Here is a 70,308-nt window from a genome sequence, read left to right as displayed (position 1 = left end):
CCCCGCCCCTGCGCTTGGCTAACTGCAGGGAAGGATTTCTTATCAGCCACAGGCAAACAGCCCAGTAGGAACGGCCACCTCTGTCCCCTTAATTAAGTTCCCGTATTTCAAGCAGGTTACCATGAGCGATATCACTCTCCTGAGGATTACACAGCGAGATAAAGAACGGATGTTGCTTGAATGCCAGCAAACACCGGGACCATACGCTGCCAGGCTTTGTCAGGCAATGATACCAGATTACTTGCTGCAAGCATGGCGTGGACAAGTGTCCTACCATGGAGGACGGAATAAAGCGGCACTGCCCAGAAACCTTGTGGCAAGGCTTTTGGAGTACCTCCAGGAGAGCTTCATGGAGATGTCCCTGGAGGATTTCCGCTCCATCCCCAGACACGTTAACAGACTTTTCCAGTAGCTGTACTGGCTGCGAATGCATCCCAAGTCCTCAGGGCAAAATAATCATTAAAAAACCTTGCTTTTAAACCATGTTTTATATTTTAAAAGGTAAACTCACCTGAGGTCCCTTCCATGGGGTCATGGTCTTGGCTACTGGCTTGGGAGGCTTGGGAGGGTACTTCAGTCAGGCTGAGAAAAAGCTCCTGGCTGTTGGGGAGAACGGAGTGCTGGGTGCTCTCTGCAAGATCCTGATCTTCCTCCTCCTCCTCCTCCTCTTCCCCACCCTCAGAATCCTCAGGTGTAGAGACTATCCCAGACCCGGTTTGCACGATCACAGGTGGGGTAGTGGTGGCGGCCCCCCCTAGAATTGCATTCAGCTCTGCGTAGAAGCGGCATGTCCGTGGCTCTGACCCGGAGCGACCGTTTGCCTCCTTTGTTTTTTGATAGGCTTGTCTGAGCTCCTTCACTTTCACGCGGCACTGATCTGAGTCCCTATTGTGGCCTCTCTCCATCATGCCCTTGGAGATTTTTTCAAAAGTTTTAGCATTTCGTCTCTTTGAACGAAGTTCTGCTAGCACTGAATCCTCACCCCATACAGCGATCAGATCCAGTACCTCCCGTGTGGTCCATGCTGGTGCTCTTTTTCGATTATCAGCCTGCATGGTTACCTGTGCTGATGAGCTGAGGTATCTGTGGTATCTGTGGTCACCTGTGCTCTCCACGCTGAGCAAACAGGAAACAGGAAATGAAATTCAAATTTTCCTGGGTCTTTTCCTGTCTACCTGGCCAGTGCATGCGAGTTCAGATTGCTGTCCAGAGCGGTCAGTGGTGCACTGTGGGATAGCTCCCGGAGGCCAATACCATCGATTTGTGGCCACACTAAGCCTAATTCGGATTAACAAAATCGATTTTGACGTTACTCCGTTCGTCGAGGTGGAGTACAGAAATCGATTTAAAGGGCCCTTTAATTCGAATTAACTGGCTCTGTAGTGTGGACAGGTGAAGGGTTAATTCGGATTAACGCTGCTAAATCCGAATTAAAGTCCTAGTGTAGACCAGGCCTAAGAGTGGGTCCCTAATCCATGAACTATTGGAACTCATTTACAAAACTTTTCTTAAACATTACATGAATATATTGTCTCACTATAGAATTAAAATTTATAATCCCTATTCCATGATGAGATATCTTTGAGCTATAATTGATCTTAATTAAAACTGTTTAAATAGGTTTTTTCCTCAAAAAGCATTTTATCAAAAAAATCTGATTTAAATAAAATCTGTTTCTTTAAATGTATTTATTTATTTTTTTAAATCATTGATTTTTATCCACTCTGATATTCAAGAGACCAAATAGCCAGTATCAGTCAGGTTTATGGCTAAAACTCAATAATACTATAGTACAGGGAAAAGGTTCAATGTGCCACCAGTCTCTGGGAAGCTGTCTTGTGCAGCGCTGTTACCCTCATCTTACACAGATGGAATGCTCCCAAAGTTACACATTTCAGCTAGGAGTATTTATAGGATGATTTTACAAGTTACAAAACTCTTTACCCATCACTAAAATCCAGCCCATCATTTTATCCCATTTCCTTAACTTGTTCTGTACCTTTCTTTATTTTTGTTTTGGACACTAGATTCCAGGTACTGGTCTGTGAAGGTTGACCTCCCTAGCTTGTACTAAGACATAGAATTAAGATACCTTGAGTTTGACAAGTTTCCTATAGTCTTATGGTCAGTTGTACTATTGCAGGGTATTGTGGGATGTAGCTTAGCCTGAGTGAACAGAACTCAGGGAAAATAAGTCAGTTCAGCTCTTACAACTAACCAGGGATTCGTATAATATGGTATAGACTAACCTAACGTGTGTGTTGGCTAACACTCCATGGCCTTGCACCTTGTGTAGTCAGGTACACTTGTGGAAAATCAGTGTGAAGTCTGTGTAAAATGCTATCAAAACAGTTAATCTGTACATTTTATACCCACTTTATGCAAATGTAAGTGACTGCTTCAGAATAGTGAAGAATCATTGAACCCATTTGATCTTTTTAGGGATGAGATGCTTCAGGAGATTGGAAATGGGATTCTGGGTCTTTCATCTCTACTTCATCACTTTGAATGTAGCTAAGTAGTTTGGCAGTGAATGACAGTTATTGCCATCTGATGGCTGTTCAGAGGATTATAGTTGTGACCAGAGACTCAGTCCAGTGGGGAAAGTATGCACGTTACAAAACTGACACCATAACTGGAACCCTTCTCCTCATGGAGAGATCATTGTGTCCAGCATCAGACCCTGGTCTGGACACTTTCCCTGCATGGTTCTCACACTCTGCTAGGTTGTCCACTGACCCTCATTTGCCACGTCCTTCTAAAAGAAAATCTTTTCTCTCCCACGCTGATGGGAACAAAAGGCTTCCTCATCCTCTGAGGCATGCCCAGCAGAATACCATCCCCTGCGAAGTCAGTTGTCTCAATATCCTCAGAGAGGAGACATAGCTCCAGGGACTGTCCGAGTACCTCCAGTACCAGAGCTAAGTAAAGGTCTAAAGACCCTAAGCGGGCAGATATCAGCACTGTCTCTCAGCACCAGAGACCGAGGCACAAGAGCTTCAAGAATGGTGTCGACTGCCCCAACCAGGTCAACTTCAGTCATCATGGCACCAACAAAACCATTGGAACCGACAGCTCTACTAGCGCCGACAAAACCGCCAGCACTGAGCAAGTCCTCGAGTCCATCTTCTGGTGCTGTAGCGAAGCGAGACTCTCCAGTGCGGCGCCTCCTGCTGGTTGTCCTGGGAATTAGCTCTTGTCCAGCCCGGAGCGCCCTCTGCGGGCCAGTGTCTCAACTGCCTTAGGGTCCCCATGTCCCTCCCAGATCCTGGTGCCCCTTACCTCAGGGTGGTTCTGCCCCAGCAATACCCCCGCTCTGGGTCTCCCCTCCCAGGGGAACCCCCAACCCTCTAAATCCACCTTGCCTCAGTGGTTACTGCCAGTTGTCATCTAGCCCCCGCTCACTGGGGCAAACTGCGGTCTGTAAAAGGCCACTCATCATTGGCAAGGGGATCGGACCAGCTGCCTCTGCCTGTCTTTGGGCTGCACCTCCCAGCCCCAGTACCTGCACAGGCCTTTACCAAGGCCTCAGCCTGTGGAGTTGCCAGGCTGGAGCTCTCCAGCTCCTCTAGCCTTTCCCCAGCCCTGCTCCACTCCAGGTACCCTTTTCTCCCCGGCAGCTAGGTCCTTCTCTCTCCACAGCTAGAGAGAGACTCCTTCAGCTCCTGGCCCCTAGCCCTCTTAGCAGAGCCAGCTGGGCCCTAATTGAGCTGGCCACACCTGTGGCTGCTTCCCCAATCAGCCTAGCCTGGCTGCTTTTAACCTGTTCTCCAGGAGTGGGGCAGCCGCCCCACTACAGGTGCTCAAGAGAATGCACCTCTCCCTCCGCACCAATACATCTGCCGGTGCCAATGATGCTCCTCCCTCCTCCCCAGGAGTTCAGATACCCGAAGGACCTGCTTGTATCACCACTATTCAAACACAATCTCCCTCCACTTCTGTCCACTTCTCCGGAATCACAGCATTGCTCTTTTTCTCCTCCGAGGACGGCACCCCCCCTTCCTCCACAAGGAAAAGAAGGAAGAGTACTCCGTCCCACCCTCATACTCGGCACAGACAGAAAAGGAGTCCTCTACACATCCCCACAACCGGACTAGGGCCCTGGTACAGACTGCCATGGATGCAACCCCATATGCCACTCCCTTCACATTGGCCATACTGGGATCCGTGGGCTATGCACAGTTTGGGAAGCCTCCCATAGAGGAAAGCCAAAGTCCTACGCATTCGTCATCTCCATCGGTCTCTCGACCACCAGAGACTGAGCTTCTCCCTATAGTGGATGAGGAAGGAAAAAACGGAGGAAGAAGTTCCACTGCCACTCCATTTCTCCTCCTCTTCCCCTGATGAGGCTATCATGGCTCCACTCCCTACGTCAGCCGATGACTTTAAACACATTCAGGAGTTCTTTTGCCGGATAGCAGACTTCCTCCAGATTCCTTTGGAGGAAGTGAAAGAACAGTATAAACTGCTCAACATCCCGCAGACATCCTCATCCTCCAAAATAGCCCTCCCAGTCAATGAGGCCCTTCTCCACCCTGCCAGGGTGCTATGGCAGACCCCAGCGTCCATCCCACTGACCTGCAAGCAGGCAGACAAAAAATATTATGTTCCCACAAAGGACATGGAATTTTTTTCTAACCCCACTCCAAATTCCTTACTTGTCAATGCCAACCTCGATCCACCCCTTATCACAGGGGTTGGAAGCGATTGGTCCTATTTGGCTGCAAGGCTTATTCATCTGCTATGCTCCAATTCCGAATATCCAACTACGAGGCTCTCATGGCCAAATACAATTATCTCAATTATTCCAAAATACAGAAACTCTGCCAAGAAAGACTTTCCTGATGACAAAAAGGAGCAACTCCAGGCACTCGTGTCCAAAGGATACCTTTTGGCCCATAGAGCTTTATAAGCTTTCTTGGACTTCATGGATACTGCTGCCCATTCCATCGCAACTGCCGTAGTCCTGAGGCGGGCATCCTGGCTGCACCTTTCCAGCCTCCCTAAGAAGGTACAAACCACTGTTGAGAGCCTACCCTTTGAGAGCCCAAAATTATTTGCAGTGCATACGAATGAATTTCTACACTCCCTTAAGGACTCTCTAGCAACTCTCCACTCTCTTGGCATTTACACACTAGCGCTGAAGAGTCAGCTGGGGAAATACCAACCTCCCCTGCAATCCTGACCACCACAGTACACTCCCTATCAACAGTACAACACCAAAAGACTTCGACAGAAACCCCCTACCAAGCGCAGACATACGACTCGTCAAGGGGCTACCTCTCACACATCTTTGGCCAAACAATTTTGAAGGTGTGGTTAAGGGCCTGAGAACCCTCCCCCTGTTCTAGTCACAAAAACTATCTGCAACATCCCACCAGTTTGGCGACTGTCTAGACCCTTTCTTTCCATCATGGCAGCTAATTATCTCGGACAAGTGAGGTCTAAAGATCATCAAGGAAGGATACTCCATCCCATTCCTATCTATCCCACCCATCCATGCTCCCTTCCTGTCCCTCTTCAGGAACCCTTCTCACATACACATTCTACAAGAAGAAATAAACCACCGTCTGCAACTGGGAGCCATAGTCAGTCCCATCCCAGCAGAGACAGAAGGGGTTTTACTCCCATTATTTTCTGATCCAAAAGAAATCTGATGGGTGGAGACCAATCCTTGACCTGTGAAACCTAAACAAGTTTGTCAAACTGCAACGCTTCAAGATGGTTATCCTCTCCACCATTATCCCAGCACTGGAACGGGGAGACTGGTTTTCAGCCCTCGACCTACAAGTCACTATTTTCACATCACAATACACCCTGCGCACAGATGGTTCCTCCAGTTCATCATAGCGGCCGATCATTATTGATTGTAAATGCTTTGAGGCAGGGACTGTTTGTACAGGACCTAGCACAGTGGGGCCCTGATCGCAGTTGGGGCCTCTAGTTTGCTACTGGAATATAAAAGAATGGATTATCGTGCCACAGGGCTCTTTGTTGTTTTTGTGGATACAGACTAACACGGCTACCCCTCTGATACTTGTTATTTGTAATTTCTGTACCTTTCATACTTGGGAATCTTGCTTTATTACTTACTGTAGCAAACTTAACTTTAAGTAGATGAAGTATTTTGTCAGAGATGCTAATAAATAATAAAATGCTATGTAGTGTAGGGAGCACTCCTGCATCTTCTGAGATGATCTAATTAGTCAGAATTCAGAGACTAAAAACACCTATCTGTAGCCAGTGACATTTCTTACTGGCTCACAATTCTGCATTACCAACAGGCTGCCTGAAATTAAATCAGCAGATATGTGCTTTTCACTTCACTAGTAACTTTCTTCTTTTATGCTTTTAAGGTTCTGCACAGATGAAAATCAAACATTTGCTCAGCCTTCCATGCTGGAGAATCACATCAGCCTCATGCACGGCATCAAAAACCCAGACCTGTCCCAGATGTCCAAAGCAAAAGCTCCAGAGTGTGATTCAACAAAAGTAATTTACATGGTTGTACTGAAAAATAAATGTATTTGACTTGTTTATAAATAGTGGCTGGTGGAGCCCTCTACCCCCTCCTGCTCCATTCTCCACCTACCAGACTGCGGAGGGAGATTGGGGTTTATATCCTGCAGCAGGGTGGTGGTACTAGGGGCTTTAGCCCCGCAGGGGGCATCAGGGCACAAGACATGCGCCCCAGCAGGCACTGCCCTCTGGGGCAGGTTGTGCGTGTCTTGTGGGCCTCGAACTTCTGAAGATTATTGTATGTAGCTCGGAAGGTTATTAAGTTTGGTGACCCCTGATATATACTTATAGGGTTTATATAGAGTTGTATCCTAGAAACTAGTATATGCAGCCAGGGTTATTTACAGGAGTATTGTCTTAGTTAACACTGTAGGTCAGAGAACAGCCAGAAGTATTGTGTATGAACCAAAACTCAGAATTAGGGAGGCAAAATTTATAACCCCATTTTCATTCTTTCATAATTTTAATGGAAAAGAGCAGAATTCTGTTTTACTGCTGTAACTTTCCATACTGGGGCTTTGCCAAAAGTAGAATTTTTCTGGAAAGTTTGTGAAAATCTGTTCAGCCATTTTAAAATTATTTTTAAGGAGCAATCAAGTTAGTGGATAAGTAAAATACCTTTTCTCACCTTATAAACAGTTATTCACATTTGTTTTTCCTTTTTGTTTTTTGGTAGGTGGGATGGGTCACACCTTAAAAATGGCTGATCTTTAAAACCTCAAACTCTGGAAGCAAATATTAATGGATTTATAGTGGTAATGACTCTTCCCACATGGAATACGCTGTATAGTAAAGTAACATTTAACAGTCTAATCAATAATCCAAAATATCAAATGTATGTGCCCTATGGGTGAATTAAGAATGATATATGAGCCATAACTTTTTCACTTCCTGATGTTTCTGTATTTAAAATGTACAAACTCAATGTTTTCTGGCATTAATGATCAATTAAGAAGCCAACAGAAGACACCAAAACCCCCTCAATACCTGTACACCTCTCTTGCGCACACTCACAAACACAGTCCAGGAATTTGATTGTGGAGCACTCCCCCTCCTGAATCTAAGATCTCTGCCTAAAGATTCCCTGTATTTTATCTCATTAATCTTAGTTATATCTATGTACACTCTTAATAATACCATTTCCTTAATATCTACACCTTCTAGTCTATAAGAGACACAGTCCAGGAATTTTTAATTTTATTTTGCACAACCATATTGCACTGCAGTCTCAGGTCCAATTTACTTTGTTGTCACACACAGGTTTCTCCCTTCCATTAAATATTTGTATTCTAAATTTCCCCACAGATAACATAGCTTGAATGTTTTCATTATTTTCTTCTCCCATCACTTCCATTTTTATAAGGACTATTTTTTCCTATTAAAATGCTTTTAATATCCCTGCAATAGTAGAAAGGGCTGCTTCTTTCCCCTAATTAGAGCTGGGTTAGTTATATTTGTTGTATAAATTATTCAACCAATTTCATTATATTTTTTAATCTGTTAGTCTTAAAAACTGGGGTAGATTTGTGCTGAGCTGTAGTTGCAGTTGTTTTTTATTTGCATTACGGTAGTGCCTAGGGACTGCAACTCAGATCAGATCTCCAGTGTACTAGGGACAGTACCAGTGCAGAATAAGAGACAGTCCCTGTCCTGAAGAGGTTAAAATCTAAATAGATAGGGCAGACAAAAGGTTTGGTGGAAAAGATGTAATATACAAGCAGAATGAACAGTGTGATGGTACGCAAATGGCATGATAGTGCTAGTTATTTTGTTGGTTTCTTTTGCTTTTGTTTATAATTTTGCCATGTGGGGTTTTATTGGGAGGGGATTAGCTGCCGAGAGAGATGAGAGAAGGAGAGGAGACACTGAAGGGGAGAGAAGTAGGGAGGGAGGCTGAAGTGGAGAGGCTGAGAGGGAGCTGGAGCAAACGGCCGATCAGCAGAGGGAAGGAAATGTCCGGAGTAAAATTGGAAAAAGCTGCCAGGAGCAGATGATGTCATCACGTCTCAAGTTCTCTGCTTCAGCTGCTTGTCTTTGCTCCTGCTAGCTGAACTTGCAGGGGTTTTTCTTCCCTGAGGTCACACAGCTGAGGAGAGAATGATTCTAGCAGGCATTCAGTGGGACTATATTCCAGTCTCCTCTGCAGCCTTACCTATTTCCATTCATCTTTGCCATCTTCAGCTTCTTCCCCTTCCCAATCCAGTTGGTCACCAGATCAGGCTGTTTTTTCCTTAACAATGTCTCTAGAGAAGCCCTATGATCAAACCCCTTCTCCATGCCTTGTTCATTCCTTTCCTCAGCTGTTTCAGCCTCCTCTATGGTCCTCCCTACCTCTCACCCTGACAGTCTATCTCACATGCTATCGATAAAATAACATACCTCTCCCCTCCTCTGATCATGTTACGTCCCTTTTCAAACCCCTTTGCCTTCCACATCAAGTACAAATTCTTCCTCCTTCAGAGCTCTAGCCCTGTCTTCCATCCCTGTTCTCATTTCTCTCTACTCTCCTTCTAACTCCTCCCAAACCTTCCTTCTAGCTATTTCCTGTGTCCTCCTCCCACCTTCATCTTTGCATCTTCTGTTCCACCCATATGCATAGAACTCACTGCCCTGGTGCACCACACCACCTACATCTCCTCCTTCAGATCATTCCAGAGAACCTTTAACCTGTCCTTCATGTTCCTTTAAACTGTATGGTGTTTGTTTAATTCTAACTGTGAAAAGGTGGATGAGGTAATATCTTTTATTGGTCCAACTTCTATTGATGAGAGAGACAAGCTTTTGTGCTACACAGAGTTCTTCTTTGGGTCTTGGAAAGGTACCAGTGTTGTTGTAGCCATGTCGGTCAATTCAGCAAGCTAAAGTTCTTGCTGTTACGAGGATATAATAACAAAGACATTTTTTACATTTTTTTAGGCGAAATCTCCAAAGAGAGTGTCTGCAGATGCTCCGGGACAGATGGCAACCACTGAAGCGCCACTAGCCAAAAAACTGAAGACACATTGGAAATGTGCTAAATGTGGATTTGCAACAGATATCAGTACTGAATTTCAGGAACACATACCTCAGCACAAGGCGGACAACTCTACTTCTCAATGCTTGCTCTGTGGCTTGTGTTATACATCTCACATCTCTCTGAACAGGCACCTCTTTATTGTTCATAAAGTAAAAGATCCAGTAGAGGAAGAGGAAAGGGAAAAGTTACAAACAGAGACAAATGAGAATGGACATGAAGCGTATAACAGAGAGACGAACACTACAATGGAGGAAGAAAATAGTTTGAAATGCAAAATGTGCAAGAGTGACTCAGTGCTTTGTGCACACAGTCAGAGGTGTGGCCTGGAGGATTCCAGTAGCAGCTCTCAGAACAATCATTTAAATGCTACTAAGATTTAAGAAAAGAACATTTTTTACTCAAAATATTGGGTGGGAGTGGGGCAGATCTTTGAAATATCCTGTTTATTTCTTGGGCTGGACTGTGCTTTCCATTAACTTTTAATTTGTAAGGGAAATAAAAACTGCTTCCACCTCCATAGCACTGAATCTCTGCCAGATCAGAGGTGAAAAGAGAAAGCAGGACAAGATACCCCGCTGGAACTTGTCTAACTCCTAAGGATGCAGGAGCACTTTCTGAAGCTGCAGTTTTCTTTCTGAAAATGAGCTCTCTTCCTTTGAGTGTGCACTGCCTCTGCCTGGAGCCCCAGTCTTGCCTCCTTTCTTTTAGTTTTCTTCTAGTATTTATGGCTTAAATTCCCCTTCCAACCTTCCGCTTTATCACTCAAATCCATAAGACTGTGTGTCAACCAAATATACTTGTCATACAAACCTACGTTAAATCCTTTCCCATCATGCAGCAGATGCAAACCATGGCTTTTGTGTAGGCTACACAGTGCTGTTTCATTGCCCTAGAACAGGGGTGTGCAAACTTTTTGGCCCGAGGGCCACATCTGGGTATGGAAATTGTATGACGGGCCATGAATGCTCACAGAATTGGGAGTTGGGATGCGGGAGGGCTCCAGCTGGGATTGTGGGCTCTGGGGTGGGGCTAGGGATGAGGGGTTGGGGTGCATGAGGGTGCTTCGGACTGGGACCAACGGGTTCGGAGGGCGGGAGGGGGATCAGAGCTGGGGCAGAGGTTTGGGGCAGGGGAGGGAGTCAGGGTGGCAGGCTCCAGGTGCTGCTTACCTCAAGCAGCTCCCAGAAACAGCGGCATGTCCCCCTTCTGGCTCCTAGGTGGAGGTGCGGCCAGGCGACGCTGCACGCTGCCCTGTCCACAGGCGCTGCCCCTGCAGCTCCCATTGGCTGCAGTTCCTGGCCAATGGGAGCTCTGGGGGACGGCACTTGACGTGGGGGCAGCGTGCGGAGCCCCCTGGCTGGCCCTACGCATAGGAGCCGGAGGGGGGATGTGGCGCTGCTTCCGGGAGCCATGCGAAGTGGAGCAAGACCCCGACCCTGCTCCCCAGCTGGAGTGCCGGAGTGGGGCAAGCCCCAGACCCCACTTCCCAGCAGGAGCTCGAGGGCCAGATTAAAACATCTGGAGGGCCAGATGTGGCCCCCGGGCTGTAGTTTGCCCACCTTTGCCCTAGAAGTATGCTAGGTTCATCTTCTAGTTTTTCCATGAATGTTATTTAATCAAGTTGTGTTATAAATTTAAATCACCATAGAAGAGATTTTTTGCGATCTCAGTCATTTTTTTAATTGTTTATATAAATATTGCTAAATCATTTATATTTTTAAGTGATTTACAAAGCACAGGATCTCACACAGCAACAAAGGCCTCTACACTGGGGAGTTGCCACAGTTAGCCTTTGGTGGCCAGATACCAATGTAGCTGCACTGCTGCAAACCCTGCTGAAGACCGAGCCAATATAAAATTCAATTAGCAGCTGTGCAGTTTGTCCCAGCTTCAGACAAGAATAATCTGCACAGGTGCATATTGCAGCACATAATAGCTTTGCTTGTCTGCACTAGGGAGGATGCACCAGTACTCCAGGGACAGCTGAAATCCCCAAGATAGACAAATATAACCTGCCCGTGGCTGTATCAGCTGGAGTGGTATAGTCTATATACTTTCAATCACAGGAATGAAAAACTCTGCAAGAGAAAAATACTTAATCTGCTGTAGTTTGTTAGCTCCCTGTTTGGGAGAAAAATACTGAAGCAGATACTGTGATTACAGTAAGAAATGTCAGTCTGTTAACACCAGCGTGTGTATCCTTCTGTGCAGCATATAGCAAAATCAGTCTGAGCACTACTAGCAGCAGCTTGAGTAGTATGGAATGCTCCATACACATGATCAGGCAAGGAAGAGAGTGGCATCCATAAAGGTGTTTGAACTGAGAGAGCACCATACTGTAATGCTTCTGATACTCTAGCTCCTTTGATAGCAGATCTCCCATCTTTACTCAATTTTATAAATTACTTTGGAGACTTTTTATTTCCATATAGTCATATTGACTCTTCACTGTCCATGCTGTTTCTTCATTTGTTCTCTTCACATGCTTTGTGTAATATAATTACTTCAATACAGTTTTTATGTTGAGACAAAATCCTGCTCATTATTGTTCACTATGACGTTTAAATAATTTAAAAGCTATTTATCTTATTGGATTTGAATTGCTTACTTTCTTGTCTTGATGTGTTTTGATACAAACAGTTTGGAACGCTTTGTATTTTTTGATACTGTGTACATTAGCTTAGGGAATGTTTTACAAGGTAGCCTATGTAGAGTAACAATAGCAGGGGTCACTCCCAAGCCATCACATATCTATTTAATCTGCAGTGGCATTTGTGCCTTGCTATAATGTTTACTTCAAACTATTTCAAATAAAAGCATCCAACAATGTGTGGATGGGCTCCATTCTATTATAGGCAGGATGGGTAAGCCAGTGCAAGGTATGTGTGCCAGCTTGCCTTTCAGGCATTTCCTAACACATACTCTAGGGCAGGGGTTCTCAAACTTCATTGCATCATGACCCCCTTCTGACAACAAAAATTACCACATGACCCCAGGTGGGGGGATGGAAACCTGAGCCCACCTGAATCCCACTGCCCCAGGTGTGGAGGCCAAAGCCCAACCCCACCAGCCTGGGTGGGGTCAAAGCTGAAGCCCAAGGGCTTCAGCCCCACAGAGGGGCCCTGTAACCTGAGCCACGCTGTCTAGGGCTGAAGCTTTTGGTCTTGGACTTTGACCCTGGGCTCCAGCAAGTCTAAGCCAGCCATGCTGACCTCATTAAAACAGAGTTGTGACCCACTTTAGGATCCTAACTGCATTTGAGATCTGCTGCTCTAGTGCTTGCTTCCTCATCCCAGAAGCTTATCATGGTTTCTTCCTTTGATGATGGGTTCCCTACAGCATGACAAGATTTTTAGAAGTGAGTGCTAAAGGCAGATGTTCTATCTGGTCTGTAGTAGTTCACACTCTAAGCCATAAAACTGCCATAGTCTGGGCAGGGGGCACTGAAGGGGTGGGGGCAGAGGCAGGGGAATGAAGGCAGGTCGGGTCGGCTGAGGTCAGGGGGCGAGGCTGGAAGGTGGGGTCGGGGTGATGTCGGAGGAGGGGCGAGTGGCGGTGAAGTGCTTTGCGGGCGGGGTCTGGGGCAGGCGCTGCCGGAAGCGGTGCTGCGGCCCGGAGCGGAAGTGGCGCGCTGGCGGCCGGCGCTGGCGGCTCCCGCGATGCTCTCCCTGGACTTTCTGGACGATGTGCGGCGCATGAACAAGCGGCAGGTGAGGCCTCGGAGCGCCCGAGCCCGGTGGCGCTGGCGGTCTCCGGTCAGGCACCGGGCGTTGCTCTGCTCCCCGCGCAGCCTGCCCTGCAGGCCCGGGCCCGGCGCCCGTGGGGAGCTTTGGCCTGGGCTGCGGCGTCCTGTTGCCGCAGGGCGTGGAGCTGCCCACTATGGCCCCTGGGCACCCAGGCGGTCTGGGGGGGGAGCAAGGGCCGGCGCCCCCTTTTCCTTCCGGCCGGCGCCCCGTTCCGCCCGCCCGCGGAGCTGAGCCGGGTGAGGGGCGTGGGGACGGGCTTTGGCTCGTGTGGCTGGTGATGCCCCGCTGTGACTGGCTTTGAAGCCCCCGGTGTTAGTCCCCTGGCCTGAGGAGATTGGCAGTGGCCCTGGGGGTCGCACGGATTTTCTGAATTTTGCTGCAGTGCACTGTCCCCCAGGTCTGACCCCTTGCCTATTGTGTGGTCATCAGTGCAGGAGCATCCTGTTCCTGGGCTTCAGACCAGTGGCGGATTTAGAGTTAGTGGGCTCCTATGTTCAGCTTCATTTTTGGGGTCCCCCCATGGACCCAGCCAAGAAAAAGTACATTCTCTCTTATCTCCCCCACCCCCTGTTTTTCATTCTTTTTTTCCCAGAACTTTAAGGTTAACTATAAACTGACTGTCCTTCTAATCATGCCAGACTCCAAGGGGAAGTTTTTTCAAAATATTTATCCTTTGAGGATCAAAAAGTGCTTTAAACTAAGATTAACTAAATCAATTCTCTGAATATTCTTGTGGGGTGGATAAAGAGTATATAGAAATCACTTCCGCCACTGCTGAAAGGTAGCTACCTCTGTGGTAGAACCCAGCAGCTATTTAGCAGAGCACAAAAAGACTACACCACAACTGAAGGGCCAAAACAGAAGAAAACATAATCTCAACTGACTCCATGCCATGCTTTGGGAAATTCCAGATCAGAACCTTTTAGCTCGGGATTTTAATGCTCCAATTACATAAATCTCTATATGTTTGCTTAAAAGTGGCATACATGCATCATATAGTTCATGTTCATTAGTTATAAAGTGCCATACAGAACATGGCACTTCACAAAAATATATTAAGCTTACATCCTTGTGCCAAAAGAGCTTACCTTCTGAGGCTAGCTTATGATTGTGCATTTATCTCTGAATAACAGGCAGCATGCAGCTGTACTGACCCATGACGAGCCCTGAGTGGCACCGAGTTGGACTCAGATTCTCATTGCTTTCTTGCCCACAAATTTGGAGGGAAGTCATTTACTACAGCCTTTGAAAGGGTGCAAATTCCCCCCACCCCCCACTTTCATGCTTTATCAGCTCTCCTGGTTGGTGGGGAGGAGAGTTGAAACATCACCCATTCTCTCCCTCCCCCAGTGGGCTGCGCCCAGCTGCCCTCACCAGGCAGCAGCAAGCCGCACGAACGCGGGCCGGAGGACTCGGGAAGAGCAGGGGGCAGCCATGCAGCCGGAGAGAAGTGGCGGTTTCCCCTTCAAAGCGCTGCTTCTCTCTAGCCGGCTGCGTGGCCGCCCTGTACTCCTCCTGCATCCTCCGGCCCCCGTTCACAGTGCTTGTCGCCACCCGCACCTCCCACCTGCTTCCCTGAGGCTGTGGGTGAGCCTCCCTCCCTCCCTGTTTTCCTGCCCCCCACAGCTTCTGCCCCTGCAGTCCAGCCCCGCAGAGTGGGCTGCCCGAGTGTCCGGCCCAGGGGCTCCCTGTTGTTGGGGGGCCGCGTGCCAGGGCATGGTATGTTTCATGGTAAATCCGCCCCTGCTTCAGACCTAGCCTGCTTGCAAAGGCAGCGCCTCATAGTCACTCACTTGTTGGAAATCTGTTTTCCTCTTTCTCCACAACGTCACCACCTGTAAGGTTATTACATATCCATGTCTGTGCTCCCATAACCTAGTGTCTTTTTCTTATTGCAGCTGTATTATCAGGTGCTGAACTTTGGGATGATTGTCTCCTCAGCTTTAATGATCTGGAAGGGGCTAATGGTGGTTACAGGAAGTGAAAGTCCCATTGTAGTGGTACTCAGGTAAAAATTGTTTGACTTTCAGACTTCTCATGAGGTGTGGCTAATGGGGCATAACATGGATCTGGCTTTGAGAGGATGGGAGGCTGAATGTTTCCGTTCAGGGAAGGAACACAAATGATTCAGCCTCTATAGCATTTCAGCAACACTGGCTTAAAGATGACTTGGCTGAGAAGCATTCATTCATATATTATTTGAATGTCCAGCATCTCCTGTACACTTTTTAGCCAGACTTCCTTTTAGTCTAGTTCTTGTTCTTCATGCACCGAAAATTGCTCATGTGGCTTTAAGCTTACTGGTGGACTCCCAGCTGTTTTCCTCATGCCCCTGCATAACATCAGAGTTCAAATCCAAAAACAAGGGAGTGCTCAGGTGACACTTCTCACACTGTATGGTAAAGCATGTGACTCAGGAAGCTCAAGGCTGTTAGAATCCTATGGGGAGCATTTTTTTTATAAGCACCCGAGATGGGCTTCAGATGCTAACACCCACCACGTGCTGGGCCATGTCAGAAGACACAGTCTCTGCCTCAAAGAGCTTACAATCTAGTTCAACTCAGAAGAACAGTGGGGGTGGGGAGAGGGAGGGAGACAAGCAAAGTGAATATTTATATATAAAAATTCAAACTGCCCCTTACTGCCCCTCAATGTAGCTGTTAGATATTAACTTCATGTGGGCATCAGGTAGAAGTGGATCTTGGAGAGGGACTTGCTGGAAGAGTGTACCTATCATGGGTACTAGGACAGACAATAAAAGCCCATCCTCTCAACTGAGGGGAGAGACCCAAAGCCTGGGCAACACATGAGAAAATAGGGACAAAAGTAAAAGGTCATAGGGCCAAAACAAGGTATCCAAGGGGGAACACGAAGCAGCGAACCCAGGTCAGTGCTCACTACTCCTCAGAGGAGTCCAAGAAGCTAGTGGATGCTGCCCAGAGATGTGGTACAACAAGGGACCAGAAGCAGGCCCCAGAGTTGCAGATCACCCACCACCACCTTTGAGCTTCCTTAGCCTGATCTGGTGGATGACAAGGAGGTCTTACAACTTTGTGGGCCATGGAAGGAAGACAGTGTAGTGGCCTTATGGATGGGTTCAGTGCAGACATTCCAGGTCTAAGTGATCGCATAGAAGTGAGCATGAAGATGTCTGGAAGAAATGACGAAGGAGGGAGGTCATAGGTAAAGTAGAGGTGATGGGGGTGGGTGGGGGGGGGGTGTCCTATTGATTCTCTGCAAGATTGGGTTACCAGTAAAGCGGTGCATCTATTTATGTTGTAAAGATTATCTTTTCAAAAGGATAGCAACTTGAACTGAAACTAAATTGTGGCATACAACAGAAAATATAAATGCATTATTTTCCCCTGTCTTCATTGTTTTCCATCTTGCTGCTACATGTATATTTAAAGCACGCGAAGAGCTCTTAATGGCAGTGAAATTGAAATCATGAGGAAGTCAATGTAACAGATGGAGACACTCAGCAGGGAAACTTATGATTGCTATTAGTATAACAAATGTGAACAGAATTGTTTAGTGTCTTGGCTTGCGATTGAATGTGCTGTGCTGCTCTCTTGTAACAAGGCTCGGAGTGTGCTGACCACTCTGTTTCACGCCCAGAGTTCTATTTTCTGGCCATCCGATGAGCTAGCTGTAAGACTACAAGGCAAGTTTTCCTTCTCACTTCAGTAGATCTGGCTGAAGGCTATGCATATGACTCCATGGGAAATGCTTTCTTTCACATGGCATCTTGACTCTGTGTGAGCTAAGAAATGCAATAGGAAATGAGTGGGGCTGGTGTCCGCTTGTTGTGACTTGAAATAGCTTCCTGTTGCTGAAATTCCTGGGGCAGTGGCTATAAAGTAGAACCTCAGAGTTACGAACACCAGAGTTCTGAACTGACTAGTCAACCACACACCTCATTTGAAATCGGAAGTACACAATCAGATGGCAGCAGATACAAAACAAACAAATACAGCACAGTACTATGTTAAACATAAGCTACTAAAAAATTAAAGGGAAAATTTGAAGATTTGACAAAGTAAAGAAATTGTTTCTGTGCTTGTTTCATTTAAATTAAGATGGTTAAAAGCAGCATTTTTCTTCTGTATCATAGTTTCAAAGCTGTATTAAGTCAATGTTCAGTTATAAATTTCTGAAAGAACAACCATGATGTAACCAGAGTTACGAACATTTCAGAATTATGAACAGCCTCCATTCCCGAGGTGTTCGTAACAGAGGTTCTACTGTACCTATTGCGGGTACTGGCTTCTCCAGAATGTACCTGTACTGACTTCACAGGTCCCGTTCTCTGGGGACATTGGCTTTGCAGCTTGTCAGTGTTTATCATCACGTCACTTTGAAAACAAACTAGTGAAACTTCTATCTCTTACTGCCGATTCCTCAGAGTGCTGATGAGAGGCACTTCAGCCACTTCCCGTTGAGTAAGATGGGAGGCCATAAAGTCACTTTTCCTTTTCAGTGAAATGATATCTTCTGACAAGCAACCTTTGCCTAGTATCTCCAGGCACAATGGGAGTACATGCAATGCTTGAAGTACGTTTCCTTTTATAGTGACTTTATTTGCAATTAAAAAGGTTAGGGATGCTGTAATGTTCTGCCATTTACAAGAAAAAAATTGAGTAGGAGTGCCTGCAGTGAGACTGTTTGAGGAACCATGCTGAATCACAAGAACTGATCTCTAGCACAGTCTGTCTGAGAACTTGAGAGCCCTTCTATTTTGAGCATATGTGCTAGACAGGATGTGTCTACACTGACCTTAAGGCCTGGTCTGCACTACAAAGTTAGGTTGATGTAAATTACCTTTCATTGACCTATTTGTGCACATATCTACTACAAAAATTTTTCTCTGGTCGATGTTAGCACCCTGTTTACTGACACAGTAAAACCACCTCTGAGGTCAACACTGCAAGTGTAGATGCTGCATGACCTGTGTTAACCCTAACAGTCCTCCAGCAGCTGTGCCAGAATGCCCTATTATCTGTGACAATGACCGCTCTGGCCACAATCTTAAACTCCACTGGACAGGGCTAACAGAGACCAGAATCACCACCTCCTTAAAACCCCCTGCATATTTTTGAAATCCCTTTTCCTGATTGCCCACCTTGGCAAGCACACCTCGCAGCTCACCCTTGTGTGCAGCTGCCCAACTAACTGTGTCTGCATGCACACAGAGAAGTACTAGATGTGCTCCTGCCTGGTGTAGACAGGAGGTATTGGATCTCATGGGCCTGTGGGGTGAAGAGGCTGTGCAAGCACAGCTATGGACAAGCCTTAGAAACATGGACATCTACAAGCAGCTTGCATGGGGGATGCAGGGAAAGGGTATGACTGGAATCAGCAGCAGTGCTGTGTGAAAGTTAAGGAATTTTGCCTGGGATACCACAAGACCAGGGAGCACAACAATGGACCAGGTGTTATGCTGTTGATCTGCTGCTTCTTCAAAAACTGCATGCCATACCTGGCAGAGGCCCCACCAGCACCCCACACACCATTGCAGATACATTGGAGGAGTCTGAGACAGCCCACAACTGTGGAAAAGTGAGGATGACGACATATAGCCAGGGACTCTGGCAATGCTGCAAACTAGAACGTGCTTGAGACTCTGCCACAGTACCGCCCGGCAAGTGTGGATGAGCCTGATGAAGGGAAAGGGAACTCAGATACGTGTGTGCATACCTTTCCTTGCAATGTTTAAATGCAGGGATGGTTCCTGGTCCATCCCCAAGTTAACAAGACAGACAAAAGGAACAACTTTTCATACAAGAGGAGGTAGCGTTGTCATCTGTCTTTCATTGCCCTGGTGGGTTAGACAGTGGGTGGCCCATGCAGCATGCTTTATGTGCATAGGGATGTCCCTTTTGTCTTCCAGAAAGATTTCAATGAAACTTTAATGGAGATACTCTGCAGTCTTCTCCAAAAGGTTTCTAGGAATGGCTGCTTTATTCCTTCCTCCAAGGTAGGATACTTTCCCACGCTGCTCTGCAATGACTTTGGCGGGTACTATTGTAGTAAACAGGCTAGCGGAATATAGGCCAGTGTGGTTTTAGGATGCAGTTAGCAGCTGTGTTCTCTGTGCCTTTGTGAGCCTCAGGTGATCAGCTAAAATTACCACTCAATGTGGAAAATAGTGCCAGTGTTCAGTGCCATTGCCCTATGCCAGCGGTTCTCAAACTGTGGGTCGGGACTCTGTTTTAATGGGGTCTCCAGGGCTGGTGTTAGACTTGCTGGGGCCCGGGGCTGAAGCCCAAGCCCCACTGCCTGGGTCCAAAGCCGAAAGGCTTCCACCATGGGTGGTGGGGCTCAGGTTACAGCCACACACACACTCCCCTCCCTGACCTGGGGCTGAAGACCTTGGGCTTTGGCCCCCTGTCTGGGGCAGTGGCTTTAACTTTGCCCCACCCAGGGCAGTGGGGCTTGGGCGGGCTCAGGCTTCAGTCCCCCCTCCTGGGGTCAATGTAATAATTTTTGTTGTCAGAAGGGGGTTGCGGTGCAATGAAGTTTGAGAACCCCTGCACTATACTCATACCCATGGAATAGGGAATGAACTTCTATGGGTACGTCTTCACTACCCGCCGTATCGGCGGGTAGCGATCGATTTATCAGGGATTGATATATCGCATCTCGTTAAGACGTGATATATCGATCCCCGAATGCGCTCCCCGTCGACTCCGGAACTCCACCGGAGCAAGCGGCGGTAGCGGAGTCGACGGGGGAGCCGCGGCCGTCGATCCCGCGCCGTGTGGACCCCAGGTAAGTCGATCTAAGATACTTCGACTTCAGCTACGTTATTCACGTAGCTGAAGTTGCGTATCTTAGATCGATCCACACCCCCCCCAGTATAGACCAGCCCTATATCTTCATACAACAGAAGATTCTTCTCCCAAACCTGGTGATCATATTTACTGTGGCTGGGGCCAGAGAGTGGTGCTGTACCAAGGCGATCCAAAGCTGAAATGTTAATAAGCATTTCTTCAGGGCTTATGTGAATAATGGATGTGTCTGTAAATCTGATGTCACATCTGTTTTTTATCAGTAGCTTCTGTCATGGCAGCCTTGAAGGGTGTCCCCTCCACACCCACAGAATGCCTGACCCTGAGGACGAGGTGAAGGAAGAGGACTATAGAGGACATGTCCAGTGAAATCCTACAAGCCAGTGTTGCATCAGACCAGGAACAAAAGGCTTGGAGGGCCAATATGAATGACAGCGTGGAAAAGGACAGGGGACAGTAGGAAGGCCCAAGAGTCCCAGCAAGACGAGGAGCGGGAAAATACTCTAGGACATTATGGGTCTTCTCAGGTAGCAAACACAAAGGCTACTGGTCCATAATTCCTGGACGCTCCACCCTTTGCAGTCCTTGGAGAACTCCATGATTGCTGCTGCTCCCTACACCTTTCCAACATACCCATGGCATCATGAGGGCACATGCCTACCATTGCCTATGCCTACCACTCCACCCTAGGAGACAACAGGGAAGACCACAACCTCACATACTGACCTGCAAGAACGGCTGGTGTATGTGGGCCCACGATGAACTACGTTTGTGCACTCAAGTGGACGTGTGTTTACTTAGTTTCTAATTTTAAATTTTCACCCCATTAAGTTATGTTAAAAATCTGTATAACATTGCCTGTGGGGTGTTTTTGCACATTGATTTTCTGCACTATTTATTCCCATTCAAAGTTTTGTTTTTGGAGAACCAAATTATCTTAGTTCACAAATGCAGAATGCATAGTGGTAGTCAAAGCAAACAATACTTGTAAATGCAAACCAAGCACACACAACTCACAGCTTCAGTAAAATGAACAGTCATAGTTATAAACGTACAGAAAGCACTATGCAATTCTTTGAGGCACCCAAAGCTCCAGGCCCAGAGAACACTTCCACACAAAACACTGCTGTAACTGATGACTAAAGTGAATTTTCAAAGCCTCCCTCAGTCGCATAGCTCCATATTGTTTGGGCTCTTCAGAGTCAGCAGACAGCCTACCCTCCACTCTGATGGAAGCGTCTTTTCCTCCTTTGCCTGACCGATACTGTGCAGAACACAACAGGCAGCTATAATCATGGGTTTTCCATGAGAAAAATATCCCAATCTGTTGAGTAAACACCACCAGTGCCCCTTCAGTTGTCTTTCTGCATCTGCTGAGAGTTGGATCTTTCCTCGGTGCTGTCCACCTGCCCAGTTTAAGGCTTCATGAGCCAGTGGAGTAAGGGATAGGCTGGGTTCCTCAGAATCACTGTTGGCATTTCAGTAGTGCCAGATGGTAATCCAGGGGTCAGGAGAGAATATCCTTGGTTGCAGTTTTTGCAAAAGTCTTGTTTTCGTCAAGATGGGAGCAATCATGCACCTTCTCTGACCAGCCCAAATTCATATCTGTGAAGCATCCCTGATGATACACCAGCACTGGCATAATCATAGAAAAGTAGCCCTTTCTGTTGATGTACAAGACGAGCTGATACCAAAACAGGGATGTGCATGCCATCTGCCGCCCCAGTGCAGTTTAGGAATCCCATTGCTGCAGATCCATCCACAGTGCTGAGAGTCACAGTCCTGCATAGCAGAAGACTATTAATAGCCCTGCACACTTGCATCACCAACAGCCCACACCGGATTTCCCAACTCCAAAATGATTTCCCACTGACCAGTAGCAATCCAACATTGCAAACTTCCAGTGCATGATTGCCACTCACTTCTCTATTGTCAATGCAGCTCTCATTCTGTTGTCCATGCACTGGAGCGCTGGGATGAGCTCGGCACACGGGTCCAGGAATGTGGCCTTGCATACCAAAAAGTTCTGCAGCCAATGCTCATTGTCCCATAGCTGCATTAAGATGTGTTCCCACCAGTCAGTGCTCATTTTGGGGGCCCAAAAGCTGCTCCCCACCATCTGCAGCTGCTCCATGAATGCCACCAACAACCTTGAACTGTTCTTTGCAATGTTGCTCAGCAAACTGATCTCAAAGAAATCCTCATGTCCACCATTGTTACTGTACTTTCTGTGGGTCTGCAAGTACAGGAGAATCACGCGTCTTGTGTTCTCAACATTTGTGAGAACAGTGCAGAGCTCTGTGCTTCTGTCAGAGTGGGATTTTTTAAAAAGGTGGGGAAAATTTGGGATATGTATGACATTATGGGATGGAGAAAGTTGCATGCTGAAAACTTGACCCCTAGCTCCTGCAGATCCTTGGGTGAGTCATTACTATCCCACAACACATTGCAAAAATTCCCCAAAAGGCATTGCAGCAGATGGCACACTGAATGCATACTTGTGGTGCACTGCACTTTACATCACACAAGTTCTCTGGGTGAATATGTATAGCTTCAATGGAAGCAGCCAAGTATGCCCACACCAAAGCGATATGCTAATTTCAGCGACTGCATGCAGACAAAGCTTGCGTCAGCTGAAGTCTGTAGCGTAGACATGGCCTAAAACTTCCCACCATTGCAGTAGTCCTGGTGCAGCTCTAGCAGTGGGGGGAAACAAGTTGCTGGTGGCCACCAGCCTCTTTGGTATCCAGACTTACTCTCAGTGGCAGAGAGCCTTGCCTGGTTGGCATGGTGGTGGTAACACTGATGGCTGCCAGTGCTTTATCTCTAGTAGAGCTGCACCAGTGGCAGTGTAGTGGTGGGAAATCAAAGCATAGTGTGGGTGAAACTGAAGTGTCTTGGCTTCAACTATTTTCCTCAGGGACTCTTAGTTTTGAGGGGGGAGCGAGGGGGTAGATTTAATGGATACTTTGGGTGATGAGCAATAAGACATTACAATTACATTGTCTTGATATATAGGTGCATATCTTCATACCAGATTAACTGTGTTAAGCAACATATTGTATATTGATCACATCTTGTTTTTATCATTAACATTCCCTTTTTTTCCAAAATTATTTAAACATGACCTTAACATGGTGTGTGTACGTTTGTAATGATTCATATTAACATTTTGGTTTTTTGGGGTGAAGCTGTATGTTTTGTAGGGAAAGGAAGGGAGAAAGTTTCAAGAGAATAGAAAGAAAGGAAAGCCAAGTGGAGGAGAGGGAATGTAATTTAATTATCCTCTGTATATATTTGTCTTGATTGTCTTACAGCTATGGGATTACTCTAAGCATCTCAGTGATTTCAGTATTTCGATTGTTTTCTTAAGGGGCTCTTTCCTAAGGGAGGACATTCTGGGGTTTACTTGAAACCATATAAATTTCAAACACTGATTCTAGTTTTTCAAATGTCCTTGTTTCATAACTGCTATTTTCCCTGTCTTACAGTGGCAGCATGGAACCTGCTTTTCACAGAGGAGATCTTCTGTTCTTAACCAACCGAATTGAAGATCCCATCAGGGTGGGAGAAATTGTGGTCTTTAGGATAGAAGGAAGGGAAATTCCAATAGTTCATCGAGTCTTGAAAATTCATGAAAAGTACGTATAGCGTCTGGGTGATGATTGTATTGCAAATGTCTGTAGCTGTGTCACCTTGGGCTGTGCTTCTCTCACAAAATATTCTGGTTGGTAAGTGGATGGGAGACATCAAGGAAAGCCTGGGTGCTGCAGGAAGTGCTGTGAAGGCTCTTACCTCAACACTGACCCGGTGTCCTACCAGAGTGCCAGGAAATAGCCTGCTGCTGGAAGGGTCTTCATGCAGATGAATTACAGTCAGGTCCTCATTACTTGTGCTAAAGATCTCTTGCCATTTTTCATAAGTTGGAGGCTAATCCTGGAGTCCTGACCCCAACTATGGGCAATTCTGCCTCCCTTAACTTCCTCTGCAATATTACTGGAATACAGTACTTTTCATTTCCTGTCCCATAATGCTGGGTAGTGTTCATATTCTCTGTTATGTAGCTCCTCTGTTCTGCCCCAGAGGTGATTGCATTTCAGTGGTGAGTGAAGTAACTTCTATATATTTAAAGTTTTGAGATCCTTTAGATACATGTAGTGTGTTAACTTAAAACGTGTTGGTTTTTAATATGCCAGTTCTCTTGTTCTCATTCTGGGACAGGGTAAATCTACCTTAGGAAGGCCTGATTACCTGGGCTGTATATCATTCCTTCTCTGTAAACCTTGAGCCAGCGTGAGTCTTGCATTTTGTTCTGGAGTGGGGGAGATGGTCATTCTGATTTGTTCCTTGAGCAAGTTCTGCAGTTCTGGGCCAGCTTCCAAGAAAACACCATCCTGTGTTCATGAGACTCCCTCTTCCATGTTTCCAGTGGCTGGTGGTGGTGGTCACACATGAGGGCAGTTCCTCAGGTAACTTGGGCCAGTCCCGTGGAGGGATTTGAGAATAAGCTCTTAAATTGGATCCTATATTCCATGGAGAGCCAAGGCAGAGAGTGGTTTCTAGAGGTGATGGGCTCCCAGTAGGTGGTGGTGCTGCATCCTGAATAACCTGGAGTTTTATCAGGACTGATGGAGTCATTCCTAGATACAGTGAATTGTAGTAATGGAGTGTGGAGGTCACATGTGCGAGAATTACTGTGGCCAAATCCCTTTGATAGATAGGGTGGCTTTCCACCTTCAGCCTCAATGCAATTCTAATAGCTACAGCTATGTTGGTACCTAGAAACAGTAGAGTGTAGAATGACCCCAACGTTGTAAATCATCTCGACATCTGAAGGGTAGGATGCCTCAATGGTGGGGGTGATGTTAGTTGTGATGAGTTCTACAAAGTGCTTCCTTCCCCACCATCATGATCTGTCTTGCCAGACTTCAGTTTCAGCCAGCTGCTCTCCTTGTGCAGCCCCGCTTAACTCTCCTCTCAGGGTGAGTTCCAGATCTGCTAGTTAATAGAACCAGTCTTTTTCTATTGATTTATTTATACAAAAATCTTGATCAATAAAGGAAACCCTCTGTGCTATTTTTAGTCTTTTCTCAGAGTAGAACTGCACTTGGACCTCCAAGTGCATGCAACCAGTGCAGGTGTGGCTGAGATGTGGATTCTTTACTAAACTTTCCTCTTCCTTCCCAAACTTCCCATCCTTGACTTCACTTCAGAGCTAAACATTTTTTAAAGAATGATATGAATGTGTTCAGCTGTTGCTGAGCGTTGAGATGGCCATGGGTGGACTGTAGGCAAGGCCTTGTGCTTTGCATTCTGTGGAATCCTCTCCCTTTCCCAGAATCTCAAGTTACATTTAGAAATAAAATCTAGTCCTCATGTTTGTACAGAGAACCTTTAAAGCCATGAGCAGTGTGAAGCAGAGCAGACAGCCTGAAGCAATGGGTCTGAGGTCTGACCAGCCACATTCATTTCAATGGGTGTTAACTCTGAAACCTAAAGATAACTGTTTAATTTTTGACACTTCTGCCATCACCAGCAGCGAGTTTGAGTATTTACCCTAGAGTTAAGCTGCCTCCTGTTTCTCCCTAGATACCAAAAGTCCCAGCTGTTCTCTACCCAGTGGCCAAAATTTCTAGCTTCCTGATTTACAATTTCCATTGTGTAGTAATGGGCTGTCAGTATGAGACTCTGTAGCCTATTGAAAACCAAAAATGCGCAGATTCTTATCTTTCTCTGACTCCAGATCAAATCTCCTTTGTTTACAAAGGAAAGTGTGTTCTACCCATCAGCCTTACAAAGTCCTTCTGGACTAAGAACTAAACTGGATTCATTCTCTACCTCCAGAGGTAAAGATTCTGCTGTCAGAATTAACTTAACAGTTCTATCGCTTTGTGAGACAGGCTAGAATCCAGTTCCCTCTCCCAGAGCTTGGTGACTCTGCAGGGCTAATAAGGATGAGAAGCTGTGGCAACTTATGTTTAGCACTCAGGTCAGCTGCTTATTCTGATAGCTAGTTTCTCTGGAGTTCAGATCTGTACTGCGAGAAGAAGCCACCGTTGCATGATCCTTTTTGAGAGCAGACCTGCACTGTACACGCCTATTTTGACATCCTCACGTGTTGCTGAATTGCAACAATAAGCTCTCTGAGGCAGCCTTCATGTACTGTATCTATGACAAGGCTGTCCGTACCTAGGACACTTTAAGGACACTCCTACTGCTACTCGAATGCAGCTGGCTCTGCGTTCTTCTTGGACTTCCTTCTTCTTGGCTGCAGACAGTGTCAGAGCACCAGTAGGTTCGAGTGTGGTGGAGGGAGTGCACACAATGAAGAGCTTCCACATGCTTTCCTGCAGGTGATTGATTTGATGGTAGGCTTGCAAATTGGGAAGCTCATGACATGCTGAACCAAGCCATAAGAGCAGCTCCAGTTGACACGTGCTTTCAGAGGACCATTCACAAGTGACTGGAATGTGCCGAAGCCCAGTTGATAGCACTGTTTTGTGGACTGCCACTTGGAAATATGCATCACTTGGGAGCTCTAAAAAATGGAAGGAAATAGGAGACACTGCAGGTCGAAAGGGAGGCAGAAAGGATCAGAAGCAGGAGAGAAATTACTGAGAGAGAAGCAATCCCACATCCCATCAGTGCCATCCAGAAACTCTTAGGAAAGAACGTCAGTGTGTTGGAATTAGTGGGGCCAGGAGCGCTCTCTCTCTTGTGTTTTAAATGTTTCTAAATATTTAATCTGCCCTTCAAAAAGGGCTTTGAAGGGGGAGGGTTCCACTTGGCTGGGACCTCTGACAAACCTGTGTGTTTGAAATGTTTGTATATCTTAGTCCCTGCAGTCATTGTACTTGCTTGGAATAGCTGTGTGGCTCATCTGTGACCTGTGGTCTCTTTTCTTTGTAAGGCAAAATGGAGACATCAAATTTTTGACAAAGGGAGACAATAATGCCGTTGATGACAGAGGGCTGTACAAACAAGGGCAGCACTGGCTGGAGAAGAAAGACGTGGTGGGGCGAGCAAGAGGGTAAGTGAAGCTATCCAGCAGAGGAGGGTGTGCTCTGACCAGTGCTTGTCTCCAGTGTGAGCTGGAAAATGCCTTCTTCTGTTGAGCTCTTCCCTGTTGGGGTTTCTGTGGTTTTTGATTAAAGTGGCGTGTCAGCAAGTAATGTGTGGAATTGAGTAACAAAGGTAAGTTCACTTCTTGGCTTGCCTTGACCAAAGGTACCCATGTGTGAACTGCCCTCCAGGTTTCTGTTCATTTCCTGTCTTGGAGGTGGATGAGCTGTCGTGTAGCCTCTTCCAGAACTCAATTAAAGCTGATCTGCAATAGGAGTGTACCCTTTCACTGCTTTATGATGGATAAAGAAGGCTGGAAAGGCTTTTTACATTCAAAATTCAGGTCTTGCCTGCCTGGTGACATTTGTGCCAAAACTGCACTAGGTCCCAAGACAATGAAAGTTCAGCATCTGAAGATGGCGGGGATATTTTAATCAGGCTGCTTAAAGTTAATGTCTATTTAACTCTAATGCTTAATGAACAGTTGGGAGAAATGCCATCTCTGCCAAAGGTTCAATGCTTCTTTCAGTTACGGCACAAGAGCTCAAGAAACATCCCTGAGAATCCAAAGACATTCCCAGCAAAACTAGGGATTCATAAACTCATTATTTTTGATAATTACAATAGAAAACTTTCAGGCTTCTTTTACCCACGATAAAGAATCAAGTAAAGGCACAAGCTTAACTTAAAAAAAAAATCACCAAATTAATATCAGTAGCACTTGGATGAAAATTTTCAAAGGGGAGTACAAAAACTCTTTTGTCTGGAGTTGAAGATCAAATAGCTTAATGACTTGTTGATGCTAAATACTAAAAAGGCTTTTTGTTGCTTTCAGGGAAAGCATACTGGTGTATTGAAGAGTGTTTATATTTTTCTTATAAAATTAATCATTTTAGCTTCATTAAAAGAAATGATTGGCTGACTGAACTTTGGAAGGCATAATTAAGGCTAAGATTTAGTCATGGATAGTTTTAGTAAAAGTCACGGACAAGAAACAAAAATTCACGGCCTGTGACCTGACCATGGCTTTCACTATAAATATCCCTGACCAAAACTTCACAGCTCCTGGGGTACCACTGCTCTGGGGGAGCTACGGGGCCAGCGGTGGGGACTGACTGCCTCCCACTACCTGCTTGTATGAGGCCTCTGGAAACTCTGCTCCCATGGCCTCCGGGGTGGCCCTTGGGACCGCTGCTGCTCCAGTGCCCCAGCAGCCATCTGAGCAGCTGGCTCCAGGGCCACACCAGCAGTGGCCGGTGCTGCTGGCTCCAGGGCCACCCCCAGGTCCGTGCCAGCAGCAGCCAGTGTGTCGGGCCGTCCCAGGGCCAGCTGTAAGTGCTAAACTTCATCTTAATGTTCTCACAACCGTCTGGGAGATTGGAGTCCATTGTACCCAGATCTCTGCCTTATCTGGACAATTGTCCATTACAGAGCCAGTCTAAATATTCAAGTATGCACAACCCGCAGCACAGGCCTTAGGCTCCACTCTCCTACAGCTGGAGCCAGATGGTGACCTGAAGAGCTAGTTAAAGTTTGGGTGTCCCCCAAAGAATCTCCTTGCTAGAGCTCTAAAATCTTCAGGCCTGTCTTTTGTGTCCCAGTGGACAATAGGGGTGGAAAGTTCATTTCACAGGCCTACCCCAAAATGGCAAATGCTGGCTCTACTTCTGGTGTCAAATCTATGCAGAGTCCATCTGTCCCAAAACTTCCAGGTGTCTTAGACACACTTCATAGTAGTGTGACGTTGCACTCCATATGTTTTATGGAAATATGCTTATGAGTGTGAATATGATGTAACTGGAATATGCTTTATGCAAAAGGTCTCTTGTAAGGTATCATAACAAAGGTTATAACCTACTGAATATAGTCCTCCTATTTGTATGTATCATTCTTGTATCTGAAGCTAGAAATATGAAGTATAACTCTGCATAATTACAATAGGACCTCAATGTGTGGGCCATTAATGGTGGTTTAGAATCTTGATGGCTCCCATTGACTAGGACAATTGGTTTAAATGGCTCTGTTTACTTACAAACCTTCCTCTGTACCTATGGGCCAGCCCAGGAAGAATCGAGGCTGGGGTCTCACAGGACATGTTATCATGTCACCTGATACTGGAATCCATCTTAAATCTGGTACTTTTCCTTTTAGAAGGAGGGGTGGGAGCCCCCCCCTTTGGGACCCAGAGAGACGAAAGATTCCCGCCTTGTGCCAGAGCTATAAAAGGGGATGGAAAAGAACAAAGGGGGCCGACACTCATTAGAACACCCCTGCTTTCCACCTAAGATGTCTGCTGAAACTAACAAGGACTGTACCAGGGGAAAGGATTGGGCCCAGACTAGAAAGGTGTCTAGTCTGTGAAAGAAGCTTATTGGAACATCTCTGATTTTACCTGTAATCAGTTTCTTAATGTATTAGGCTTAGACTTGCGTGTTTTTGCTTTATTTTGCTTGGTGACTTACTTTGTTCTCTCTGTTATTTCTTGAAACCACTTTAATCTTACTTTTTATACTTAATAAAATCATTTTTGTTTATTAATGGACCCAGAGTAAGTGATTAATACCTGGGGGAGCAAACAGCTGTGCATATCTCTCTGTGTTATAGAAGGCAGACAATTTATGAGTTTACCCTGTATAAGCTTTATACAGAGTAAAACAGCTGGATGACTGAGTGCTGGAGTCAAATGACCTGCTGAGCAGTTTTTAGTTAAAGTCTGCAGCTTTGGGGGCGTGGACCAGACTTGTGTTGCAGCAGGCTAGAGTGTCTGGCTCAACAAGGCAGGGTTCTGGAGTCCCAAGCTGTCGGGGAAAACGGGCTCAAAGGTAATCTCAGCATGTCAGCTGACAGCCTCAAAGGATATGTGCGCAACTGATTGCTTGGAGACACTGGTAGTGATTTTAAGTGAGTTTTAAGTGTGGTGGCTGGAGACCAGACAAAGTGGTTACTGATTTGTTATTTTCTGTTTGCTTATTTCGGGAAAGTGAAGTAGGAACAGAAAAACAGGAAAATGAGTGAAAGCAGTGAAGCGATTGCGAAGTTGGAGCTTTTTAGGCTGCAAGTTGCAGAAAAGGAGAGGGAGTACCAGAGATTATTGCAACTGAAAGAACTGGAGATAAAAGAAAAAGAGAGAGAGGCAGCAAGCTCAGGAGGAAAAGGAAAGAGAGAGGCATCTAGCCCTGGAGTTAAAAGACAAAGAAATTGAGGCCCAGAAACAGGCTCAAATTGAAGCACAAAAAGCTGCCCACCAGCAAACCCTGGATTTAAAAGACAAAGTAATTAAGGCCCAGAGACAAGTCAAAATTGACCCAGAAGCATGAACTGGCTGTAATGGAGTGGAAGAGACAAAACTCTTCAGCAGCTGGCTCCACTTCCCCAAAAATCCACAAATGGGAACGGTTATGCCTGCAATATGATGAATCCAGTGATATTGCTGAATATTTCATCACCTTTGAGAGACTGTGCACTCTCCATGCGATTCCTGAGGATCAAAAAATGACTACTTTGATTGCAAAATTGACTGGGAGAGCTCTGGACATATTCAGTAAGATGCCTATTGCTGATGCTTTCAAATTATGGTAAATTTAAGGAACTGGTTTTGAAACAGTTCCAGATTACACCTGAAACCTACAGGGTAAAATTCATGAGTCTTAAGAGGGGATCTGGATTAAGTAATGTGGCCTGTGTAAATGAAATGAGAGATTTGTTAGACAAGTGAGTGAGGGGAAAAGGCATTTCAAGCTTTGAAGAAATGTGTGATTTGGTTAATCAGGAACAATTCCTGAATATGTGCAGTGATGATGTAAAACAGAATTTGTGGGACAAAAAGGTGGATGCAGTGGGTGAATTAGCTGGGTTTGCAGACTCTTATGAGCAATCACAAGCCGCAGTTAAACATAAACCACTGGCAGAGGGGTGTAGGGTTGGTGGAAAGCAGAATCACTGTTTTACCCCTGGGAAAAAGGAGGCTGGGCGTTCACCTCCCTATTCCCCTGTTTCTTGTCCCAAGTCTCCTGTACAAGCAAAGGAGCCCAGAAGGTAAGTCCACTGGGCACCTGAGGAATAACTGTCCTGGGCTGAGAGGGGACAGGCACCAGGTAACACATGCAGTTGCTGCTTCTCAGAGCACAGGGGTATTCCAGGCTACTGCCTCTTACCACACAGGATTTGTACAGGTTGCTTCTACACAAGCAAGCAGTGAGCATATGCATGCTGTTAAGCTTAGTGGTAAAGTGATCCAAGGTTGGAGGGATACTGTGGTCAGGAGGGACTTCATCCATGAGAAGGATTTATTACCAGGAAAAATGGCAGAATTAGAATTGGTGGGAGGTTATAAGGTCCTTGCACCTTTAGCTGAGGTACACATGGGAAACTGGTAACTTGCAGGCTGAACTAACTGTTGCAGTGGTGGCACACAATTTTGCACCGTTTCTACTGGGGAATGATTTTTTTGATGTGGCAGAATCTGTCCCAGGGTTTGTTAGAATTATTATAGAATGTGAACCACTGATTTATATCACAAAGGGGATAGCGGAAATAGAGGGGCTTCAGAAACCAACCAGAATGGTTAGAAGCTTGGAAAAACTCCCGTATGAGGAGACTGCAAAGATTGTGGTTGCTTACCTTAGCATAAAAGAGTAAGAAGGGGCATGATAGTTATACAAAATGATGAATGCTGTAGAGAAGGTAGAACAGGAACTCTATCTTCCTGTCTTATGATACAAGAACATGGGGACATGCAGCGAAACTGAGAGGCTGCAAACTTGAAACTGAAGAAAAATTCTTTTTTAGCAATGCATAATTAGCTGGATAAACTGATTGCCCCAAGATATCACTGAGGCCAGGAGCTCACAGGATTGAAAAAATGTTGGAGATTTATGGACAACAAGAATACCCCCAAGTTTTAATACCAGGGCTTTAAAACAAAAACCAAGAACTTGGGAAGGGAGGAAACCTGACTGCTTCAGAGCTTAACCCAGCCTATTACCTAAAGAGGGTTAAGGAGGAAGCTTTCCCTAGGGGAGGCTTTGCATCTTCCACTGAAGCAACTGTTCATAGAGAGTATCCTGTGCTTGATGGAGCACTCCTGTCATCCAGTCTGGCAATTTCTTTGTGCATATTCCAGGGCACAACTTAGCCTGTGAAATCTTCAGTGGAAACTATCTGAAATAAGTGGGTTTTTTTCTCTCTTGTAGATTTGTCCCCTACATTGGAATTGTGACTATTTTAATGAACGATTACCCCAAATTTAAGGTATGACATACTTATTTTTGTCACATTACACTAAGAAATGATTTTCTTGTTGGTTTGCTGAGGAAGCTTCTACGCACACAAGCTAAACTGTACTTAGTGGCGGCTCTTCTAAGCATGTTTATTGTTACTGTTAGTCTGTAGAGCTGAATGCACATTCTGATTGGTGATCCTACTGCTTTGTTTTTCAGTATGCCGTCCTCTTTTTACTGGGCTTATTTGTGCTGGTCCATCGAGAGTAGCCCAGTTGCACTGAAGTTCCTAGAGAAGATGCCACGTTTTTTGTAACCAAGCGTTTTGAGTAGAGAATGGCCTGATGTGTGGTGAGAAAGGAAAATGTACATTTCAATGCTTCTTAGCAGTTTGGGTTTGTTTTTTTACGGTGTAAGGAAGAATGTTAATCTCAGTATTTCCAATGGCTTGTCACATTTTAGCCTTTTTGTACATCGGTGAGTTTTTATATTAAAAGTCGAAGCCAAATGTTGTGTTTTGTGTTTTGAAGCTGAGCTTCATTTCTGAAGTGCCTACACAAGCGTTCTCTAGCTCGGTGCCGCTCCTGGCTGCGAGTGACCCCCTCCAGTTTGTAGTTTGACAGTGGGGATGGTAGCCTAGAGGCGACTGTCTTTTTTTCAAAACATGAATAAAATATTTTGCATATCCTCTAAAACGATACCTGCCACGTTCTTGTTTTAAAAATGGTTGGAATGCAAATTCTTCCGAGGCCTCATTGGAAAGGCCCAGGAATTTGGTGTTGTCTTAGGAATTAAACTGTCATTTGTTTATATGTTGCAGTAAAATAGCAGCTGTCACTTTAACTTTCTTTTTATGGGGTAAACCGTTCATATCTTTGGATATCTTAAAATCCTATTAAAATAATGTGCGTCTTGGACTGTGGGTAGGGGCTGCTTCATCCACCACTGCAATGGAACCACCACTTTGGAGGACCACAATGGCTGCTCAGCAGTGCACAGTGATGCTGAGCAGCCAAGGAACTTGGATAAGAACATCAGAACGGCCATACTGGGTCAGACCAAAGGTCCATCTAGCCCAATATCCTGTCTTCCGACAGTGGCCAATGTCAGGTGCACCAGAGGGAATGAACAGAACAGGTATCAAGTGATCAATCCCCTGTCGCCCATTCCCAGCTTTTGGCAAACAGAGGTTAGGGACATCATCCCTGCCCATCCTGACTCTATCCTCCGTGAATTTATCTAGTTCTTTTTTGAACCCTGTTATAGTCTTAGCCTTCACAACATCCTCTGGCAAAGAGTTCCACAGGTTGACTGTGCGTTGTGTGAAAAAATACTTCCTTTTGGTTTTTTTAAACCTGTTGCCTATTAATTTCATTTGGTGACCCCCCCTAGTTTTTGTGTTATGAGGAGTAAATAACACTTCATGACTGGTGTGGAGAAAGAAAATAAGGATTTTATAGACCTCTATCATATTCCCCCTTAGTCATCTCTTTTCCAAGCTAAAAAGTCCCAGTCTTATTCATCTCTCCTCATATGGCAGCTGTTCCATACCCGTAATCATTTTTGATGCCCTTTTCTGAACCTTTTCCAATTCCAATATATCTTTTTTGAGATGGGGTGACCAAATCTGCATGCAGTATTCAATATGTGGACATACCATGGATTTATATAGAGGCAATATGTTTTCTGTCTTCTTATCTATTCCTTTCCTAATGGTTCTCAACATTCTGTTCACTTTTTTGACTGCCGCTGCACATTGAGTGGATGTTTTCAGAGAACTATCCACAATGACTTCAAGATTTCTTTTTTTGTGTGGTAACATCTAATTTAGACCTCATCATTTTATAGATTATAAATAGATAGAAAATACCCAGTTGTAGCTGAGGGGTGGGTAGGATGCAGTTACCCAGGCTGGGGTTTGTCCAGGCTACAGAAGTAAATTTCCCTACAGTTGTGAAATGTGCTGTGGGATCTTCAGTGATCACAATTGCTCTAGCCATGTTTTATAGCTCCTCCCAAAGATGGTGGTAGCAGCACAGTACCCCTTTATGAGTGTTAGGTTGTGGTGGAGTAGTGCTAACGTAGGCCTTGGCTACACTTGCAGCTGTACAGTGCTGTGAGTTAAACCTGTCTTCGTACAGCTGAGTAGGGAAAGCGCTGCAGTCTGTCCACGTTGACAGCTGCCAGCGCACTGTCATGGCCACATTTGCGGCAATTGCAGTGCCATTGGGAGCGGTGCATTATGGGCAGCTATCCCACAGAGCATCTCTTCCCATTCTGGCGCCGTGGGTTGTGGGAAGGGGGCGTGGGTGCGGGGGATTCTGGGTCCTATCCCAACGCCCCGTGATGCATCGCTTCGCATCCCAGAAATCCCTTTGTTTCCGTCCACCTTTGGCGCCATTTTTCAATGGTTTTCTGTGCAGCGCGATCTGTCTGCGGGAAATGGAGTCCGAACTGCTGAGGCGTATGCTGACGAGTCTCACCAGCATGTCACGTTTGGCTTTCGAACTATTCCTTAAGATCCAAAGTGACAGTGAGAGTGAGGAGTCGGACGATGCTATCAAGCCGCGTAACGCATATGACACGAAATTGCTTGTGGCATTCACGGACATGCTCAGCACCGTGGAATGCCACTTTTGGGCTCGGGAAACAAGCACTGAGTGGTGGGATCACATCGTCATGGAAGTCTGGGATGATGAGCAGTGGCTGCAGAACTTTCGGATGAGAAAAGCCACTTTCATGGGACTGTGTGAGGAGCTCGCCCCCACCCTGCGGCGCAAGCACACGAGATTGAGAGCTGCCCTGCCAGTGGAGAAGCGGGTGGCTATTGCAATCTGGAAGCTGGCAACTCCAGACAGCTACCGGTCAGTCGCAAACCAGTTTGGAGTGGGAAAGTCGACCGTTGGAATCGTGTTGATGCAAGTTTGCAGGGCCATTAATCGCATCCTACTCAGAATGACTCTGGGTAACGTGCAGGACATAGTGGATGGCTTTGCACAAATGGGTTTCCCTAACTGTGGAGGGGCAATAGATGGGACACACATTCATATTCTGGCACCACCCTACCTAGCATCCAAGTACGTTAATCGGAAGGGGTATTTCTCTATGGCTCTCCAGGCGCTTGTGGATCACCGTGGGCATTTCATTGACATTAACACAGGCTGGCCAGGAAAGGTGCATGACGCACGTATCTTTCAGAATACTTGGCTGTTCAGGAAGATGCAGGCCGGGACTTTTTTCCCAGAGCGGAAGATCATGGTAGGGGAAGTTGAAATGCCCATTGTGATCCTTGGAGACCCCGCTTACCCGTTAATGCCGTGGCTCATGAAACCCTACACAGGGAGCCTGGACAGCAGCAAGGAACGGTTCAACTACAGGCTGAGCCGATGCCGAATGACTGTGGAGTGTGCCTTTGGCCATTTAAAGGGCCGCTGGCGATCTCTGTATGGGAAGCTGGACTTGGCTGAACACAGCATCCCCGCGGTTTTATCCGCATGCTGTACCCTCCATAATATTTGTGAAGGGAAGGGTGAAAGCTTCACTCGGGCATGGACCTCCAAGGTTGAACACCTGGAGGCTGAATTTGCACAGCCACATAGCAGGGCTATTACAGGGGCCCAGCGCGGGGCTGCCAGGATTAGGGATGCCTTGAGGGAACAATTTGAGGCTGAAAACCAGCAGTGGTATCTGGTGCCCTGCACGGGAGTGAAGTGCAGTAGTTCCAATCTTTAGGAATCAGTGTTTGCTAAGCAGACTTGCAGTGCCTCTTTATTTCCTGGGCTAAGGAATCTCTTACTTTATGCAATAATAAAGAATGTTTTCAAAGCCAAAAAATCCATTTATTGAAAAGAAAATTTATTTATTGAAAAGAAACACAACTGCTTGGGAATCAGAAAGGGCAAGGGGGTGGAGTGGGGAACGGTACAATCACAGATTCGCGTATGACCTGTCTGGTGTGCTGTGCAGTGAGTGCTGCACTTCAGGATAGCTATACTGCATGGTGATGGGGGTTGAGTGCAGAGGGTAAGGGTCGTGATTTTCAGGGCTGGGTGGTGAATATACTGGTGTTGGAGGCAGCTGGTGGCGTGAAGAACCCAGAAGTTGGGAAAGTGGGTTGGAGGTAACAGTGGGGCACAAGGGAAAGAGTTTTGGGACAAGGGCTGTGGGGGGGGCGTTTGCGGTACTGCTCCTTCTGCATGGCTACGAGCTCCTGGATAGCGTCTGCTTGGCGCTCCAGGATGCTTATGAGCCGATGCGTGCTTTGCTGCCGGTGCTCCGTGCTTTGTTTGTGTGCTGCGTTTTCCTGGCGGATCCTGCTTTCTCTCTCCCTCCAGTTCCGTGCTTTTTCATTCTCTTTAATAGATTGCCGCATCACTTCTTGCAGCATGTCTTCTTTGGTTTTTCGCAGTCTCTTTCTGAGTCTTTGCAGTCTCTGAGTAGGCGATAAGAGGGACGGCTGAGGTCTCAAGGTTGTTGCAGCTGTATAGGCAAAATGCAACATTTAACAGAGGCAGCATTGTTTATAGCAGACAGAGAGACAGAGTAATGATTTCCCCCGCACTTAAGGAGGGCACACACAGGGTCTACACAATAGCATAATTTTCCCGTCCCAAACAGAGCGCACACAACCCACGGGAGCCTCAAATGGGACTGATTGTTTCTGGGTTTCTGTGCCTTGGGGAGAGCCAACAGCTGCAGGGGGCACCTACACTGAACACTGTCCCAACATTTTCCACAGGAGTTCGTCCTGGACGATATCTTGCTGCTGAGGGTGACCTGGGAAGCAAGGGAGGGTCTTCTACTGCAATGTGGCTTCCGTGCTGTCCCGTATGCAGCTTGCCTGTGTGCAGCAATGGTCTCCCCGCCCCTCACGGCACAGTGGCGCGGACACGTTAGCCTGGCTGGGACAAGGACCGCGGTGGCTCTCCCGATAAACCTGCACAAGCGCATTGCACACGTTCTGGATGAGACATTCAAAGAGATTACCGAGGCCATTTACCGCAATGTGATAAACCACATCAATGCACTATTCTGCATCTAGGCAAGCATGCCTAACCCTCCTCTCCCAAAGAGCCTGCACTGAAAAAATTCCTTCCAGAAAAAAAACCCGCTTACTGGGTGTGACGAACTGGGACTGTTCTTACTGTGGTCTTTGAATGCTGACAGGGGAGTGTGGCTAGGATGGTCTGCATTGGGGGATGGGAGACTGGCCGAGGGAGAATACCTGAGCATGTAACGTGAGAACCCAGGAAGGGGTTAGAGGCCAGGTGACACCTTTGCCCGGGAAACTGAACAAAGGTGTGGGAGGGGTCGCTGAAGGGAGAGTTTCAGGAGCTGGCTGGTGGAATGGCTGGGAGGCAGACAGGGCTCTGACCTCCCAAGGGGGCTGTGGTGCCCTGGGACCCCAAGATGGACCTAACGGGGGAGGATCCTGTTGTCTGTGCCTGCAAGACCTGTCTTGGACTGTGTTCCTGTCGTCTAAATAAACCTTCTGCTTTACGGGCTGGCTGAGAGTCATGGTAAATCTCGGGAAGCCGGGGGTGCAGGGCCTTGTGTCCCCCCACACTCCGTGAGATTGGGAACCTGCTCTTCTGTTTGTCCTCCACGAAGTATCGACCGCTGCAACTGACTACCATCCTCCTGGCTTGAGAAGAGCTCCTGGCTGCATGCCTCCAGGGATTCTGGGGTGTCTCCATCCGCCCCACCACCCTCACTCCCGTTTTCCTCCTCCTCCTCCTCCTCCCATCCCAGCTCTGAAGAGTCCATGGTGGTGCTCAGAGTGGAGGTGGGGTTAACCCCAACTATCGCATCCAGCTCTTTGTAGAATCGGCAGGTCGAAGGGGGAGCACCCGAGCGGCCGTTTGCGTCGCAGGCTTTGCGGTAGGCACTCCACAGCTCCTTCACTTTAATCCTGCACTGCAGGGCGTCCCAATCATGGCCCCTTTCCATCATGTCCTTTGATACCTTCCCGAAGGTATCGTAATTCCTATGGCTGGAGCGCAGCTGGGACTGGACAGCTTCCTCCCCCCAAACACTGATGAGGTCCAGCAACTCGCCATTGCTCCATGCTGGGGCTCGCTTGGCGCGTGGAGGCATGGTCACCTGGAAAGATTCACTGATAAGACTCCATGCCACACCTGGCTGAGCAAACAGGAAGGGGATTTTTTAAATTCCTGGGGAATTTTAAAGGAGGGTCACATGGTTGGTTACCTGAGGCCAGGGCAGTAGAGTTTGAACTGATGACCAGAGTGGCTAGAACAGGCATTGTGGGATACTGCCGAATACTTCTGAAGGCCAGTCACAGCGCATTGGGGGGCCAAACTGGCGCTGCAGCGGTGGCGCAATACACACTATTCCTCTCGGGGAGGTGGAGTACATGCAGCGGTGCAGCCACGGAGATACAGCGCTGCAAATGCCTTGCCAGTGTGGATGGGGAGTGAGTTACAGCGCTGGGGGCGGCTTTACAGCGCTGTACCTCGCAAGTGTAGCCAAGGCCGTAGGGACAGGGGGGAAGGGACACCACCTATCACTTCCTGAAATAACTGTTGTTTTTTCTGTGCTGTTCCCCATCAGAGCAGTGATTCTGCTTGCACAGGTTTAGCCTAGGGGGCTGCCTGAGACCGTGGTGTAGGTTGTGCATTTACCTGTTGTGTCCTGCTATCTGCACTGGGTGAGTCAGGTTTGCAGTTCACCCCTACCAGGATGTTTGATCTAACTCAGTGGCTGCTCCAAGCCAATGGGGGCTGCGGGAAGCTGCTCGGGACAAGGGATTTGCTGGCCGCCGCTTCCCGCAGCCCCCATTAGCCTGGAGCAGCGAACCTCGGCCAGTGGGAGCCGCGATCGGCCGAACCTGCGGACCCGGCAGGTAAACAAACCGGCCCGGCCCGCCAGGGGCTTTCCCTACACAAGTGGCAGCCCCACTTTGAGAACCACTGATCTAACTCATGAGAGAATTCTGTTTCTGCTTGTTAGTGAGACAGGGCTCATACCTGCCTCTAGGCAGTTACTGAGAGCTTAGCAGCACCACCCCCTCATGCTGTGATGTGTGAGTTCCTCATACTGCTGCAAATAAGTCTGCCCATAGCTTGCTCGCACATCACAAGCTTCCTGCTATAAACAGTTTCCACATCTCTCTGCAGTTTTCTCTGTGTCTGTAAAAATCCATGCCTTTCAAATCTTCTTAGCAGCCCTCCCTTTCATCTGGGAGAGACCACAGAAAGTTGACTTCACCAGTTCCTGATTAGACATATCAACCAAGACCCTCATTCCCCATCTTTCATGAAGGTTGCTGGCACCAACAGACAAGTATCATTAAGCTCGGCGCTATGGTGTCATGAGTACAAACCCCATCAAGTAAAATCACAACTCTAGACATGAAAAGAGCAAAAGTGATGAACTTTAGACTTAACTGGCTTCCTGAATATGACTTGGATACTAAAACCGAACCCTTTGGGTGCTCTACCAGTACAGGCTCTCCTCCAGGTGCAAGATATGTGCAGCCATTACCTGGAGCTGTACGGGACCAAACCCTCCAGTGGGTGAGTTGGAGGATGTGGGCGAGGCCAGCACTGTGTTAAACTTTACAGAGCTCATCAGCTCTCTGGTGAGCTCCCTAAGGAGCAGTTTGGTCCCCCAGAATTCACTGTACCTTCCTGATGTTTGTACCTCAGAGTTCAACCACTGGTCCTGGACACCACACCTCGAGCAAAAGGGGGCCAGTGACCCATTTGATATCTTGCAGGTTCTGTTCTCAGGGTAGGATGAAGCACAGTAACTTTAAGACACCGGGGAGAACAGGGCAGATACCAGAGCCCTGGCGCGCTCCAAACTGGGAGAGATGCCTTTTTATGTGATCTATGGTTCCATAGTGGAACTTTGTAGCCCAGATCCCTTTGTACAAAACTACTTGCCCTCAACTCCAGCTGTTGGAGCTCATAGGAATGGAGTCCTGACAAGTGGCTTCTTCCAAGTGTGAGAGACAGAGATAGGAAAGCAGGATGCAGCATGAGCAGAAAGAATGCTGGCAACAGAAAGCAAACTTCTGATATATCATCAACACTGCTATAGAAAGAATACAGGCCAAAGACCCTGGAGCCAAGCCTGGGGACCCCTGAGGGCTGAATGCTTCTCCCTTGGCCTATCCAGTGAGTCTCCTCCCCCATGGGTTTGAAGTTTGCACCAGGCTGCCTGCAGGCCAAGCTCTTTTGCTCCTTGGGTTTGTATTAACCCTGGACTGCCAGCAGCCTGAGCTGTTCTTATGCATGAACTCTTAATCCTTCAGCTGGTCCCGGGTTAAGGAGAGTTCTTTTAAATTCTGTTCATCAACACCTCGTGCCTTCATTAAAAGGTTGTGAATGTGCTGATGACGTGGTGCTCTATTGAGTCCTCGCACCTTCGCACCAGCATCAGAACTCTGCATGCAGCGGTATTTGTGACAAGCATTAGCTCAGTGACAAGACTCAAGTGAAGGTTGTGGCAAGGGCTCCTGCAGTAGCAGTGGGCTGTAATACTGGGACGTCAAGGAGAGTTTTGAGGAAGCTGTTTGGCAGAGAAGAGCAATTGCCTCTTTGTTACTTAGAGGGTGGCCTACCCTGTTTCCCCGAAAATAAGACAGTGTCTTATATTAATTTTTGCTCCCAAAGATGCGCTAGGTCTTATTTTCAGGGGAGGTCTTATTTTTCCTGGAGCTTCGGGGCCTTATATTCCAGGGTGGCCTTATTATCGGGGAGGTCTTATTTTTGGGGGGATGCCTTATATTACAGCGAGAGGCAAAACTGGAAGTAGGTCTTATTTTCGGGGGATGTCTTACTTTCGGAGAAACAGGGTACGTGCCAGCTATTGGCTTGCCTACATGGCAACCATTACTGATTACTGCCAGCAGGTGTCAGCAACAGGGACAGCTGAACACGGCTGCATTCCAAGCGTAGCCAAGTACAAACTCGCACTGGTTCAGCTGCAGTTGTTGCACAAGTGAAGGCAGGGGAGGCCTCAGAGTGAGCCCCAGCGCGAATGGTGCAATGAACCAATAGGGCCCCACTAGAGGAGAATAACAAAATAAGATTAAATGGTAGATTTCAACAAATGCATCTGTGGGAAAATAATCCCAACCATAGACCCTCACTGGAAAGGAGAGAGTGGGACACAATTGCATGAGGGAGATGAGGGTTATGCTGTTACGAGCTGCTTACACAGAGGCAGCACATGGCACAGCAGGGAAGTAATTGGCACCCTCTGTCTTGCTGTAGTGTGGCCACATGGAATACTGGGCATCACACCCAGCGGGAAGAGAGAGAGAGAGAAACCTGAACTGAGGAGGCGTGTAATTGATTAGAAGGCGGTGTGTTGGAACTAAGGAGAAGTGGGGTGAAGTGAAACACAGTTTTGCTCCACTGGTTTAGGGTCACTAAAATAATATAGCCAGGAACCATAAATGAGAAACTCGTCTAGGCTGCTGTAAGTTACTCCAGGGCTGAAGCAGCACCAGTGTGAGAAGGAGAGAGGCGTATCCAGGACCCTGATGGCCCCCCTGTCCTGTGCTGAGGATCTGTCCCTGCGTTCCTAGTCATATGACTGCAAAGAAAACCTGGAAAACATGAACTGAGTGGAAAAGATGCGGTGTTGGCTTCAGGCTGTCTGCAGCCTCAGGAAACAGTACCCCGGAGGTGTGGCCTGCTCCATTCATAGGAGCGGAGGTCATTTGTGAAACATGAAGATAGATAAATGGTTAGTTATTTCACTGCTGCTGATTGCAGCAGAAACATGCAGCAAATATACTTATCCCACATCTCCAAAGTACCAAAAAACACCAACTGCCCCCATCCAGTTACCAAAACCTCCAGCGTTTCCCTGAGAACTCTTGCAGTACAGTTATGGGGGCTCAGGACAAGGATCTGTGTAGATTGAAAATGTGGGGGGAACATAAATGAAATTTAATACCAAAACAAGAGTGACTGTACTGAATGCATTATTGATTTTAATAGTTTTGCTAAACATTTCAATTTTTAAAATATAGTTAAGCTGCCACAGAATTTCCAGTCTACTGGAATAAGTGCCACAGCATCCGGTGACCTGCGTGCTGACCTGTGTGGCAGGGCCTTGAGCCTGGCTAGAGTACTAATGCTCCTGTGTTCCATAGGGTGTTTGTGCTGCTGCGCTTACTGGGTCCATGCTTTTTTATTGAAATAAAATCTGCAGATGATGAAATAGTGGCTTAATTCTCCTTTCCATGCAATGTCAGCGCTCGCTTCAGGGGACCTGAGAGATCCAGGGGCTCAGTGCAGCTTAGGAGAGATGAAGACTGTCAATGAAAGAGGAGTGGGATTTGTTTATAAACTAGTGCTGAAAGCCTGTTTCCCAAGTGTAGTCTGAGGACAGAGTTCTTGTTCCTCTGAATGCTTCTGGCTACGCCAAGTTACAGGCAGCCAGAATTCAGAGAGCAGTTTCTTCTTGACTGTTTCGTGGCCTGATTACAAGACAAATCGAATGAGCGGTTCAAGACAAACACTTCCCAATTCAGCACAATTAACCAACGCCTGGATGGAAAGGTACAAGCCCAGAGCTCTCTGGTGTAATGTTAGGAGGTTATGTTTTGTTTATGGAACTGCATTGATTTCCATATGCTCAGTGCTGACTCCAAAGATAAATCTGTAGAAGTGAAAGGTCTTTCTCTAGCAGAGAGGGGCTTGCAAGGAGCAAATTAGCGAACAAGCCAACGCAAGGAATGCAATCTGGCCTATAGATTGTAAAGTCTTCAAGGCAGGGACTGTCTTCACTTTGTGTCTCTAGTGCCAGATACATGATCAGCACTTAAAATAATAATCATTAAACTCCCCTCCAGCCCTGCAGCTGACTTCTGAGGCTTTGAAATGTATAAGCTGTTCAGGGTACCCTTTTCCTGAGTACGTTCATCAGCTGAATTCCAGAAGTAAGTCTGTGAATAAATGTTTGCTTTTATTGAGCAGAGATGTTTGTAAAAGCAGATTACATGTAGCATGCCCCTTTGAGAAAAGTTGCATGCTTAAACATTTACTAGCTTGAGCAGAGGAAGATGCAACTCGCTCTCTAGTGGTGGAGGGGATTTCAGTCTGGTCCTGCAGGGCCTTGTTGGAGGCGGGGAAAAGGACCAAAGGGCAGTGCTCCGCAGCCTACTGTAGGCCTTTGTGTAACGTAACATATGTGTCTGAATTGCTTGCTGCCCTGCCAGCAGAGCATGCATTTTCCAGTGCTCTATTGCTTCTTCTAACTCTGTTTTTGTTTCTGTTACTTGCCTTGCCAATTTTGTGGCATGGTGTCTTAGCTATCCAACAGCCGTGACCATAGTTTGCAATATTCTACATTTCTTACTTCTATTCTTCTCCTTCAAGGCTACAGTCTCTGCCACTGCCTTACCGATTCCAGTCTGTCTCTCCACTTTCTATTTTGAACATATATAGGCTGCCTTTACGCATTACCCAGCATATCCATTCCTCAGAAAACTGGGGATCTGATAGGAGGGGAAAAGGGATTCCCTAGTGTGACTGGGATTCCGGGGCGGGAGGCATACTGAGGTTACTCAATTAGGGCAAAATGCAAAGAATGGGCAGACAATCCCCAAAGCTGGTGGTTATTCCAATACTCAGATCCACCTAGCTAGCCACAAAACAGCTTCTACAATACCTTACTGGTGACACAGAAGCCAAAACACAGTTCCTTTAAAAGTAACGCAGCCTTTGGGCTCCCTCCCAGACAGCCAAGTCAAATATGAAAGTTCTATCAATCCCAAAGGATTGGATACATTCACTCACCAGTTAATGAATATTCCAGATCTTACCCAAATACACGCTCACAGCTAATTCTTATTAACTAAACTAAAATTTATTAAAAAAAGAAAAGGGAGAGAGTATTGGTTAAAAGATCATTATACAGACAGACAGTTCTGAGATTGGTTTCATAGTAGAGATGGTGAGCTTTCGAGTTGCAAGCAGTTCTCAGAATTAGGCCATATTTTCAGTCCAATGTTTCATACACAGGGTGAGCCAGATGGGACTGGAGATCTCCATCTTGCAACTTAATGCATTCCCTGATAAAGCTTAAGCAGATTTGAGATAAAAAGGATTAGGACCCAAGAGACATTTATACAGTTCCAGGCCTTCTCTTGACAGCACGGAGTCCTTAGGCGAACAATAGGCCATCATCAAGACTTTGAAGTAGACCTATTTCCTAAGCATCACCGATAATTAGCTACATGGATTAACATAAGGCAATTGCAGTTGATCTGGTATATACTTCAAAGAAATCAATACAGGGATATCATATTTACAGTTCATTTAAATGTTAAGTTCTCCTTTTGATCTCTGAATTAAGAGACTGCAGCATAGACAGGAACTGTTTGATTACATTGTCAACCTCTAACAGTAAATATGTAAACACACACAAACATCATCTACCAATATGTCCCTAGAGGTTGAATTTGGGTCATTTATCCTGCAGGATGCTTAACCCTTTCTGGCCATGTCTCACACCTAGCTTGGAGCTTTCTGCCATCTAAGGCTGTGATCCTAACGTCGGGCAGCTCATCACAGTGGGGGTCACCAGTGTTGTGAGTGCTGCAGAGCATTCTTAAGGCTGCTAAGTGCTGCTGGTTTTGGAGCTATAGTGTTTGCTGCACTAGCAGAGAGCACAGCTTACTGATTCAAGGTTGTTCCTAACGAGAGACCACAGGCTCAGTTCGGTGGCGAAGTCAGCAAAGCACGCATCCTGTCCAACAGGACACAGGGACATGAACACATGTATGCCCGTGACTAGGTGAAGGTTCAGGACACCATGGTCCTGTCCCCTTGGCTGACACAAAGGTGCCCCTCCTATAACTTCTCCTTTTACACACTGATACAAATGCTTTGTATTACACTCCATATGCTTTTCCTTATTACCCTGAACCTTGTACCTGCTAGTTTGAACAAAACATCCTCATCCTTTATCCTATCCTTCCCTCCTTACCTTTTGAGGGCCTTGGTGTGTCCCTGTACAATCTCCTACGAATGTGTTCACGCTGTTACTTGAGAATTCTGGGTGTTTCTGTACCGTCCTCTCTGGTCAGGACTGTGCTTACTTGGTGCTAGCTAATACCTAGTGCATTGCTGTTCTGTCAAGGCCAGGTCTACTTGGGTTCACAGCCTTTGGTTCACACTGTTAGTTATGCCCAGGGCTCCAGCCTACCAGCAGGCCTGAAGCTTCCACAATTCCCTTAGCGCTGTTGGGATCGAGCATGGGTTGCTGCGTGGTGCCACGTGTGCAGGCGGTGCTGCTCTGGCCACAAGGATCCTCCGTCCCCCCAATGAAGCCAACTTCCATTGCCTCGCTGAACATGGGGGGCTGTAGGGTGAGTCTCTGCAGGTGCCCAGTATTCTACCCTTGGGCGAGGGCGTATGCTGTTATCTTCCTGCAGGAGACGCACACCAATGTGGCCAAGAAAGTCAGATGGCAGCTGGAGCGGGGGGACAGGTGCATTTCAGCCACAGTGCAGTTTTTGAGTGGGGTGGTGACTCTGTTCTCTCCAGACATGTCCAGCCATCTGCTGCAACTCTGGGTTTGTGTGAAGGGAGTGATCCTCAATGTTGTCAACATCTGTACCTTGAGAGTGGTCCCAGAGCGGGTGCAGTTCTATCAACAGGTATCCATCTTTCTGAGCACCTCTGATTCTCGGGAGTGCAGGGTCCTGGCTGGGGATTTTAACCCACCCCAGATGGATGTGACTGCAGTGGGAAAGAGAAGGGCCAGTACCCACAGACTTCTTCAGGGAGATTGTCAACCGTCATTGTGTCTTTCTCTGGAAGGTGGCTGTAGATGGCTGTGGTTAAGGCTTTTGCATTTCCTGTGCAGAGCAATGCAGACTTGGAGAGGACCTAGCAAGCTGCCTGGTAAAAGGCCTTTCTCCTTTCATGCACATCGATAATGCTGAGCTCAGAGAAAGTGAAATGGCTCAGACCTTCAGTGCCATAAACAAGGGAGTATTTTTATCTCCCAAACCGCTGACGTTTCCAGGGCAATAAACTCAAAATGTGAGGTAACTGATGGCAATCTGTTCTCCAACCCACCCACCATCATCGTGTTTCTAACTGGGGCCTTGTGCGACTTTCTCCTGTGGACAGGAGACACTCTTAGGAAGATGATTCTAAAAACTCTGTCTTGAAACTCGGATGGGAGACGCGGTCTCCTGAGAACGAAGCCCTGAGCTCCCTTTGCTGTAGTGCAAATGGGCTGGTTACATGGGGAAAAGCTGGCTGAGTTTGAGAAACAAAGCCTGGTCTTGTTCTGGGAGCTGCATGGAGAGGATCCCTAAGCCCTTCACAGTCACATGCCCGTGGGTTCTCGGGTACACCCACACTGCTGGCAGAAATCCAGGAGCCAGGGAGCAGCAGCGATGGGCTTGTCCCAATAGCCAAACTGTTTGCAACGTCCTAGAAAAATCGATGTGTTATTTCTCTAGGTCCTTTGATGTCTGCTGGGGCATCACACAGACACCTTTCCCTGAACACACATTGCACAGAACTGACTGGCTTGGAGAGATCTAAGCCGTTATCACTGTAATCCTTCTGCGAGGTGCCACAAGCAGCAACAAAGGCCAGATTTAATGTGTGGAGGGGTCCTTACTGAAATAAATCAGCTCACACCCAGAGCCAGACTCCTAGCTCTGGCTCCGGTAAATTAAAATAAAACATTCCAACTCTCCCTTGCAGGTAGTTTTCCCCACTCACCTGCCCTCCAAGTTCTTGGGAACATGGCACCACAGACAGCTTTTATCTGGGGAAAAGGAAACCAATGAAAAGAAACACAAATTCACAGTGTATCTATTTGTGTACAGGGAACTGAGCAACCTCAAAACAAACCAGCAGGAGCTTGGTCAAGGCCCCCAGTCCCAACAATGTGTCTCCAGCCCATGAAGTAACCCAATGCTAAACTGTATTATACTGTTCAGCCACTAGGTGGCACTCTGTGTAACAGACCTTATTGCAGGGGTGTCCAACCTGAGCTTGAGAAGGAGCCAGAATTTACCAATGTACATTGCCAAAGAGCCACAGTAATATGTCAGCAGCTCCCCATCAGCTCTGCCTCCCCCCTAGTGCCTCCCACCCACCATCTCCCCCTCCTTCCCAGCACCTCCCAATCACCTGTTTCGTGGCATACAGGAGGCTCTGGGGAGGAGCGAGGGTATGGCAGGCTCAGGGAAGGGGGCGGGAAGGGGTGGAGTGGGGGCAGGGCCTGTGGCAGAGCCAGAGGTTGAGCAGTGAGCCTCACCCCAGCACATTGGAAAGTTGGCACCTGTAGCTCCAGCCCCAGAGTCGGTGCCTATACAAGGAGCCACATAACTTCTGAAGAGCCGCATGTGGCTCCGGAGCCATAGGTTGGCCACCCCTGCCTTACTGAAACTGCTCAGCCAGGCCTAACAGAGCATTAAAGGATCTAATGCTGAGCACATCTGGGGGCTCTGGGACCGTCCCAATCTGGTCACAGAGGGGATCCAGAACAGTGGCTCCCCAGGAAGCCCACCCACCATCACCCCACTCTCCAGTCAGATTAATCTCAGAGGTAGTCGAGGGCATCCGGGACAGTGCAGTGACTTCACCTCTGCTCCCCTCAGCTGGGTGGATTGGGGGGGGTTGTGAAATCAGGTTGACTGGGATGAATTATATTTCTGTCCTTTGATTCTGTATTAACTGAATCTTGCCTTTCCATGATTTAGCCCAGGACTGATGTCAGGCTTCCAGCCTATAGTTACCCAGGTTATCCTGCTTGCTCCGTTTGAATATTGGCACCACCTTAGCAGTCTTCGAGAATCTCCCTGAATTCCAAGATTTATTATGGAAACAATCGAGGGTCCGTATCGGCTCACTTCTCGCCCAATGAGGAATTGGCCCATGGCAGAAGTCCTGCCCTTCTCCAATGGCTCCACATCAGGGCCAGCCCTTTCCAAGCTTTGCTCTAAGTGTCCCCCACCCGCCTGCAGGACTCTATAGCAGTGATTGACTGCAGCAATGCACATTCCCTTTCCCCTTGCTCAGACTGGGATGGGTGTAGGGTGACCATATTTCCCAAAGTAAAAATGGGACACCATGTGGGACTGACCGTCCGAGCCCTGCACTGCCTGGGGCTGGGGCTGACTGCCCAAGTCCCATGCCACCTGGGGCAGACAGCCTGAGCCCCGCCACCCGGTGCCTCGCATAGTCACTTGGCTCCCCCCTCCCCAAATGTTCCTTCATGATGATCAGTTGGCAAGAGCAAATGAGACAAATGCCCATTTTTGCCAACAAAATTGGGACAACCAGGACAGGGCTTAAAAAGGGGACTGTCCTGGCCAAAACGGAACATATGGTCACCCTAGGTGGGCAGCATGTACAGCTGGGCTGTGCCCACTGCCACTGTGTGAAAATAGAAAAGCGCCTTCTTGACTAGAAACCTCCTAGGTCGGAGGGAGGAGACCACCTTTTCCATCCCTGTCAGAGCCTGCTGTGTTTTTCATGCCTTGTGTGCAGTTAAATTGGAGCGAGGATAAACCCATTCCCCCTGTTTAAAATTCCAGCAGGTGGTCTGGCAGCTCCCTGCTGCTGTCAATGTAACAGCATCTTCCCGGGGGGTGCTTGTTTTCCAGCCCAGGTAATCTCTCTCAGGCATTCTGCTTCTCTGAGAGCAGCACTTAAATCTTGTCACACTTTGGTGCCTACAGTAATTGGCCCTGTGAATGACGGACTCTGGCTTTCTTTGCCCTGCCTGTAATTGGTATTACTTAATCCCGGGCTGAAGCCAGAGTTTGCGCATCTGTCCCCTAATCCTTTATATACCCTCCGCAACTTCCTCCCCAGTAGCTGGCCACTGGTTTTGATTTACACACAGAAAATGTGGTTTCCTGGTGGGCACAGGAGAGCTTCAGTCCGAAACCCCACCACGGACAAAGCAGGAAATGCAGAGTGGAGGCGACACTTTTCCTCACGGTGCCACAACCTAACCTTGGCCACCTGAACCCGCAGGGACATCCCAGCACATTGTTCCTCCCTGTGAGGGTGTGTTCACCCCAGACTAGCCCAGAAAGGGTTAATGTGATAGGCCACACCTGAGGGAGAGATTGATGGACAATCTTTGACTGCAGATGGGGCCCAGCGGGGGGGGGGGGAGAGAAGAGAGGGAGACAGGGGGCTGCAGTCACTCTGTGGGCTTATAGAGGGAAAGAAAGGAGGTGATCCAGAGGGAGAGTAGAAACCCTGGGATCCAGGCCCTGCAGGAAGGCTTTACTCAGAAGGCTGGTGGAGCAGAAGCCTGATAGGGTGGAGTAGGAAAAGACTCAGGGAAATGCCAGTAAGGTGTGGGACAGTGCAGACCTTGGCCGCTGATTTGAGAGCCCCTGAGGGGGAACCCGGAGTAGTGGGCAGGCTTGGGTTCCCCTATCAGCTGCTGGAGAAGTGGCACAGTCTGGGCAGTGAATTGGAAGAGTACCCGAGCCAGTTCTTGTGGAGTGACATTGAAACCCTTTAAGGGGGAAACCACATAGTGACCTGGCTGGAGGGCCAAGCCACGAAGAGGGAGCATTGTAATTCCAGGGCATGAGAGGGACAGCAGAGTGAACAGGAGATGGATGGGGGCATCAGACTGGGTGGAGCTGTTCCCCCAGATGCAGCCACAAGGAAGTGCCCCAATGGTGAGGAGAACCCCGTGACAGTCCCCCAGCCAGCAGCAAGGAATCTCCGCTCAGTGGAGCTGCCCAGATTCTGGCCCAGTGTGGGGCCATAGGGCTGCTGATGGGGCACAGAGACCAGAAGGCCCAGCTGCGTAGAGAGGGGTAAGGATCTGGCCACCATCCTGCCCATCCACCTACCCCCAATCCCAGCAGCATCCCAATCAAGGCCCATCCCATCCACTGGTCCCCCCCTGCCCCACAAACAACCCCTTGACAGCCCTAATCCCTGCTCCACTCTCCTTTCCAGCCCTTCCTGTGGCACCCCCCTTCTACAACCCTCCTGAGATCCCCCTCTGCTCCAGGGATCCCGAGTCATTCCTGGCCATACCTCCAGATGGGGACCAAGGATCCCATCCCCATGGACACACCAGCGTTGGGCACCAATCCCACCACTGATCAACAATGTGGCTACTTCCCTGTTTGCTCTCCTGCCCCCAGCATGACAGCTGGACCCGATCTCAGCTCCATAGCACCTCTGGATACCACAAGGCCATACCTGGCACAGGGAGCCTGTAGCAGGGTGGTTCCCTGCTCCTGCCTGGAAGTGCTTAAAACAGCCCTGGCAGAGGGCTGCAGATCTAAAAGCTGGGCTGATTGGGGGAAGCAGCCACAGCTGGGCCATGCCCCAATCAGGCCACAGCTGGCCTGTATAAAAAGGCTGGGAGCCAAGCACTCAATAGTCTCTCTCTGCACTCAGAGAGAGAAGGGCCTGGCTGCAGGGAGTAGCAACAGAGTAACTGGGCTGGGCTGCTCTGCTCTAGCCTGGAAAGCCCCAGGCTGTGGCCTAGTAGGAGGCCAACGGGTACTGGGGGTTGCAGAGGGCAGCCCAGGGGTAGGCCAAGGTAGCAGGTCCAAACCCAACCGTGCCTGTGATGAGTGGCCTATACTGCAGTCTGCCCCAAGGAGTGGGGGCTAGTTGGTGACTGGCAGTGGCCTTATTCTGAGGTGAGGTAGGGATAGTGGGTGGGGGGGTCCCTGGGGAGGGGAGACCTTAGTACTGAGGGGTGTACTACTGGGGGCAGCACCCCAGATAAAAGGGCACTGGGGTCCAGGAGGGATACAGGTGGACCACTGGCCTGCAGGGGGCACTCCAATGCTGAAAAGAGCTAATTCTGAGGATGACCAGCAGGAGGCGCTGCAGGGGTGAGTCTGCTCCTCTACAGAGCCCTAGCCAGCCCCAAATATGCTGACTGTGTCTGCCCCAGAGGGCATCTACACTTTAATCCTGTTTATCCAGCAGCAACACTGCTCAATAACTGTACTAGCTAGTGACTGCAATATGTCAGGCTGACTGATACTGATGGGTTACTGTGATAGGAATTAATCTTTGATCATGCTGCTTAGTTATTAATTGCCCAGTTGTAGTGATTATTAATTGCCACCTTCATTGTATGTTCTGTTCACTTATTTCCACCGACTCTGCTCCCCATTGTCCATTCTTTTCATCTTCCTTTTTCACTCCTCCATCTTTCTGCTTTCCCCTCTACACAATGTAATAATGTTCACACTCTCTTTCCTTCACCTGCCAGATCCTGCCTCCCTCCCTGTATTGGGCTTCCCTCTTCTCGTCTGCATTTCACAACTGTGCACTAGCCTGCCCCGAACTAACTGGCTGTGTGGACCCTGCTACCATGCACTAAAATTGACAGGACTATATCAAAGCACACTGAAACTTTTAGTGTGCAGTGGCAGGGTCCACACGGCCGGACAGTGCTTGGCAGGTTAGTGCACTGTAGATTCGCACTCTGCCTTGCCCTGTGCTAAGCTACCATGTAGACAAGCCATTAGAAAATGCAAAGCAGGTCATTTGGAGGGAGCGGGTATCTCAGATTTTTGTATTGTCTACCTCAAACCCTGAACTGACACAGCAATTTCAGGGCAACCAGCTTACATGCATGCATTTTGGAACACTTTGAAAAGTAAAATAGGCCATTTGGGGGGAAGGGGTGGCTGTCTCTTGAGAAGCCCCTGACTAAATGTGCCCAAATGTGCTCCCCAAACTGTACGCCAGGTCTGCAACAGGCATGCCAACTTTCAAGCCCATCTGAATGTGCCTGTGAAGTTAAGAGCACTTTGTAACAACTTGTAAAATCTTGCATTGTGCAGCTGGCTCTTGTTGGCGTTCAGGAGCTGGGAGGAAGCCCAGTGTGATGTCCATTTCAGGTAGGCCCTGCCTATATAGCAGAAGGTAATAAACCATTACACAAGCTAGCAAATTTTAGAATGAGGGGGGCTGAATCTCAGGACCCCCGTGACCAGATGATTCCAACTTTGCATCACTAACTTTATGCTTGCCCAGATTGCCGTGCCACATCAATCTAAGCATGTGCATTCTAGAACACTGAGAAATTGCCTCTTAAACAGACAGCTCTGCTCGGTTGTTGCAATGAACATCACTAGCAAAAGGCTCCTCTTCTCCTTCCTGGCATGCTGCAAAGTAGCCAGCTGGTCTAGATGAACCTGGTGAGAGTTTAGTACTGTCGCTTTAACTGTGCAAGGATTAACTGGGGCCGATCTCACCAATACAACAATAGAGCAGAACCGGGTGAAGGGGAGGTTGGAGAATAGCAGAAAGGTGAAGAAAGCAATGCCATGATGAGGGGGTGGAGAGAGACAGAGAAAAATAGAGCAAGAAGGAAAAAAAAGATGCCTTTGCAGTGCAAACAGGGAGGGATTACCCTGCATGCCCATGTTGCAGAGCAAGAGGGAGAAGCTAGTGTCAGTTATAAAATCCATGAATAAAGTCCAGTCATTTTCCCAGGGGTAGAATCAGCTCTATCTTCTTTACAACCAGTCTCATCAAATTAAAGGTTCTTCTGAGCCCAAAGGACTAGCCACACACCCAGGTCAATATATAACTTAGATCTTATCCAAAAATCACAGTGCTGCCAATCCTTTAGTATCTAAAGGTTTATTCATAAAAAGAGAGAAAGAAAGGTGAATTACATTGCTTAAAGGAATAAAATACATACAGTAATTGCAAAGTTCTTGGTTCAGGCTTGTAGCAGTGGCTTAAGTCAAGTCTCTGACTGCTTCCAAATCATTGGAAGGCCCTCACACTAATGGGAGCATTTTAACCAATGGACTAAGGCCATATCCCAAAGGCTGGAGCAGGATAGAGGCAAAATGGAGGAGTTCCCAGCTGCTTTTATATCCTCTGTCAGGGAAACCCATTGTTCTTATTGTGGAAAATTACAGCAACAAGATGGAGTTTGGAGTCACATGGGCAAGTCACATGTCCATGCATTTTGCCTGGTCATTGCAGGAAGCAATTACCTATACTCCAGACAGCATGTTTACATGACAGTCCACTCAGTGTAGATGGGCATCTCCCATGGTCCATTGTGAGTTAAGTGTCCTTTTGATGGGCCACTCAATTTGAATAGTCCCTCCAAGATGTACTGGCTAGCTACCTTGTTACCGCAGGAGCAAACATTTGAAATACAGGTATAGAGCCAATACTCATAACTTCAAATAAAAAAATGATACATACATACAGATAGCATAATCATAACCAGCAAATCATAACCTTTTTATAGACACCTCACTTGACAACCTTTGTACAAGATTTGTTGCAAATATATAACAGTGGTTGCAACAATGGTCTGTGGTCATATTTTAATTGGATAATGTCACAATCGGGGACCAGCCCTTCCCAGGGTGGTGGAAGGAGAGAGCCCCAGAAGGCTGGTATCTGACTCCCCCCATTCATCAGACCCTCTAACTGGGGCAGTATGGATGTGGTCCTGTTAGACTAGATGGGAGAGGAGATGACAGGAGGAGGATAAGCACAGAGAGCTGGACTGAGCCGATCCGCCGCACTCCTGGCAATGTGGGTTGCAGATCTCATCCCTGTATTTGATCACCAGTTCTAGGCTGGCTGCTGTGGCAGACCAGAGAAGGGGGAGTATGGCTGAGACGGCTCAGAGTTGTAACTCCTGCCAGGCCGAGTCAGGGCACAAAGCCCATGCTGTAGCCACTGCCAGGCTTGGTGTCATTCTAGAATCTATTTTCTGAATAGCTCCTTGAAGGGTCACAGTGTGTCTTTATCACTAGGGGGCCTGGTACTGGAGCCCCCTCCATGGGTGTCCCTGCGAATGCTGCGGGACATTTGTCCCTGGGTGTCTGGGAGCATGCTGGGTGCATCCTAGAGGTAAGTGCTGTAGAGCTCCAAGCGCCAGGCTCCCCAGGCTGTAATCTGCAGTGGGTTCCTATGGTCAGTCACACACTAGAGAGGATTTCTCTACAAGGGCTGCCAGAAACTGAAAGCTGCAAGTTCCCTTGGCAAGATGGCTAGAAGATTAAATCCAGTGCAGCACCTAGGGGCTGTCCAGTCTGGTCCAGGGGCATAAAAGGTAATAAGGTCCCTGTGTGACCTCTCTGCACTGACCTCCTACCTGCTGGCCACAGTCCTATGTCCTCCTGCTGCACCTGAGAATGATAGTGCCCTCCCAGGCTTTGAACCCATCTTGACCAGGAGGGCCCAGGGAGAGCCTGTGGATCATAGCAGTCACTCACTCTGATCCCAGAGATATCAGGATACTGCTGGCACCAGCAGCCCAGAGCCATCCACTGACTCAGTAGGGGACATAGCTGAGCCCTGCCACGTCTCCTGGCCTAAGGCAAATGGTACTGATGAAATGCAATTTGCATATACCAAAGCTGAGGCCTTCTGCACAGGAACAGAATAAGCAAGCCCCATCTCATGCCTTTGAAAGGTTCCTCAACATCTACTGCCAGTCCCACCACCAGCTCTGTGCAGTCTTCTAAAGCTGCCATCAGGTTTACTAGCGAGAGAATACTGCCTGTCCTGATCTCTGCTGCACCAATCCCACCCGCTTACCAGGGATGGCGATGGGGGAATGGTTCCAGAGTGTTGCCCAGACCTGGAGGGGGTGATGGTTAAGATTAGGGGACAGTACCTTGTGTAACAGGTCTGGGGGGGAGGGAGGGGCTCCTCAGCCTCTAAATGTCTGAGATCAGAGCATTTCATAGCAGGGGAGGGGCTGCTCCTTCCTCATCAAACTCATCCAACATGGGTGGTGATTCACTGGGAAAACTCAGGTGAGAGCCTGTCCTACTGGGTGCCAAGGCTCATGCTCTGAAGCAGGGCCGGCTTTAGGCCAATTCCCCCGAATCGGGCCCCGCGCCTAAGAGGGCCCCACACTCAGTGGCAGGGCCGCCCAGAGTGGGGGACAAGTGGCAGAGAATCCCTTCCCTGGCTAGAGGCGCCTTTTTAATTTTTACTCACCTGGCGGTGCTCTGGGTCTTTGGCGGCGGGTCCTTCACTCACTCCAGGTCTTTAGCGGCACTTTGGCGGTGGGTCCTTCAGTGCCGCCGAAGACCTGGAGCGAGTGAAGGACCCGCCGCCAAAGACTAGGAGCGCGGCCCGGTGAGTACAAGCCCCATGTGTTTTTTTTCACGTGGTTTTTTTTTTTTTTTAGTCATCCCTGTCGGGGCCCCGTTGAAACTGTTGGAATTGGGCCCCGCACTTCCTAAAGCCGGCCCTGCTCTGAAGAACCTTCTTCAAGTTCCTGGGGAAACAGGTGGGCCCTGACCATGATCCCCTGACTCCCTGAAGAGAGAAGGAAGCAACCCGGCCATGCTGGCAGGGTGAGAGCCGGGATGGGGGAGTTTGACATGTAAAGGACCCATAAACATTTTCCAGTTGTGCTTTCACACCTCCTCCTGATCTATGGATTGCAGCTCAGATCTCTGAAGTGCCCCAGCCCATGGTGGGGCATTTTCCACAGACTGCAGGGGGCTTTAGGGCAGACCCTGGGGGGCTCTTTTTGGTGAGCCAGTTTGTGCTTGATAAAATGTGGCCTGCGATCTGTGCGGGAGCGAAGCCTGCCACTTGGAGGGCCTGGCCCTGTGCTGCTGCCACAGGCAGCAGGATCTGCACCCTGACTTCCCTGTGTGCTGTGTTTGGGGGTGCTCCATGGAAGGTGCCCTGACCCCATAGGTGCTGGAACTAGGGGTGCAGGGGGTGCGGGTGCACCCCCTGGCTTGAAGTGGTTTCCATCAGCTACAGGGTTTACAGTTTGGTTCAACAGCTCTCAACACCCCCACCATACACATTGTTCGAGCACCATTGCCTGCTGAAGGGCCCCCCTGACCCGGGCTGGCCGGAACACGTGGCGGGATCCTCCGGGCCAGGGGCACGCAGCTGGGCGGTGAGTCACCCCCGACAGCCCTGCTCCCGGCCTTAGACGTGGCCCGGGCAGGGGCGGGGTTGGGCGCCCCCCGCCGCCGCCGTGCGTAAGGCGAGGGCTGTGGCTGCTCCTGGCCAGTCTCCGCCCCGCGGTGGGAGGCTTTAAATGGAGCAGCCCGGGAAGCCAGAGGCGGCCAGCCCGGAGCACGAGTCGCCGCCGCTCTCCCCAGGCACCTGCGCTTCCCCCGGCCCGAGGCGAAGCATCCGCAGCGTCCCGCGGAGCCCGGCGGGGAGCCATGGGCGCGCTGCCCGCCAGCCGGCTCCTGGGCTGCCTGCTGCTCTTCTCCTTCCTCTCGGCAGCCCCCGCGGGCCGGGCGGACTTCGCCGAGCCGCGGGGCAGAGCGGCCAGGATCAAAGTCAACCCCCGCGGCAGCCTCTGGGCCACAGGTACCGTCCACTGCCCCGCCCGGGCGCCGCTCTCCGCCTGCCCCGGCGCCTCCGGCGGAGCGCCCCTGGGAAGCCGCCCGCGGCTTGGGCGATCGAAGGGGCTTTCCCGGATCCCGGCCGGGTCGGGGGGAGCAGCCCCAGGGTTCCCGGGACAGGCGGTCCCGCTCCCCTCCCGGCTGCAGGCCAGTCAACGGGCGAAGCCCCCCCAGTCTGAGCCCCGGGGGAGAGGGGGAGCCGGGCCGCGGGAGAGCGCAGGGGGGGAGGGTGTCAGCGGACCCCCAGAGCCAGCTGGCTGGGGCGGGGAGAGCTTGTCGGCGGAGAACCCCCAGCTGCTGTGGACTGACGGGCAATGAGGAGAGAGCCTTGGGCGGGGGCAGGTGAGGAGCCCAGCCCCAGCGAGGGAACCCCAGCTGGGCAGGACAGGGGACTAGAGCTGCCCAGAGGCAGGGCTGGGTGGGAAAAGCGGCTGAAAGCTGCGGCGAGGCGGGCCGGTCTGTGGTACAGGGCTCAATTCCTGTCTCTGGAGAGCGCACCTGGGCAAAGCATCTTGTCATGGGGCAGGTAGGCTGAGGTGGGGCTTACCCAACATACCAGACTCTCCAGAGCGCAGCTGGCAGCAGCGGTGCGAGGGACTTGGCTGTGGGGGCTGGGAGTTGGAACCCCTCCGAGGCAGATTCTAGCAGCAGGTGAGCAAACCTCTTAGCTACAGGGTTAAATTCACACCGAATCTATGCCTGCCCTTCAGCTGAGTGATGGGGTGCACTTTGCTTTGGATGTGCTGGTGGGGTCCTAGCTGAGGTTAATTCACTGTGGTGCCTTCCCAGCAAAGGAACACATACTTCTGGGCCAAAGGCGCTCTAGCCTGGAGAACTCAAAGGGTAAATGGGCCAAGGGCTACCCAGGCCCATGAGGTTCTACCAAACTACTCACAGTGGCCCATTGGGGAACCCTGGTGCCAGGGAGGGCTGCCAGGAATTGGCGCAGGCACATCTACCTGCAGTAATGTCTGAGTTCCTCCGATGCCAAAAATTGACAGAGACAGAAAAAAACTAAAGCAGGAGAACAGGAGAGTGGGTGAGGAAGTGGGGGAAGAAAGGAGCATGAGGCAGGGCTTAGCCAGGGGACATTGTGTCTACTGCAATAGATACACATTTTAAACACTCTCAGCTCCTCAGAACAGATGCACATTTTAAAAGCACAGGGTTAGCCCTCCCCTGAAATCAGCTACCCCATTACAATCCCCTCTCCCAAAAAGAGATCCAAAAATAAGACACCAAGCCATTAGAAGTCTATTTTGTGTAGGTCAGAAGTCGCCTCTCCTTTGCATCCTTTTTTGTGTGATGTAGGGGTGGTGGAGAAGGGGGAAAGGCATGAGTGAGAGAAGGCTCCTGAGTTCTCTGAAGCTGGGCTGGAGAGCAAGAGGAGGGCACAAGTCAGGGGGAGAAGCAAGCAGATGGCATCTATCAGTCATCATACAATCCCCATACCCTTCCATTGCCCAGCACGGGCTGCCCCAAAACACTGTGTTGGCAGCTCCAGAGCACTGGTGCACATTGCATTATCACGCAAGTAGTGCTGGAAATGCTTGCTGGTCACGGTCTCTGGAGAAATAACAACTGTGCTATTAAGAATCTTAATTCAGATACATGAGCAGATTGTGGAGCTCGACTGGTCTCTGAGGGTTTGTCTACACTGCAAAAAGAGGTGTGAACTTTGGGTCTCCGGGTGGCAGCTTGGGCTCTCAAGCCCACCTGATCCCCTGGGTCCAAGCTTGGGGGCTAGCATGAGCAGCTGCCAGAGCCACCATGTCCACACTGCTGTTTTTAGCACACTAGCTGCAGCCCCGCTAGCAGGAGTCTGTCTGCTTGGGCTGGGAGACTCACTTCCAGCTGCAATGTAAATACTCTTGGATTTTCACTTGTGCTGCTAACCCAAATTAAAGGCCAAGTTTGTGTCTTCCCTGCTGTTTTAACCCGAGTTACCAATGCACTTCTTTTGCAGTATAGACACACCCTAAATGGGATAGACCACTGCCACAGAACTCCACCAACACACCTGCCCCCAGCTGAGTGATAACACATTCAACCAATGAAATGTCAGAAACATAGTCCCAGAGGATGAGGGTGGGAATATAGATAGATGATCAGCAGAACAACTGTCCTTGATTAACCAATGATTCTGGTGCCTGGACAATATTACCTAGCTACTGTTAGCTGATTGTCCCTTTTGTGGGTGCATGGCAAGGTGGATTGTTCCAAATCCCTGTAGCAGAGAGATGGCACCCACAGTCCCAGACACAGGCAGCAAATTCCTTGGGCAGATTCTGCCTTGTGGTGAGTAGTAGTGTGCTGTGGAGGCACCAGGGTCTACACTGAGCCAAATACTGGGAGATTAGACACGATTTCAGAACTTCAGACGCAATCAGATATTCGGGAGACAAGGTGTGGGAGGTAATATCTTTTATTGGACCATTTACATACAATTGGACTAATTGCATGTAATAAAATATTGGTATGATAAGATGCAAAGCAGAGAGTCTGTCCATTATTTTAAGACAAAGCGGAGAAAAAGACGGAATACCTTCCAGATTTGCACTATTCTGAGATAGAGGAAACCAAATCTATTTCTCAGCTACTCATCTGTGTGTTCAAAATCTAGTATGGCACCTTCAGTACCACTGTGAAACTTGTCTGAATAGTGCTCTCTAAAGGGGAGCGAGCAAGCAAAAAGGTGGGTGTGTGGGAGAAAGCTGCTGTGAAGCTTCCTGCAGACGAGAAGCCAAGAATGGGGGTGGAGGGGAGAGCTGAGGGGTCACAATCTGCTTGGCTAGGACAGAACCCAGGGAGCCCCTGGAGAATCAGCTCAAGTAGGAGTGAGAGTTTCCCTCCAGTAACCGCCTCAGTGTGGCTTGCTGTGGAGCGAACCCCCAGATGATGTCCCTATCTCAGAATGGCAATGCCGGCTCCATCCCAGGGTGATGCTCATCCTAGTTAAGGACACAGCTGCTGTAACCCTGGGCACTGTGTGCCACAGAGCCTGCTAGTTGGGGGTGGATTGGTAGCACAAGATAATCCACTAGCCAGGCAGCAATGAATCCAGAATGTGTCGTCGTCTCTGCGCTGCTGCTGCTCTGCCAGAGGGCTCCTTCCCCAGCTGGCAGAGGGAGAGGGTCAGATCGCTCAATGCCCAGAGCAGAGGCTTCCAGAAAAGGGGCAAATTCCTTTACAAACCCAGACCCAAGTGTGGACTGATCCTTCAATCTGTCCCCTGGGGCGGCTGCTTCCCCTCAGCTGGACTCTTGCCAAGGGAGGTGTGAAGGGCCTTTCTGCTGCCCCTTTTCCTCCTTGCCCACCTGAAGCCTGGGAGGGGAGGGGGAGCCAGAAAGGCTCCATGCAGCCTGCAGGAGCCCTCCCCAAACGAGAACTGGAGTGCTTTGCCCTGCTAGTGCCCCCTACCCAGGTTTTCAAGCCCCTGAGAGGTCTCTCAGCACCTTTGTCTCCCTGTTATCGACCAGGCCCTGATGCCCCAGTAGTTCAGGGAAGCCCAGCAAACAACCATATGTCGTGTAATCAGAATCTGCTGCCGGAAGCCCCCATGGCGTTAACCACTGACACAGCATGTGCTGGCTATTCAAGCTCCCGTTTGTGGGGCCTTGTAATAACAGGTGCAGAATGAAGAGGCCTCGGTCTGAGCACCAATGATCTCCCCATACCCCTGCGCTGTTTGTGCCCTGAAGGATGAGGGGTTTATGAAATGCTTGTTATCCACTAGGGTGATGAATCTGCTAAGCAGGAACAACCCTTCCCATCAAGCTATGACCAACCCCCAGGGCAGACGTGTGGGTCTGGTCTGGGCAGAACCTGTGGGGAAGCAGCAGAGACAGGACAGGGAGCCAGTGCAGAGGAGCCCCAATGAGACACTCCACTGACTTATCCCCGTCTGGAAACCTGCAAACTCCTACTCGCTTCTGTTCTGCCCAATTGAAGCTAGGGGTTCTTTAGGGATTCTTGGTGAAGGACTGAGTTGAATGACCCGGGACAAGGAGAACTGGATACAACTTGATTTTATTATAGGATGGTAAGTATAACAATTATTAATGTCACTGGCCAAAACCAGGGGCGGGGGTTAGGCTATATTAACAGCTTCCAGCAGAGGCTGGGCTGGAGAGGCACCGGGCCGAGAGGCCCTAGCCCTTTGGTGACTCATAGATCCCAAGGGCAGAAGGGACCGTTATGATCGTGTCGCCTGACCTCCTGCACAGCACAGGCCAGAGACCTGCCCCACAATAATCCCTGGAGCAGATCTCAGAAAAACACCCAGTCTTGAACCAAAAATGGCCAGTGATGGAGAATCCATCATGACCCTTGGCAAAGGGCCCAAATAGGAACATTAAGCTTCAATTGCAACAGTTTTAGCCACTGTATTGAGGCAATTTGCAACCTTTCCTTCCGTGCTGGCCCTAGTACAATAGCCTTTCACTTAGCCATGCATCCTTGTGGTCATTGGGACCCACCGGGGCTAGTGCTGATACAGCTGAATGTTTTGAAGCATCTTCAGCGCTTGGCTCCAAGTTGTGGTATACCTGGCACGCCATACCTGGTACCTTAGGGGTGTGTTGTGCCACAGCACAGAGTGGCTGAAACAGTTACACTGGTGGGACCAGGAATGTTCTCAGAGATGTCTCCCCAGGATGTTACTTGTGTATATTGTGTTCCTGGTAGATTTAAGGGGACACGCACACAGGTAAACACAGTGGGACACAGCCTGGTTAAGCTGCATCATCTTGCTAGCTGCTAATAAGCTCGCTAGCTTGTATCTCCAGTACTGGGCTACCTTGGCTCATAGTGTAATGAGCCCACAGGCTCCTTATTGGCACTGTTAACCTCCAGGGTACTACCCAACCCTGAGAGGGCTCCATACACCTCCAGAACAGGCATGGGAAACGCTCTGGAGGGAGCTAGAGGCTGCACACAGCAGCAGCCTCGGAGGTGGCTGTAGAGAGAAGGCTGGGCAGCTTAAGAGCTGGGTCTGAAGGGCTGAGAGCCAGGCTGGGAAGCAGCCTGTCACTGGCAGAGGGGCCAGTGGTAGCCATGGTGGTGGATCCCAGGGAAAGCTTGCAAGTGGGGGTCCATGTGGATGAGTCTGAATGGGACTACAGGTGCTGGCTGGGGAGTCTGTAGGCCAGTGCATGGCTGCCTCTGGGAGAGGTCTGGAGCAGGTACCCTGGCACAAGATCTGACCTTCATTTCCCTGTGCTGAGCTGCCCCGGGGCTGGGCTGGGATTTGTTGTGGGTTGTGTTTATCATCTGTAGTTTGCAACTTACAGGCATTGTACCAGGGTCATTGCAGGGTTTATTTCTGGCTTCCCGAGTTCAGGCCCCTTTGTTACTCATTGGGCTCCGAGGGTACATCTCCACTGCAAGTGCTACAGCAGCACAGCCGCAGCACTGCAGCTATGCCACTGGAGTGCTGACCGTTCCTACAGTGACCGTTAATCCATCCCCTCAGAAGCTGGGTGGAGGGAAGAATTCTTGTTGGCCATGTTGCAGAGGGTGTGACTTTTTCCATAGCCCTGAGCGGTGCAGCAAGGCCAACCTAAGTTTTAGGTGTAGACCAGGTCTGTGAGTGTTTATGGGAACTCATTGAGGGCTAGATCCTGAAGGGTCTGCTGCTTGGAGAGCCTGAGTCCAAGCATGTGCTACAGAACACCTGGGGGACTGGTGTCCCACTGCTCTCCTAGTCGCACTGGGTCCCGTTACAGTTCAGGGTGAGCCTGACTGGGAAAATGAGCTATGATTTTGCAGGTGCACTGTCCATGCAACTTATAGCCCTTAAATGTCTAACTACTGACTGTGCATGCAAATCAGGTAGTTAGCACTGATCCCTATAAAACAGGGGTGGGCAAACTACAGCCCATGGGCCGCATCTGGCCTGCCAGCCATTTTAATCTGGCCCTCGAGTTCCTGCTGGGGAGTGGGATCTGGGGCTTGCCCCACTCCAGTCAGGGAGCTGGATTGGGGGCTGCTCTGCACGGCTCCTGGAAGCAATGGCATGTCCTCCCCTCCGGCTTCTACACATAGGGGCAACCAGGGGCTCCACTTCACATGCTGTCCCCACCCCAAGCGCTGCCCCTGCAGCTCCCATTGGCCGGGAACCACGGTCAATGGGAGCTGCAGGGGTGGTGCGCAGCAGGGCTGCCTGGCCATGCCACCACGTAGGAGCCGGAGAGGGGACATGTCGCTGCTTCCGGGAGCTGCTTGAGGTAAGCGCTGCCTGGAGCCTGCACCCCTGAACCAGCCCCAACCCTCTGCCCCAGCCCTGATCCCCCTCTGAACCCCTCAGTCCCAGCCTGGAGCACCCTCTTACACTCCAGAGCCTGCACCCCCAGCTGGAGTCCTCACCCCACACCCACTGTCCCAGCCCAGAGCCCCGTCCCGCACCCTGAACTCCTCATTTCTGGCACCCCCAGCCAGTGGCCTCACCCCCCTCCGCGCCCCTACCCCCAATTTTGTGAGCATTCATGGCCCGCCATACAATTTTTATACCCAGATGTGGCCCTTGGGCAAAAAGTTTGCCCATCCCTGCTATAAAAGGTGCCCAGCATTATCTGCAGAGCTGAGTGTGAAACTGGTGTCAGCGCTGAAGACTTCTACAAATGCCTATGCTACATCCCAGCTGATTTACCGGCCCCCTAATGCTGCTGTCTTTTTGTTGGAGCCTGCATGAAGTGCCTGCTTGGCTGCCTTCCTCTGAACGGCTAAGCTAACTCATAGGTTGTTAGTTGGATGGTTATTAAAGGTGAGCTACCAAGATGTTTTTAGGGCTCTGGGAATTACCACCTTGGCTCAGACAGGGGTCCCTCTAGCCTGGTCTCCAGTCTCTGATGGGACCAGCAGCAGCTGCTTCCATGGAAGGCACAAGAACCATGCAGCAGGTAGTGATGGATCTCTGGCCCCTAGGGAAAGCTCCCTTCAAACCCTTGATAGTTACTGGTCTTGAAAGCAAAACTATTCAAATAATAATAATAGGTATATCTCCATATATTATTATCTCATAGAACTGGAAGGGACCTCGAAAGGTCATCGAGTCCAGCCCCCTGCCTTCACTAGCAGGACCAAGTACTGATTTTTGCCCCAGATCCCTAAGTGGCCCCCTCAAGGATTGAAGTCAGAACCCTGGGTTTAACAGGCCAATGCTCAAACCACTGAGCTATCCCTCCCCCCAGTTATTTCTGCTACTTACTGTGATAACTCTGGATAGTCGTGTCACCCAGAGTAGTGTTTCTAGGATTTCAAGAGGAACAAAAAATGTGGCCATTGTCACGTTCTCTTTTGCTAGTTCCCCCTCTGTTCTGCCTTCTTCAGCTAGAGGTGGGTTTGTGCTACAGTATCTTGCTTCTGAAAAATTCCGTTGCAATATAGCAGTGGCTGCTGCAGCTAATTTCAAAGGCTGCTTGGCATTAGGGAGCTGTCTGACTTTTGCATCCAGTCCCTCTGCCAGAGCTTGAAATCCCCCCCAGCCCCCGAAACCATCTTACCCATTCCCTGTTCAATACATGTGCCCAATGTCATTTCAGGTCACTTCATGGGGAAGAAGAGCATTGCGGCCTCCCCGCTTCTGGAGTCTCCGGGAGATGCTGCAGCAAACTCCATCCCAATGGCCTTCAGCCCGACTCTCCGAGCTGTCTTGCAGGACATGAAAGAGCTGCTTACCAGAGAACTCCTGAAAATCCTCTTGCAAGAGAGACTAATAGATGAGAACCAAGGAAAATCTGAGCTTCAAAACCAGGTGACTACTGAGCAATGTGGTGGTGAGAGAGAGACCTCTGAGTGAGAGGCTGCAGGAGAGTACAGCAGGGAGCAGCATAGGGCCAAATCGTCCCCTCCCCCAGGGCAGCCAGAGGAGGGGCCAAGAAGCCCCCCAAGGCCAGGCTGCAGTAGTTTCCCTCCTATCTGGGCTAAGGAGCCCACATAGGAGGCTAACCCCAGAGATCCAGAGGGAAGGAAACACCTGTTTCCCAAGGGAGGTTGACCCTGCCACCTCCATTGGAGCCAGGCTGTCCTGGGCAGAGACCCCCTGAAGCTTTGGAGGGGCTCAGTGGAGTAAACGCTGAAGCAGCGTTAACTCTGGCTTGGCAATGCTAATACCAGAAGCTGGGCTCCTGCTCCAATCCCTTGCGCCTCTGCCACCAAACCCCTGCAGGGCACTGACCCTGCGGCGTGCCAATGGAATAGCTAGGATAAAGGCTGGAGCTGGACCTTCTCCCCCCTCCACAGCCCAAGGGCAGATGCCCAGGAGCTCTGTCCCCTCTGCTCATGGAGCAGTGGGGATGGTCTGAGCCATAGCTCTTACAAGGGAAAAGCCTGTAGTCACTTAGCCCTTACTAGCGCAGGGTTGATCCTTTCAGTATCCTCTAGAGTGATAGCACAGAGGCATCCCACACACAGGGGCGTGGCAAGGGCCCTCCAACATCTCTGGTGCTGGGAATCCTGCATGCAGGCCGGCGAACTCCTACCCTAGAAATACTGAAAGTAGGTAAACTGGGGGGGAGGGAGCAGGGGGATTCAGCGAGGAGTGACAAAATCAGGGCAGTAGGAAGGCATGATAATAGATGGCTCAGAATCACCTGCCTGCTCCATCGCATTGTGCTGCTCCAGTGACTTAAAACGCTGGTACACCCGGTTTAGCTGGCTGGTGAGAAACAGCGGAGCACAGCAGGGAATGCAGCCCATGTTACGGAGGCACTGGTCACACTCAACAGCTTCTGGCAAAGCTGCGTTGCGCACTTCAAGCAGGGATTCATGCACTTAGTCACATACAAAGGACGCAGCTTGTTGTCCCCCCCAGCTAGTAGTCGCTCTTTGGACACCGTGAATGCCCTGCAGTGACGCTGCATGAATGAAAACACCTGAATTTGGTTTTAAACACCAGTTTGATCTAATCTGGGCCCACAGCCGCTGATGCACCTCAATCATGGTGGCATGGCTACTGCCTGGCATCGCTCCAGGGCAGAGCTTCCGCGGTTTGCTGCCCTTCCTGTGCATCTCCCACTGCAGCCTCTTGGAATTCTGGGAAGTTTTCCCTGCATGCCAGCTGTCTGGGGGCTGTAATGCTGGCCTGGTTTTGGGGTGGCTTGTGGCCGTACACACACAGGCTGGGTGTTCCATTAGCAGTGACTATCATGCCAGGCGGGCGGAGCTGTAGGAGAGAGAGCTGGCCTCTCTGCGTGCTCCATACAGTTCCACACCGAGTGGCTTGTGTTTGTGGCAACTGTCTGGCCAACCCCGGGGGGACAGAATTTGCTGTGAAGGGCTGGGGCAGAGGGATAGGAGGGGGACTGAGGAGCTACTGAGATTCAGCCGGGTGGGGAGGGGAAGCCGGCTCCAGGCTGGGAATGGGCGGCTTGGTAGTTCCTTGATGGTTAGTGACCAGTGCTCCCCCCCGCCCCCACACCTCCTCAGCAGCTGGCACACATGCTCCAGCCCCTCTCCTGGGCCGGGTGTCTCTGCTAGGACCTTCAGTGGCTGGAAGGTGGGATGGGGCTAAGCTGGCTGCTGGTAAGTCACATGAGTGGCTGTCTCTTCCAGGTAGCTGGGGGCATGCCCTGAGTCTCCCCCCTCGTGTACCAGCCCCGGCCCCCTTGGCCACTATGGCCAGCCAAGTGAAGGAAGATGGGGAGAAGCGAGCTGGTTTTAGTTGCTCCCTAGGGGCGGGCCTGATCCCAAGCGCTGCAGCTGCTGCTCTAGCTGCTCCTCCAGGTCCTACTCTTGCCTCCAGGAGATCTTTTGGGACAGAAAACATTGGGGGTGGAAACACGTGTCAGCCCCCCTCAGTATTTCCAGTGTGGGGGCACTAGCCCCCTGGTTCTGCTGCCCCTGCCCAGCTCCCAGTCCTGAGCTGTCACCCCCAATGGGTGCTTTCTGAAATCTGCCCTTTTTTCTCTGGGTCCATCACTGCACTACAGTGGGTGAAAATAACCCAAACAATTATTTAAAAGGGACAAAAATTCTGTTAGGCCAAAGTGATACTAGTCAGGCCAGCCAATGATTGACTGGACTCGGGAATGCCGTGCAGGCACACAGCCTGGCCGATTAAAAACAGTAAAAAGACTTACCCAGTTTTATTCTCTCAGAATTAGGTTACAGTCTCATTGCAGGAAGCAAAGGGAATCCTATGGTCATTCTAAGGCAAATTATCTACACTGGAGCTCTGTGTATGTGGCACAACCAAATGCATTCAGAGACTAATCAACCCCATTTAGGTAGCATCTGCTCATTGCTCTTGATGAGGAGCTGGAAGACAAACAAAGTCTGGTCTCTTTACAGAAGAGTGGTGCAAACTACCAGCTGCTAATTTACTGATTCATGCTGGTAGGTCTGCTGGGTTGCTGAGTCCATCTCTCCCTGAGAAATAGTCTCACCTGAACCAATTGCTAGCCACCCTTCACAATGCGCCGGATCCTGCTAACAGTCAAACTGCCTGATTGGCCCTGCCCAAATACACAGCAATGCAGAGAGACCCAAACCCTCGTGCATGCTGCACTGGCCATCACAGGCCAGTACGGAGGGACTTCACCATCTCCTACTCTTTAGGTGTCGTATGCCCCAGGGGACAAAACTAGGGAGCAGTCCTTGCACTCCCAAGAGCACATGGACTGCAGCTGTAGCTGGCCCTTCGGTAGGGTGCACAAGGGTTGGGGGAAGGCTTCTTGTGCCTGCAAACTCCTTCTCGTCTCCCCCCCCCCCCCCCCCCCCCCCCCCCAACACTCCCAAAGGCCTTGTCTTCACTGGGAGAAAAGGGATGTTTTTAGCATGCGTCAGGTAACGTGTTAAAACCTTAGTGTAAATGGGGCACATTGTATTTTAACTCATGAGCTAGGTGGGATCAACCATGGGGGGCTCAACATAGGGTTTACCACTACCAGCTAAGGTGTGTTAAAAGCACCCCTTTTCTCCTAGCATAGACATGGCCTGCCCTAAATCAACCACCTGCTCTTCCTCCCATGCTCATTTCCTTTTGTGTAACAGATGAATGCCCTTTCACAGCACCTATCCCATTCAGCCTCACTCCCCACCCATCTGTAGAGCTACCTGTGGCAAGGGGTATCTCCACTGGGCCCCTTGCTGTGGAGCTGGAACATCGATGCATCTCATGGGGTACAGCAGAGTTTCCCCCAGGGCTCCTGGAGAGGTGAGGCTGTTCTCTTGGGAAGGAGCCAGGGGGTGGCTGGGGAAGACAGAGACATGGCTGTTGTAGAGTCCTGGGTACCACAGAAGCTGGGTACTGCTTGCAGCTGTGGATCAGTGCTAGGAGCTCTTTGAACCTGGGTGACCAGCAGGGCTTCTCCACAGCCCCTGCTCGCACTGACACACGTTCTGCTGGAGCTGTCGAGCACAGGAACCATCTCTGGCCTTGTCTGTACTAGAGAATTGAACCAGCGGTGAATGAGTTGATGGAGGGCTTTGGTGTCAGCACACACCAGGTATTGTGTGCACTGGGCACCTATCCCACGCTGCCCAGCACAGCTCTGGGGAGCAGTGCCTTCTGGGCGATTCAGAATGCCTTCTGGGATACTTTGGAATTTGCTTATGGGAATTGTGGGTGAAAAGGCCCAGCTCCCATAATCTCCTGGGGGATTGCCCTGTGTAGCTCCCATGTAGCCCTTTGGCACAGGTGCCTTTTCCTAGGCCTTTCCTGAACTTGGAGGCTGGTATGAATGCTTGAAGGAGAGGTTTCTGCTAAAGGCTTTCAAGGGCAGGCTGGGGTGTCTATGGTGAGAGGCTGGGGGATGTGCCAGCCGAGAGCCAGAGCCCAAACCAAGCAGCTCCCAGATTTCATCCTGCAGTGGTTCTGTAGCACTGTCCAGGTGGATGGCTGCATGCTGCAGGGCCCAGAGCTTGAGCATGGACTGATGGGACCAAGTTCTGGAGATGCAGGGGCAGCGGCAGCGAAACTTCAGGATGAGGGAGGAGGCTTTCTTTGTGCTCTGTGATTGCCACGTGGAGCATGAGCTGGGGGCTGCTATCGATGGGGAAAGAGTGTGGGGGTTGCAACCAGGCAGCAGAGGGTGTGGCTGTGGGTGGAGGGCGTGGGGAAGATCTGACCCATGGCAGGAGAGGATCAGCAGGCAGGGCAGAGTCCTGTGGAGCTCTGATATTAAGATCTGGGGCAGTAACAGGTGGGGAGATTGGGGGGGGGGATTTGATGAGGGGTGTGAGGTGATCAGGGCCGTGGGTAAGGAAGATGATCCCAGTGGCTGCACTTTGTCTGGACCGAAGAGACCGATCCAGATGCACACAGCAGGTGCATGTAGGAGACTGCCAGCAGGAGGGAGCTGGCTGAGCCGTGCTGACTGCTCTGTGACTAACGCAGCAATGATCCTATCTGCCTGCTGCAAGTCTGAGCATGTGCTCCAGCAAGGTGAACAAACTGTCAATGCTCAGTGGAGAGCCAGGGCCACTCACCCTGCTTACAAGGGGGAATGTTTGGCATGGAGTCAGGCTGTGCATCTGATCAAGGGTGGGCTGTCACCACCTCACCCCCTTGGTTCAGATCAATGGGTTCCAATAGGGGCAGTCGGCACAGTGTGAACAGCTGGGGCGATTAGCCCATCACTTCCTAGTTCCTGTAGCTGTTGAGCTCCTGCTTCGCTCAGTATGTCAGGTCTGGCTGTGGATTTACAGGCTTTCTGGAGGGTGTTCTCTGCAGCCTATTTTGGCCTTCCCAGTTCTTTTGCCTTCGTTTGCACAGGGGCATATTCAATGCACAATTCCTCCCAAGGGTCAGTGAGCTCTTTAACTCTTGGCCAGTCTCCGTTTAGCTCCCTGGGGTGGAGGTGCCACTCCTGTATGCTCCCTCATGGCATGGCACAGCGCTGCAGTAGATCTGCCTCAGTGCCCCTAATGGTTCTGGCTGGAGCTCAGCCTCTGGCCCAGGCCCTGCGAGCGTTCAACCCCTTCCGGGAGGGCAGAGTCCCCAAGTCAAAGTGCAAGAGACTGTGGCTCCACTGGGAGCAGCTTTCAGCCTCTTCCTTTCAGGTGAACCCCAACTGCCAGGGCTGCCTAACCCTCCACCCCATGGTGCCTGGTAACCAGTCACACGCACGCTGCTGCCAGGCCTACCCCGCCCCAAGCAGTCTTCAGTCAGCTCCTGGCCTCACCCAGGCCTCTTGCATGACCTGGGAACTGCCCATGCCCTCTCCTTCCCTGGGCTCCCTCCTCCGCTGAGCCAGCTCTCCCCTTCCCACTGCCCTCCCCAAGCCTGCCAGCGCTGGCAGGTGACATGGGGCGGGGCTGACGGAGCCTGCAGCGGCTCCATAACTGAGGGGCTCGCACGCCTCTTGCACTTCCCAGTCTAATTTCTACCCTTCGCGGCACCCTGCCTCATGCTGGCAAATAGTTACTGCCTCATCCCAGCACTTCACTTGGATGGGGCTAGGGTGACCTGATGTCCTTTAAAATTAGGACTGTCCCGCTATTCAGTTGTTTGTCCCGCATCCTGGCGTATGTATGGTCGGGATGCCATTTGTCCCGATTTTTTGGCTCGGGGCACTCCCGTCTTTTTTTATTTTTTTTTTTGCTTCGGCGGCGCTCTGGCTTTTTTTTTTTTTTTTTTTTTTTTATTTTGTTCTTGTCATCTGGTGACCCTAGA

At 49.3% G+C, this 70,308-nt stretch overlaps 3 protein-coding genes across 3 annotated transcripts in view; all 3 read left to right on the top strand.

Annotated features, from left to right (window-relative positions):
- ZNF592 (zinc finger protein 592) overlaps window positions 1–10,508 on the top strand; it is a 93,861-nt gene extending 83,353 nt beyond the window's left edge. The window contains exons 8-9 of the mRNA XM_024210453.1: window positions 6,357–6,492; window positions 9,436–10,508. Of these exons, the coding sequence (XP_024066221.1) occupies window positions 6,357–6,492; window positions 9,436–9,915 (616 nt within the window). The 3' untranslated portion in view covers window positions 9,916–10,508. The remainder of the gene's footprint in view (window positions 1–6,356; window positions 6,493–9,435) is intronic.
- A 2,645-nt stretch (window positions 10,509–13,153) lies between these two features.
- On the top strand, window positions 13,154–32,861 carry SEC11A (SEC11 homolog A, signal peptidase complex subunit). The gene is made up of 6 exons (XM_024210455.1): window positions 13,154–13,245; window positions 15,180–15,289; window positions 23,564–23,713; window positions 26,983–27,102; window positions 32,327–32,384; window positions 32,573–32,861. Exons 1-6 carry the CDS (start codon window positions 13,195–13,197, stop codon window positions 32,621–32,623), a joined length of 540 nt encoding a protein of 179 aa, XP_024066223.1. The 5' UTR covers window positions 13,154–13,194; the 3' UTR covers window positions 32,624–32,861.
- A 23,646-nt stretch (window positions 32,862–56,507) lies between these two features.
- The window catches only part of NMB (neuromedin B), a 17,254-nt gene continuing 3,453 nt past the window's right edge, over window positions 56,508–70,308 (top strand). The window contains exons 1-2 of the mRNA XM_024210458.2: window positions 56,508–56,658; window positions 64,235–64,446. Of these exons, the coding sequence (XP_024066226.1) occupies window positions 56,508–56,658; window positions 64,235–64,446 (363 nt within the window). The remainder of the gene's footprint in view (window positions 56,659–64,234; window positions 64,447–70,308) is intronic.

The sequence above is a fragment of the Terrapene carolina genome, unplaced genomic scaffold (genome assembly GCF_002925995.2).
Source record: "Terrapene carolina triunguis isolate 2854851 unplaced genomic scaffold, T_m_triunguis-2.0 Scaffold67, whole genome shotgun sequence".
Taxonomy (NCBI): Eukaryota; Metazoa; Chordata; order Testudines; family Emydidae; genus Terrapene; species Terrapene triunguis.
This window is presented reverse-complemented; position numbering and strand designations above follow the sequence as displayed.

Coding starts and splice junctions, on each gene's coding strand:
- SEC11A (XM_024210455.1), top strand. CDS start 13,195: ATGCTCTCCCTGGACTTTCTGGACGATGTGCGGCGCATGAACAAGCGG. Junction 23,714..26,982: donor GTCTTGAAAATTCATGAAAA/GTACGTATAGCG, acceptor TTTCTTTGTAAG/GCAAAATGGAGACATCAAAT. Junction 27,103..32,326: donor GTGGTGGGGCGAGCAAGAGG/GTAAGTGAAGCT, acceptor TCTCTCTTGTAG/ATTTGTCCCCTACATTGGAA.